The sequence below is a fragment of the Delphinapterus leucas genome, chromosome 10 (genome assembly GCF_059928025.1).
Source record: "Delphinapterus leucas isolate spDelLeu-1000000601 "Yukka" chromosome 10, BTC_Dleu_Yukka2, whole genome shotgun sequence".
In the NCBI taxonomy this organism is placed as follows: domain Eukaryota; kingdom Metazoa; phylum Chordata; class Mammalia; order Artiodactyla; family Monodontidae; genus Delphinapterus; species Delphinapterus leucas.
The window spans coordinates 29624947-29697035 of record NC_143138.1 but is presented as its reverse complement, the minus strand read 5'-3'; the positions used below and the strand labels follow the sequence as shown (position 1 = coordinate 29697035).

General features: G+C 41.3%; 2 protein-coding genes across 4 annotated transcripts in view; one reads left to right on the top strand and one right to left on the bottom strand.

Annotated features, from left to right (window-relative positions):
* TDRD6 (tudor domain containing 6) overlaps nucleotides 1-7911 on the top strand; it is an 11449-nt gene extending 3538 nt beyond the window's left edge. The window contains exons 1-4 of the mRNA XM_089918646.1: nucleotides 1-2538; nucleotides 4203-4327; nucleotides 5599-5688; nucleotides 7742-7911. The exon at nucleotides 1-2538 is cut by the window's left edge and continues 3538 nt beyond it. Of these exons, the coding sequence (XP_089774772.1) occupies nucleotides 1-2538; nucleotides 4203-4327; nucleotides 5599-5688; nucleotides 7742-7822 (2834 nt within the window). The 3' untranslated portion in view covers nucleotides 7823-7911. The remainder of the gene's footprint in view (nucleotides 2539-4202; nucleotides 4328-5598; nucleotides 5689-7741) is intronic.
* A 3885-nt stretch (nucleotides 7912-11796) lies between these two features.
* Nucleotides 11797-46381, bottom strand: PLA2G7 (phospholipase A2 group VII). Of its 3 annotated transcripts, XM_022582061.2 has the most exons (12): nucleotides 46264-46381; nucleotides 36246-36388; nucleotides 31554-31675; nucleotides 30967-31111; nucleotides 29316-29409; nucleotides 26835-26903; nucleotides 26161-26284; nucleotides 25209-25322; nucleotides 23974-24065; nucleotides 22617-22787; nucleotides 12726-12874; nucleotides 11797-12288 (listed from the first exon to the last, which is right to left on the bottom strand). In XM_022582061.2, exons 2-12 carry the CDS (start codon nucleotides 36352-36354, stop codon nucleotides 12146-12148), a joined length of 1332 nt encoding a protein of 443 aa, XP_022437769.2. In that variant the 5' UTR covers nucleotides 36355-36388; nucleotides 46264-46381; the 3' UTR covers nucleotides 11797-12145. The 3 variants fall into 3 exon arrangements, with proteins under 3 accessions (XP_022437769.2, XP_022437771.2, XP_089774771.1); XM_022582063.2 differs by lacking the exon at nucleotides 36246-36388 and having other exon boundaries at nucleotides 46264-46370; XM_089918645.1 differs by lacking the exons at nucleotides 11797-12288; nucleotides 12726-12874 and adding an exon at nucleotides 12889-19025.
* Between the last annotated feature and the right edge of the window lie 25708 nt (nucleotides 46382-72089).

Genomic DNA, 72089 nt, shown 5'->3' with positions numbered 1-72089 from the left:
GTGAATCACTCCTCTCTACACCTGAAACTCTTGAAGCAAAAAAGGAAGCTGTGAAGTTGTCACCTACACAGTATTTAAGTAAATCAATAGAGAACAAATCAGACAGTTTGGTGATCTTAGGAGCATCATACAAACCTAAGATCAGCTCAGCATGTAAGGAAATCAAATTTTTATGCAGTTCAATGAAGACAAACTTAGTCACTCAGTATCCGGACTCTGTGGCAAATAAAAATAATCAAGTGTCTCCATTACCAGTAGAAAAGAAATTAGTAAGTTCGGCTGAGCCCCCTTTGAAAGCCACAAAACTAGAAGCCACTCTTCCAGAGAGAAAAATAGGAGATTCATGTAACAAAGTTTCGCCTCTAAAATTTTCTGAGTTCCCTCAGAAGACTATAACGCCTGGCTTTAAAACAACTGTGTATGTTTCTCATATAAATGACCTTTCAGACTTTTATGTTCAACTAACAGAAGATGAGGCTGAAATCGATCGTCTTTCAGAGAGGTTAAACACTGTTAGAACAAGGCCTGAATATTATGCAGGTCCACCTTTGCAAAGAGGAGATATAATATGTGCTGTTTTCCCAGAAGACAATTTATGGTATCGTGCTGTGGTCAAGGAACATCAACCCAATGACCTTCTCTCTGTGCAGTTTATAGATTATGGCAATGTTTCTGTGGTTCACACCAACACAGTAGGCAAACTTGACCTTGTTAATGCACTATCACCCAGACTGTGCATTCACTGTTCCTTAAGGGGACTTGGGGCTCCTAAGATTTTAAACCACAAGGAAATGATGCATTACTTTTCCCGAAGGACAGAGGAGGCGCAACTGAGATGCGAATTTGTTCAATTTCAAGACAAATGGGAAGTTATTCTTGCTGATGAACGTGGGATCATAGCAGAAGATATGATGAGCAGATATGCTTTCAGTGAAAAATCTCAAATAGGACTTTCTACCCAAATAGTTAAAGGTGCCTGTTCAAAGTCTGTCAACAAAACAGACGTAGACACTTCTGTATTTCTTAACTGGTATAATCCAAAGATGAAGATGATACGAGCTTATGCCACGGTGATCGATGGACCTGAATATTTTTGGTGTCAGTTTGCGGACACAGAGAAACTTCAGTATTTAGAAGTGGAAGTACAAACTGCTGGAGAGCAGGTGACAGCTTGGAGAAGCTGCATCCCCTGCCCTCATATCGGAGATCCTTGCATAGTGAGATACAGAGAAGACGGGCATTATTACAGGGCACTTGTCACCAATATTTGTGAAGATTCTCTTGTGTCCGTCAGGCTTGTGGACTTTGGAAACGTTGAAGACTGTGTGGACCCCAAAGCCCTCTGGAACATCCCTTCTGAACTGTTGGCAGTTCCCATGCAAGCCTTTCCATGTTGCCTCTCAGGATTTAATATTTCAGAAGGTGCATGCCCTCAAGAGGGAAATGACTACTTTTATGAAATAGTAACAGAAGGTATGTTGGAGGTAAAAATATTAGAAATCAAAAGGGATGTTTGTGATATCCTTTTAGCCATCGTTGACTTGAAAAGCAAAGGCGAAAGTATTAGTGAGAAAATGAAGAAATATTCTAAGATTGGTGTGAGTGACAGTGACCTGCCCTATGAAAAAAATGGCGTAGACATAAAGGGAGCTCTTGGGTCCCCCAGTCCCGAAGTTGGACTTCAGAAACCAAGCAGCAAAGCTGGACAAGACAAAGCACTCTGTGTCGAATCACAGACAGGTGAGCTCTTGGAAAGAATTGACAAAGACTTAAACATCATTGAAACCAAACCAGGTAAATTCTTTGTCCCCGAAACTGATAACATTTTTGAAACTTTTGAAAACCCAGGCAAAGATGAAAGTGGCACTGAGATGCTGGAAGGTAAAGTCGAGTGCCATCTGGGTGACAAAGCGAAGTCTGATGATAAGTACCTAATTACAGAATTTAGCACATTGTTACCACATGCCACCGAAACAGAGGAGGCACTGGAACTGAATTCCCTTGAGGTGGAGCTTTCTCCTGATGATGAGTCCAAAGAATTCCTGGAGCTGGAATTCATTGAATTGCAGCATTCCTTAGTTGCAGAGGAGGGGAAAGAAGAGCTGGGCCTGGTGCCTCTGTCTGTGCCTCTTCCCCAAGGCTGTGATCCAGCGGCCAACCTGCCACCATTGGCAGGGCTACTGCCCCTCAACTGTGAAGCCGAGAAACAGCCTGAACTAGAATTACCTACAGCCCAGCTGTGTCTAGAGGACAAAATAAACCCTTTGTCTTTAAGAGTTAGTCAGAAAGCCCAAGAATCCCTGTGTGCTGAGGACGCAAGAAGGTCCAGTTGTGCGGAATGCTTTGATGAGGAGCATAGGCTGTGCCAGCACGGAAAGACCTGCTATGCCAAGATGCAGATTGAAATGAATATCTATAAAGAAGAATTTACAGAACATACATCTCTGTTTAGAGATGCCGTGTCATCGTTGAACTCTGTGTTTTCTGAAGAAGAACCTGGAAGGAAACACAATCACGCTTTACCAGATCATGTCTCGGGTATGTGGGGTTTTTTTTGTTGTTTTTGTTGTTTTTTCCCATTCGCTTTTACTTAACTAAGTGAAAAGTACTTATTTGTTTTAAAGAAAAGAGAATAATTCTTATTTGAACTTTTAAAATGTTAATTTGGGGGAGGGAAGATTAAAACCTGAGAAGAGAATCAGATTTGGATTTTACGAAGGGTATTTTAAACGTGGGTAATTAAGTAGTAAAATCAACGTAAAATAATCCTTTATATGCTGGGTGAAATGCTGAATTATTAATTTTGCTTTTAAAAATAGAATGCTTCAAGTCTGTGCCTCCAAAAAGTAATCACATTTAAAATATAAACAAATCATCTCTAAAATCAAGAGGTTATGTTTTTTGGTAAGTTTTGAAAAATATAGTGTTCCTTTGCCAAGCATAATAATGTAGGCATGAATTTACAGTAGGGATAATTTCAGCACAGGTTTTTTTTGCGGTACGCGGGCCTCTCACTGTTGTGGCCTCTCCCGTTGCGGAGCACAGGCTCCGGACACGCAGGCTCAGCGGCCATGGCTCACGGGCCCAGCCGCTCCGCGGCATGTGGGATCTTCCCGGACCGGGGCACGAACCCGGGTCCCCTGCATCGGCAGGCGGACTCTCAACCACTGCGCCACCAGGGAAGCCCCAGCACAGTTTTAAGAATTAACTGTTTTGCTTCATCATATACCTTGCCATTCGTTTAGAAGCCCTTAAAAAAACGGAGTTAGGGAGCCTGTATTAATCAAGCAAGTTTACAGCCATGAGTAAATATTGGAGAACATTTATTGTCATTAACTTTTTTATAAATTATTTTTGCTGCTATTTTCTTGTCTACTTAATGAGATTTGAAAGTTACACAAAATAGCTATCTTTTAGGTTTATTTTAAAAATAATCAATGTTAGACTTTTTAAGTGTCAATTTTTATATTATTAGATTTGAGCCATTGTACAAAATAGAGAAAACAATAGACTAAGGAGAATGAAAATCATCATAATCCCAGCACCAAGAAATGGCCACTGTGAATGCTATGATGGTGTATATACTTCCTTCCTGACGTTTCTCACCCTTTCTGTGTGTGTCTACTCACATACAGTTTAAAAAACTAACTAGAGGTCATACTGTCATACAGTGTTGAATCCTGCGTTTTAATCCCTTAAATATGCTTTCAAAAATACTTTAGTTTTGTAGTATGCCATCCTGTGGATGTATGGTAATTTACTTAAATACCACCCTGGAGTTTTAGTCCTCATTGTCACATTTTAATAATAAGTAACAGCTTTGTGATAAAAGTGTCTGCTCACTTGTATGTACCATGCTGCTTTGCTGTAGAAATGGCTGTTGTAACCACAGACCACATTACATGTGGCTATAATAGCCAGCTTTAAGTAGTAACTCTCAACGTTAGAAATCAGATTCACATCCTTAAAAAGAAAGCACATCATGGTCGTGTTTTTTGAGGAGAGCGGTAAGGAATTATACAGGGAAGGGCCACTGGAAGAATTTAAAAATAAAATCGAGGGAAGGAGACTTAGAACATGTCGTACCATATGTGATATTGATGATGCGAGAATAGTAAATGCATGTTGGGGAAATGCTTTGCTTGCATATCTTTAAGGAATTAAGAGGTATGCATTGAGTCTTGCTCTGTTCAATTTGGCAGCTCAACCAGAGAACACCTACACTCTGAAAGGATTTCCTGTGGGACCCAAATGTGTTGTGTGGTCAAGTCTAAGAAACACGTGGTCTAAATGTGAGATTTTGGAATTAGCTGAAGAAGGCACAAGGGTATGTAAAACTGAAGTAATTTGTCTCAAAATGTACTTGCAGATTGTTAAGGAAGTTTTACCAAACTTTATCAGACTAGAAAATCCAATTGAATAGATTATTTACCTGCTCATTCCCCGTGATAATTTGATGCAGTGCAAAAATCATTTAAAAAGTTCCTATATAAGCATCCAAGGCTCTTTCATCTCCCTTACTCCCGAAATCCTGTCAGTCACTGAGTTCTGCACTTTCCACTTCTTATCTCTTAGTTAAAACTTTTTATACCTGATGCCACTGTCATGATTAAGTCTCTCATTTCACAGCTAGATGCCTCTAATAACCTTCTATTGGTTTACTTTTAGTCTTTATTCAGTTGATTCTCCACACTGCTAGTGTGAAGTTTGTCAAAAGCAAATCTGACTCCATCATTCTCTTGTGGAAAACCTCTTGGAAACCTCCAGTAGATTGTGTTTTTCCTGTGGTCTGAAAACCACCTTAATCAGAATCACCTGGCACATTTCTTAAATGTATTGATAGATTCCTGGACCTTGCCCTGGCTGGCTGATTGAGAATTTCCAGGGGGAAGGACCAGTAACGTATACTCTTGCACCATGAAAATTTGAGACCCTCAAGTCTAGAAAAGTCATTAACATGCCACAGGAGGTTCTCTGGGGTTGAGCATCCATGTACCTCTCCAGCCTTAGGTCTTACTCCTTTGGGTTTTGTATCTTATATTAGATGAACACCATACTGCTTGATTTCTCTTATATATACTCTTGTGTTTGGCTTCTTTGATATAGTTAATAATGCAGTCCTATTTGCCTGTATTCTGTCCCCTTTCCAAACTGGATAATTTCCACTTATCTTTAAAAGATTAGCCATTGCCTCTTCCAGGAAGCATTCACTAGCATTATTTTCTAAATCTCTCCATCTCTTCACTCCTCTCTGTCCCCTGCCAACAAAAGCTTTATACCTGTGTTGTATTCCTATACCTCCTACTGCAGGAGTCTGTACTTCCTACACTGTATTGTAACTGTCTGCTTAGTGGTCTGTTCCTCCACCAAATTTTGAACTTCTTGAGATCTAAATTTTATGCCTTTGATCTCTAGGCACAGATACTCAATGTACGTTTTTTGAACGGAAGTACCATTGAGTTGAAATGTAATATTGATTTTTAATAAAATCATTTAATTACCTTTCCAAGTATTTCCTTTTAAAAACGGTTGCTGTGGTACATACATCAGTCACAGCTTTTGGAATGACCAGTTTTTACTATTTTTTTTCTCCTGTAGGTTTTGAACCTTTCAAATGGCATGGAAGAGGTAGTGAACCCTGAGAATGTCTGGAATGGTATAGACAAATTGGATAAGAGTCCATGTGAGGTATGGGTTTATGTAAATAGTAATTAATGAGAGTGTTCTCTTTCATTTTGAAAGGTGACTGGAACTATTTCCAAAGCCCTTGTGTTTAGGAATAATAGAGGAAAAAATACTACTATTGTAATAATAACAGTGGAAAATAGCAATAATGCAGTGTTTCTAGATTTTATGCCCAGTATCTCTTATTAATATTTTACTCACTGATTTTCATTTTGGGATTTAAAAAAAGGAAAGTTGTTTGGCATTTGTGACCTTTATGAAATACGTTTGATGCAGAAAATCTGGGAATATGACAAAGTTAAAAAGAGGAAGTATCAATCACCTGTAATACATCCTTCCAAAGGCAAACGGACTGCTCAGTTTGGTTTTCTTAAATAATCTTTCTGTTTATATGGAATATAAATATATCATCTACGTATTTTGAACATGGTTATTTCATTGTACATTCAGTTTTATATTCTGTGTTCTTCATTTAAGATTATATGGTAGGCAATCTCCCATGCTGTTATGATATGTCTAGACATTTGAGTTTATCCTGTTTGCAGTTTGTTGAACTTCTCGCTACAAAATCTGTATCTGGTAGTTCCAGTATCTCGTCATGGCAGGGTTTTCATCTACTGATTGTCTTAAGAAATGATTAGCCTTTCCTCGTTCGTTGTATGTTGAGTAATTTTGGATTATATTCTGAATGTTTTGAATATGATGTTGTAAGACTTTGGAGGCTGTTAAATCTTCTGGAAAATGTTAAAGTTTTTGTTTTATCAGGTGGTCAACCTGATTAGGTTCATACCACAAGTTCTCTCTCTCTCTCTCTGTGTTTGGTGGTTCCAGTGTCAGTTTAGTCTTCAACGTCTTTGCTGTAATGTTTGGGTCTGCCCAGGGCATAAGCCACAGAGGGGTTAGTCTAGAACTTGGACAGAGGTTTATACAGTCACTCAGGTGTTAAAGACTTAGCTATGCTTTTCTTTTCTTGATTCTGTTCTGCATTTGCATCGTTCGGGATGACCTTAGGTTCACATATAATATTAGGGGTTCAAATTTTCCAATTCCTTTCCTCTCTGAGATTTCCTCCATACTTTGAGGCTCCAAGGGTCCTCTCTTATTCAGCCCCCAGGGGCCCCGTTTCCTGGTCCTCTGGCCAGAAAGCATGCTTCTCCCAGTGTTTCCCCATGTGCTGACCAGGCAGCTCTGTTTGACAGGCCTGCCTCTGGTGTGAAGCAGATAGAGAAAAGAGAGAGAAAACCCCCACACCCCACCCCCTGCCTCTCGACCCTTCAGATAACAAAGGGCTGTTTTCCTCAATCCACTGGCCAGCGTCTTCTCTCAGATTTGTAGGTGCCTGCACTGTGACTGCTGTGCAGAAAAAGTAAAACAGTGAAGGGGTTTCCCCCCCACGCCCCACCCTTTAGTATTCGGGGCCTCTTTCCCCACTCCACTGGCTAGAAAGAGGGGATTTCGCTCAGTTTTGCTGCCCACCCCAGCCTGGCAGCTGTGATTTGGCATGAAACTCACCCCTGTTTTGGGTCGTTATTCAAGTTTTTACTACAGTCCTTCTATATTTCTGATCCCATTTACTTTTCAGAAGCCTCAGGTAGTTGCTTTTTGTATTCTTTCCAGAATTTTCCATGGTAATCAGTGTAAGTCAGCTTACTCCATCTTGGCTGCAACCAGAAGGCCATAGCTGCATAATATTACATGACATTACTAGACAATGATTCATTAAACCATTTCTCCTCTTGTTGGACATATAGTGAATTTGTTCACTATAAAAGAATCATTGACCTTCTTCACCTCTTGAAAGCTGAAAATTGGAAAAGGACACTTTAGTCCCTGCATGGAATGCTACAGTGGAGATATTCCAGATAAATGGGTATTTGAAGAATAGAAAATATACTTGCCATTATTCTTCATTATAAAATCAAATTGGCATAGTCTTAATAGGATTTCTTTTTGTTGTTCACCATTTTTCTGGTGTATCTATGGTCCCCTTTCTGATTTTAATTATTTTGTATTTATAATAAAGAAGTGGTAGTAATCCAAAGGTTTCTTTTGTTAGGCTGTATTCCGGACAGTGGGAAAAGATCTTTACTGCCTGTCATTGGATGATACTGTGGTCAAAGGTAACTTGTGTTTTTAAAACAAAATACTTTTACCAACCAGAATTGCCAAGTCTTTAAGGTACGATTACCCTGAATCCCTCAAGTAAAAATGGTTCATCCATTTCCATGGATGTTAGCAGTAGGAAAATAAAAACCACTTCAGCTAAAAATAGTGATAAGTAAACAAGAAGAAGATTTCTTGAAATACAGGGAATTTGTTGATTGAATTAATCTTGAAGGTGTATGATAAATTCATATTTTAAAGGATTTTTTCAGTGTTAGCTCAGATGTTCAAATGATCTTTGTTAAATAATCTCTTGGAATTTCTTTTGAGATTTTTAGTGTATGTGATGATTCTGTTTTTCGGATGTTCCTGGTTATTGCATGATCTTGTTTGTAAGTAGCACACTGAGGCACATGGAGAATGAAATCAGCTTTTGGTGACTTTAGTATTATGTGAAAAATACGCACTAATGAAAGAGAACAAAGAACTAATTGGTTATCAGCCTTGCCAAATATCATCCTAGAAAAATATAAAATATACCAATTTCATAACCTTTTTCGAGAAGTTTTATATGATAATAGGTACAATGTGAGAACCAAAATATTTTTTAAAATGACGCCAGTCGGAATAATTCCCTGTAGTAATTAGAATGCTCATCTCTTCCCCCTCCCCATTTTTAGAGGACATTAATTTTGTCACGGTAGCACCCATGTAAAGAATTTTCTTGGGACTTCCCTGGCGGTCCAGGGGTTGGGACGCGGCGCTTCCACTGCAGGGGGCACAGGTTCGATCCTGCTCAGGGGAACTAAGGTCCTGCCTGCTGCAGCATGGCCCCCCACCACACACACACACACAATTTCTTATTTTTATGTTTCTTTCTCAACTTGAGGTTTTTCTCTTCTTGTTTCAGAAAAGAGGTCTGGAGATGATAGAGATTTAACTGCGTCCATAAACGCGGCCAGTCAGTCAGAAGCTGCTCTTAAACAAGTGCTACCTCGCCCAGACCAACAGAATATTTCAGAAAATTGAGGGCACGTAATCAGAAGAAGTTGTTGTTTCCAAAAAGCTTGATATGTGTCAAAAACAAAACAGATCTCAGGCTGCCTGTGTGGTGTATTTAGAGTGCTATTTCTGCATATACGGAGCTGGGGTCTTTCCTCTCCCTTTAAATGTGTTATCTTTCTAATAGCTCACACTGCAAAAAAAACCTATTTGGGTTTCTTCTGAATATAGTGTTTAAAATAGAAAATTATAGGTTTATGACAAGCATATTATATGATGCTACTTGAGAGGATGGCTTTGTTAGCAGTAAGTCCTTCAAAATTTTTGTTTTCTTTCTGAAGCTTTGCCTTTCTGTCTAGTTTTGACTAATATTCTGTTTGAATTTAGAAGTATACTAATATGACACAAGATTTGAATAACGTTTGTCCTTAAAAGTATAGTGGTGTCATTTCATTAAAAAGGAAATATCTGTGGTTCTGGAATATCTGTAGTCATGGAACGAACCACCATTCTACAATTGGGGGAAACATAGTAATATTATAAATAATAAATAAAAACAATATAATATTATAAATAATATATTAATATATTATTATAATAATAAATATATTATAAATAAAATATATTATATATTTAAAATATATATTAATATATATTATATATAAATATATAATAAAATAATATATTATAAATAATATAATATTTATAAAAATATAAATAAAAATGTTAGCTTTTATGTGTTAATCACTCAGTTGGTACTTTAAATGCATTTTCTCATTTAATCCTTGATTCTGAGGTGCATATTAATGTTATCCACATTTTATAGGTGAGACAATTGAAGCTTTTTAGAGAAGATAAGTAATTTGCCTAATGTCAAAGAGCTAGCAAATCTTGGAGGCTTGATCATACCTAGACCCATCTAACTTCAAAGCCCATGCTTTTGAAACATGGTTTTGCATAAGTGGTAGTATGCAAAGTATAGGTCCTAGCTTTAGGAAACAGATCTTAGCTATATGCTGATTACTAGATATGTGACCTGGGTAGGTTATTATAACATTGTTGAGTCTTGACCTTCCTCATCTGTAAAATGGGGTTAATAAAACCTTTCTTGCAGTGGTTTTAAGATTAGAAATAATTTATGTAAAGTGCCAGAAAAGGAGTAGGCATTTGATAAATATTTCCTTCTTTCCCCCAAAAGATACTCAGTATGCACTATGGTAGGTTGTATTTTTATTTTTTATTTTTTTTATTTTGCGGTACGTGGGTCTCTCACTGTTGTGGCCTCTCCCGTTGCGGAGCACAGGCTCTGGACGCGCAGGCTCAGTGGCCATGGCTCACGGGCCCAGCCGCTCCGCGGCATGTGGGATCTTCCTGGACCGGGGCACGAACCCGTGTCCCCTACATCGGCAGGCGGACTCTCAACCACTGCGCCACCAGGGAAGCCCGGTAGGTTGTATTTTTTAAACTTTAACTCACTGGATCCTTTCAGCAGTTATTTTCTCCTTTCAGCATCAGCATGTGCCGCCAACAAAGGATTTTAAAGAGGTGCTATTGAATGGGACGTCAGTACAATTGGAATGGTTATCCATTTCTAAAATGAGTAAGGAGGTTTGCTACATGTGAATGGGGGAAAAGATGTATGTATATGAAACATTATGAGACCCTGAAGCCTGATGGGAATAGTGAGAATTAAGAACCTTAAAAGTTGGGTATAATTTCAATAAGTAAAAAGAAGAGTGTTCTGCATTAAACGTAATTGAGGTAGATGAGTATATTCCTTGTTCCTGGGATAATGATTAGACACATTTGGCTCATTCATGTAGGAGATATAGTTGTGAGTTAATTACTGGGAGAAAGGGTCAGAGAAGATGCATTAGGGTCGGATTACGGAAAGCCATCAGTTTCATGCTAAGCAGTTTAACTCTCTTTAAAAATGTTTAATCTGAACAGTTAGAGGAGAAATCATATTTCTCAAAATGAGTGTTTTTGCACATTAAAACATTCAGATGGGCCTGAGTGCCAAATCAGAAAACACAGTTACTTATTAACTGGGCAAAAGGAATGGTGATAGAGTAGTTAACCAGGCTTGCTTACTAAGTACTGATTATCCTTGTTCACACAGGCTTTAATTAAACTTAATTATGGAGAATTCATAGGAACAAGACCATTCTTAGACCAAAATATACTTAACTGATGAGTGGCAGAAATGTTTATACCCCTTGGGAAACAAAACACATTTTCCATGACTCCCAGAAACATGAGTGCACAAATCTTTTAGCTATCTTTTTTTTTTTTTTTTTTTTTTTTTTGCGGTACGCGGGCCTCTCACTGTTGTGGCCTCTCCCGTTGCGGAGCACAGGCTCCGGACACGCAGGCTCAGCGGCCATGGCTCATGGGCCCAGCCGCTCCGCAGCATGTGGGATCTTCCCGGACCTGGGCACGAACCCGTGTCCCCTGCATCGGCAGGCAGACTCTCAACCACTGCGCCACCAGGGAAGCCCTCAGCTATCTTTTTACCTCCATTTATTGTGCTTTTCCCCTCCCACTACTACATATAAAATTTAAAAATTCATTAAATATCAATAAAACTAGTGGAAAATGAAGCAGTTAAAATGATGTCCTTTCTTATCTGTCGCAGCCTTCGGGTGAATCAGTGATTTAATGTGTGATGGCTGGAATCGTGGGCCTGTCTTATGCACCTTTCTTTAGTAAATAGAGTGCCTCAGAGGTAAACCATTAAAGTGAATGCAAACAAATCACCAACTTGCTTTAATCTGCTGCCTTTGCCTTGTCACCAATATTCTTACCCCCATCCATTCCCCGTTTAGTCATTATGTTGAAATTGTGCAGTCGCACCCATCCCACAGTAAAGCAATGGCTTTATTATCCGCTTGGCCTGATTTCTCTTACCATGACCCAAGGTCAAAGGGAAGCGCTACCAAATCCCACGCAGAAGACCATGTTGCTAAAACTCAATTCTACTGCTTATAATAGAAAAAAAAAGAGGCAAGAAAATCTGTTTTTATTATGTTTTTAGGGAGTGTTAGGTCATTGTAACACATTTTCAATGGCATGATGCCTGTTTTAATATACTTGTCCATTAAAGTAATGTAAAATCAGTTTTTTATTGTGACACCGAGAAAGGATCACTTTAGTAAAACTAAAATTTAGGCTGGTATGATTTTTATATGTAGCAGTCTTTCTTTACATTTAAAGGAAAAAAAATCTTAATCCAAGCTTCAATCACTATTGTGGTACAGCCTACATTTTCAAATATGAGTTATTTGAGAAAATACATTAAAATCATACACACACACACAGACAGTTTTTAAACAAGACTTTTTAAAAAGCTCTTTTAATCTGAATTCGGCTTCTCTATTCCTGTAGAGTTCTGCAGGGTGGCATGGTGGTTGGTTGTGTCAATGTTGGTTCCTGGAATAAGATTGTCATCTTCCCCTTCAATTAAAGAATCCCACTGATCAAAATCTTTCTGAAGTCCTGTAAAATACAAATGTCACTAAACATATTCAACTTTGGAAAGTGTTAAACAGTTCAGTGCCTCTAGGTGGCACCCTAGCCTCACAAACGACCCACATTGCGTCACCATTATGGAGGCAAGGTGCTCTGTGTGAGCTCTGTGTGGCTGCAACATCAGAACGAGAGATGGAATTGAGGCACTATGCTGCCCGAATCCTCTGCATGGAAATCCGCCCCAGCCTTCACAGAAAGACTATTAGCTCTAACAGGTAGGCTTGCTGCCTATGACGCATAGTATGCAAAGCAGCAAAATTAAATTGTTTTCAAATGGACTGACTGCAGTGTTCCATTGTAAACCAACTGGGAACAGTCAAAATGGGACTCATGCACAGTTAAGATAAACAGTTTTTTCCTGAGAATCATCTGGTTTATGTCAGGAAAGAAGATCCCTTTCTTACCTAAATGCTTTTGCAAGAATGCTAACGAAGCTTTGTTGCTAAGACTCATGGCTACGTTTGAATCTATTTCTCCTTTCAGTGTGAATATGTAGCCAATTATTTTGCCAGTTGCAAACGTGAAGTCAACAAAATTCTGATGGACTGAACCCCTGAAAGAGAAAGGAGACATTTACAAATCACTTTGTTGGACAAAATTATTTCTGTAGTTACCGTGCAGGGAAGATGCTGGTCTGGTTGGCCTATTTACGAAAACCAAGGAAACAAAATTTGTAGATTTGATCTCCTTAGATGTACTTGAGGGTCACAAAGATGTTCATTTAGGGGTGCTAGAGTATATATTCTTCCTCCCGTCTAGATCAATAAGGCAAAGATTGCTGTCTTGCTTGGCATCTTGGTTTTAGAAGAGATGATTCCAGCTTTGTAGAGGACATGATTACTTTCAATTTGAGTAGGTGGAATGCTTTATATGTTGAGGGTCCCTGAACTCAGAGCCAGAATCCTGCCCCCTTACCACCACACTTAACTGGATATCTATTTGCTGTTGGGCAAAAACACTTTGCATTTAAGCCTTGGATTAAGTAGGTTAAAAGATAGACAAACAAAATTTTGCCTTGTATTATTTAAACTGTAAGCACCTCATAAATATCCCTTATTGATGGACTTGAAATTCACCAACAGCCTAACATCAAATAGAATGGCCATTTTTTTTTAACATCTTTATTGGAGTATAATTGCTTTACAATGGTGTGGTAGTTTCTGCTTTATAACAAAGTGAATCAGTTATACATATACATATGTTCCCATATCTCTTCCCTCTTGCATCTCCCACCCTCCCTATCCCACCCCTCCAGGTGGTCACAAAGCACCGAGCTGATCTCCCTGTGCTATGCGGCTGCTTCCCACTAGCTATCTATTTTACATTTGGTAGTGTATATATGTCCATGCCTCTCTCTCACTTCGTCCCAGCTTACCCTTCCACCTCCCCATATCCTCAAGTCCATTCTCTAGTAGGTCTGCATATTTAATTCCCGTCTTGCCCCTAGGTTCTTCATGACCTTTTTGTTTTTCTTAGATTCCATATATATGTGTTAGCATACAGTATTGGTTTTTCTCTTTCTGACTTACTTCACTCTGTATGACATACTTTAGGTCCATCCACCTCACTACAAATAACTCAATTTCGTTTCTTTTTAAGGCTGAGTAATATTCCATTGTATATATATATGTGCCACATCTTCTTTATCCATTCATTTGTTGATGGGCACTTAGGTGGCTTCCATGTCCTGGCTATTGTAAACAGAGCTGCAATGGACATTGTGGTACATGACTCTTTTTGAATTATGGTTTTCTCAGGGTATATGCCCAGTAGTGGGATTGCTGGGTTGTATGGTAGTTCTATTTGTAGTTTTTTAAGGAACATCCGTACTGTTCTCCATAGTGGCTGTATCAATTTACATTCCCACCAACGGTGCAAGAGGGTTCCCTTTTCTCCACACCCTCTCCAGCATTTATTGTTTGTAGATTTTTTGATGATGGCCATTCTGACAGGTGTGAGATGATATCTCATTGTAGTTTTGATTTGCATTTCTCTAATGACTAATGATGTTGAACATTCTTTCCTGTGTTTGTTGGCAATCTGTATATCTTCTTTGGAGAAATGTCTATTTAGGTCTTCTGCCCATTTTTGAATTGAGTTGTTTGATTTTTTGATACTGAGCTGCATGAGCTGCTTGTAAATTTTGGAGATTAATCCTTTGTCAGTTGCTTCATTTGCAAATATTTTCTCCCATTCTGAGGGTTGTCTTTTCCTCTGGTTTATGGTTCCCTTTGCTGTGCAAAAGCTTTTAAGTTTCATTAGGTCCCATTTGTTTATTTTTGTTTTTATTTCCATTTCTCTAGGAGGTGGGTCAAAAAGGATCTTGCTGTGATTTATGTCATGGAATGTTCTGCCTATGTTTTCCTCTCAGAGTTTAATACTGTGTGGCTTTACATTTAGGTCTTTAATCCATTTTTAGTTTATTTTTGTGTATGGTGTTAGGGAGTGTTCTAATTTCATTCTTTTACATGTAGCTGTCCAGTTTTCCCAGCACCACTTATTGAAGAGGCAATCTTTTCTCCACTGTATATTCTTGCCTGCTTTATCAAAGATAAGGTGACCATATGTGTTTGGGTTTATCTCTGGGCTTTCTGTCCTGTTCCGTTGATCTATATTTCTGTTTGTGTGCCAGTACCATACTGTCTTGATTACTGTAGATTTGTAATATAGTCTGAAGTCACGAAGCCTGATTCCTCCAGCTCTGTTTTTCTTTCTCAAGATTGCTTTGGCTATTTGGGGTCTTTTGTGTTTCCATACACATTGTGAGATTTTTTGTTCTAGTTCTGTGAAAAATGCCAGTGGTAGTTTGATAGCGATTGCATTGAATCTGTAGATTGCTTTGGGTAGTATAGTCATTTTCATAGTGTTGATTCTTCCGATCCAAGAACATGGTATATCTCTCCACCTATTTGTATCATCTTTAATTTCTTTCATCAGTGTCTTATAATTTTCTGCATACTGGTCTTTTGTCTCCTTAGGTAGGTTTATTCCTAGATATTTTATTATTTTTGTTGCAATGGTAAATGGGAGTGTTTTCTTAATTTCACTTTCAGATTTTTCATCATTAGTGTATAGGAATGCAAGAGATTTCTGTGCATGAATTTGGTATCCTGCTACTTTACCCAATTCATTGATTAGCTCTAGTAGTTTTCTGGTAGCATCTTTAGGATTCTCTATGTATAGCAGCATGTCATCTGCAAACAGTGACAGCTTTACTTCTTCTTTTCTGATTTGGATTCCTTTTATTTGTTTTTCTTCTCTGATTGCTGTGGCTAAAACTTCCAAAACTATGTTGAATACTAGTGGTGAGAGTGGGCGACCTTTTCTTGTTCCTGATCTTAGTGGGATTGGTTTTAGTTTTTCACCATTGAGGACGATGTTGGCTGTGGGTTTGTCATATATGGCCTTTATTATGTTGAGGTAAGTTCCCTCTATGCCTACTTTCTGGAGGATTTTTATCATAAATCAGTGTTGAATTTTGTCGAAAGCTTTCTCTGCATCTATTGAGATGATCATATGGTTTTTCTCCCTCAATTTGTTAATATGCTGTATCACATTGATTGATTTGCATATATTGAAGAATCCTTGCATTCCTGGGATAAACCCCACTTGATCATGGTGTATGATCCTTTTAATGTGCTGTTGGATTCTATTTGCCAGTATTTTGTTGAGGATTTTTGCATCTATGTTCATCAGTGATATTGGCCTGTAGTTTTCTTTCTTTGTGACATCTTTGTCTGGTTTTGGTATCAGGGTGATGGTGGCCTCGTAGAATGAGTTTGGGAGTGTTCCTCCCTCTCTATATTTTGGAAGAGTTTGAGAAAGATTGGTGTTCGCTCTTCTCTAAATGTTTGATAGAATTCGCCTGTGAAGCCATCTGGTCCTGGGCTTTTGTTTGTTGGAAGATTTTTAATCACAGTTTCAGTTTCGGTGCTTGTGATTGGTCTGTTCATATTTTCTATTTCTTCCTGGTTCAGTCTTGGAAGGTTTTGCATTTCTAAGAATTTCTCCAATTCTTCCAGGTTGTCATTTTATTGGCATATAGTTGCTTGTAGTAATCTCTCATGATCCTTTGTGTTTCTGCAGTGTCAGTTGTTACTTCTCCTTTTTCATTTCTAATTCTATTGATTTGAGTCTTCTCCCTCTTTTTCTTGATGAGTCTGGCTAATGGTTTATCAAGTTTGTTTATCTTCTCAAAGAAGTAGCTTTTAGTTTTATTGATCTTTGCTATAGTTTCCTTCGTTTCTTTTTCATTTATTTCTGATCTGATCTTTATGATTTCTTTCCTTCTGCTAACTTTGGGGTTTTTTTTGTTCTTTCTCTAATTGCTTTAGGTGTAATGTTAGGTTGTTTATTTGAGATGTTTCTTGTTTCTTAAGGTAGGATTGTATTGCTATAAACTTCCCTCTTAGAACTGCTTTTGCTGCATCCCATAGGTTTTGGGTCATCGTGTTTTCACTGTCATTTGTTTCTAGGTATTTTTTTAATTTCCTCTTTGATTTCTTCAGTGATCTCTTGGTTATTAAGTAGTGTATTGTTTAGCCTCCATGTGTTTGTAATTTTTACAGATTTTTTCCTGTAATTGATATCTAGTCTCATAGTGTTGTTGTCGGAAAAGATATTGATACAATTTAAATTTTCTTACATTTACCAAGGCTTGATTTGTGACCCAAGATATGATCTATCCTGGAGAATGTTCCATGAGCACTTGAGAAGAAAGTGTATTCTGTTGTTTTTGGATGGAATTTCCCATAAATATCAATTAAGTCCATCTCATTTAATGTGTCATTTAAAGCTTGCGTTTCCTTATTTATTTTCATTTTGGATGATGTGTCCATTGGTGAAAGTGGGGTGTTAAAGTCCCCTACTATGATTATGTTACTGTCCATTTCCCCTTTTTTGGCTCTTAGTATTTGCCTTATGTATTGAGGTGCGCCTATGTTGGGTGCATAAATATTTACAATTGTTATATCTTCTTCTTGGATTGATCCCTTGATCATTATGTAGTGTCCTTCTTTGTCTTTTGTAATAGTCTTTGTTTTAAAGTCTATTTTTTCTGATGCGAGAATTGCTACTCCAGCTTTCTTTTGATTTCCATTTGCATGGAATATCTTTTTCCATCCCCTCACTTTCAGTCTGTATGTCTCCCTAGGTCTGAAGTGGGTCTCTTATAGACAGCATATATGTGGGTCTTGTTTTTGTATCCATTCAGTAAGCTTGTGTCTTTTGGTTGGAGCATTTAATCCATTTACATTTAGAGTAATTATTGATACTTATGTTTCTGTTACCATTCCTACTCTTGTGTTTCCTGCCTAGAGAAGTTCCTGTAGCAGTTGTTGTAAAGCTCGTTTGGTGGTGCTAAATTCTCTTAGCTTTTGCTTGTCTGTAAAGGATTTAATTTCTCCGTCAGATCTGAATGAGATCCTTGCTGGGTTGAGTAATCTTGGTTATAGGTTTTTCCCCTTCATCACTTTAAATATGTCCTGCCACTCCCTTCTGGCTTGGAGAGTTTCTGCTGAAAGATCAGCTGTTAACCTTATGGGGATTCCCTTGTATGTTATTTGTTGTTTTTCCCTTGCTGCTTTTTAATATTTTTTCTTTGTATTTAATTTTTGATAGTTTGATTAATATGTGTCTTGGTGTGTTTCTCCTTGGATTTATCCTTTATGGGACTCTCTGTGCTTCCTGGACTTGATTAACTATTTCCTTTCCCATAATAGGGAAGTTTTAACTATAATCTCTTCAAATATTTTCTCAGTCCCTTTCTTTTTCTCTTCTTCTCCTGGGACCCCTATAATTCGAAGGTTGGTGTGTTTAATGTTGTCCCAGAGGTCTCTGAGACTGTCCTCAATTCTTTTCATTTTATTTTCTTTATTCTGCTCTGCAGTAGTTATTTCCAGTATTTCATCTTCCACATCACTTATCCGTTTTTCTGCCTCAGTTATTCTGCTGTTGATCACTTCTAGAGAATTTTTAATTTCATTTATTGTGTTGTCCATCACTGTTTGTTTGCTCTTTAGTTCTTCTAGGTCCTTGTTAAACGTTTCTTGTATTTTCTCCATTCTATTTCCAAGATTTTGGATCATCTTTACTTTCATTATTCTGAATTCTTTTTCAGGTAGACTGCCTATTTCCTCTTCATTTGTTAGGTCTGGTGGGTTTTTACCTTGCTCCTTCATCTGCTGTGTGTTTCTCTGTCTTCTTATTTTGTTTAACTTACTGTGTTTGGGGTCTTCTTTTCACAGGCTGCAGGTTCGTAGTTCCCGTTGTTTTTGGTGTCTGCCCCCAGTGGCTAAGGTTGGTTCAGTGGGTTGTGTAGGCTTCCTGGTGGAGGTGACTAGTGCCTGTTTTCTGGTGGATGAGGCTGGATCTTGTCTTTCTGGTGGGCAGGTCCACGTCCGGTGGTGTGTTTTGGGGTGTCTGTGGCCTTATTATGATTTTAGGCAGCCTCTCTGCTAATGGGTGGGGTTGTGTTCCTGCCTTGTTAGTTGTTTGGCATAGGGTGTCCAGCACTGTAGCTTGCTGGTCATTGAGTGGAGCTGGGTGCTGGTGTTGAGATGGAGATCTCTGGGAGATTTTCACCGTTTGATATTATGTGGAGCTGGGAGGTCTCTTGTGGACCAGTGTCCTGAAGTTGGCTCTCCCACCTCAGAGGCACAGCCCTGACCCCTGGCTGGAGCACCAAGAGCCTGTCATCCACACGGCTCAGAATAAAAGTGAGGAAAAAAAAAGAAGAAGATAAAATAAAATAAAGTTATTAAAATAAAAAATAGTTATTAAAAAAGTATTTTTAAGTAATAAAAAAAAGAAAGAAAGAGCAACCAAACCAAAAAACAAATCCACCAATGATAACAAGTGCTAAAAATTATGCTAAACAAAACAAAACAAAACAGAAAAAACCGGACAGACAGAACCCTAGGACAAATGGTAAAAGCAAACTATACAGACAAAAATCACACACAGAAGCATACACATACACACTCACAAAAAAGAAAAAGGGAAAAAAAAAATATATATCATTGCTCCCAAAGTCCACCTCCTCAATTTGGGATGATTCATTGTCTATTCAGGTATTCCACAGATGCAGGGTACATCAAATTGATTGTGGAGATTTAATCCGCTGCTTCTGAGGCTGCTGGGAGAGATTTCCCTTTCTCTTCTTTGTTCACACAGCTCCCGGGGTTCAGCTTTGGATTTGGCCCCGCCTCTGCATGTAGGTTGCCGGAGGGCGTCTGTTCTTTGCTCAGATAGGACGGGGTTAAAGGAGCCGCTGATTCGTGGGTCTGGCTCACTCAGGCCGGGGTGGAGGGAGGGGCACGGAGGGCGGGGCGAGCCTGCGGCGGCAGAGGCCGGCGTGACGTTGCACGAGCCTGAGGCGCGCCGTGCGTCCTCCCGGGGAAGTTGTCCCTGGGTCCCGGGACCCTGGCAGTGGCGGGCTGCACAGGCTCCCTGGAAGGGGGCTGTGGATAGTGACCTGTGCTCGCACACAGGCTTCTTGGTGGCGGCAGCAGCAGCCTTGGGTCTCATGCCCATCTCTGGGGTCCGCGATTTTAGCCGTGGCTCGCGCCCGTCTCTGGGGCTCGTTTAGATGGCGCTCTGAATCCTCTCTCCTCCGGCACCCGGAAACAATGGTCTCTTGCCTCTTCAGCAGCTCCAGACTTTTCCCCGGACTCCCTCCCCGCTAGCTGTGGCACACTAACCCCTTCAGGCTGTGTTCACGCCGCCAACCCCAGTCCTCTCCCTGGGATCTGGCCTCTGAAGCCCAAGCCTCAGCTCCCAGCCCCCGCCCGCCCCGGCGGGGGAGCAGACAAGCGTCTCAGGCTGGTGAGTGCCGGTCGGCCCTGATCCTCTGTGCGGGAATCTCTCCGCTTTGCCCCCCGCACCCCTGTTGCTGTGCTCTCCTCCGCGGCTCCGAAGCTTCCCCCCCTCCAACCCCTCCAACCCCCGTCTCCGGGGCTTCTAGTGTGTGGAAACCTTTCCTCCTTCACAGCTCCCTCCCACTGGTGCCGGTCCCGTCCCTATCCTTTTGTCTCTGTTTATTCTTTTTTCTTTTGCCCTACCCAGGTACGTGCAGAGTTTCTTGCCTTTTGGGAGGTCTGAGATCTTCTGCCAGAATTCAGTAGATGTTCTGTAGGAGTTGTTCCACGTGTAGATGTATTTCTGATGTATCTGTGGGGAGGAAGGTGATCTCCGCGTCTTACTCCTCCACCGTCTTGAAGCTTCTCCCCAAAATGGCCATTTTTTACTGCACATTTTCTACTACCTCTGAGACATGTGACACTTGATTTTCTTGCATTTGTTTTTTCCCTTGACATCACATTTTCCCTCCTTTCCCGAACTACTCTGTTCTTCACTGGCTCTTCCCCTAAATCCTCAAGATCCTATTAGACCAGTTCTTTTCGCACTTTGTGGTCTCATCTCCTCCATAGATTTCATTAATAATATACAAATTATATACTTTGCTAATTTGTGGCCAGACATCTTTACCCAAGGCTAAACCACACCTTTCCAGCCCCACCCAATGCCACTTTTCCTCTTCACTTTGCTGCTTATAAGCAAACCACCATTCTTTTAGGTATCTCTACACAAAACCGAGGCCCAGACACTGCTCACTCTTCCCCACATCCCAATCCAAACTTGAGAGTCAGAAGTATAAAGAAGGTAAATAGAGGCAGGGTCGCAGCACAGCTGAGAGCAGAACCCCGGATGCCACCAACAGTGGAGAGATGGCCTGAAGAGGAGGAGATGGTGGGCGAGAAAGGGAGGAAGCCATCTACAGGATGCGAGAAGCAGGAGAGAGTGGGGTTAGTGTACCCAAGGGAGGAGAAATGGGGGTAGTCAACAGGTGGGAGGGATGCAGAGAGAAAGGCTGAGGCTGCCAATAGGCGACTGAAACTTCTATGTCCTCAGTGGGGCCATTTTCAGCTCACTGGTGGCAGTTCAGGAAGACAGACTGCAGAAGTCAGAGTAAATGTATGTAAGGACAGGGAATATTAAGTACAAGCTCTTCTTTCTAGCAGAGAAGGGAAGAAACAGAGAGAGTGATAGCCAATAAGGAAGGTTGGGTGTTCTGTAATATTTCTGCTTTAGAATTAAATAGACTTGCACATACCAATAAGCTAAGTTGACATCTTACCTTAAATATCTAGATCCTTCCTCACCATCTATCTAAAGTCTCTTGAGGGACTTCCCTGGTGGCGCAGTGGATAAGAATCCGCCTGCCAATGCAGGGGACACGGGTTCAATCCCTGGTCCAGGAAGATCCCACATGTTGTGGAGCAACTAAGCCCGTGCGCCACAACTACTGAGCCTGCGCTCTAGGGCCCGCGAGGCACAACTACTGAGCCCGCGTGCCTAGAGCCTGTGCTCCACAACAAGAGAAGCCACCACAATGAGAAGCCCGTGCACGCACCGCAACGAAGAGTAGCCCCCGCTCACCACAACTAGAGAAAGCCCGCGCGCAGCAACAAAGACCCAGCACAACCAAAAAAAATAAAAATTAAATTAAATCTTAATAATAATAATAATAATGTCTCTTGATCCTTCAAGACCCAATTCTACCCCAATTTCTTCTAAGCAGCCTTTTCTGACCACCTTAATTGGAAGAGTCCTCCATTTTCTGTCCTGGGAGTGTTTACTGCCTTTACTGTGTGTGTTTCCTTCTTGCCACCTCTTCTGTGCCCTTCTAAGTAAATCAGGTTTCAGATAGGAGAGGAAGGAGCTCAGTCTTTGCTTTGTAGCATCTCATCGTGAGTTCAAAACGCTATTGGGAGTTCTTTTTCACATCCACGATATAAGCATGTTGCTGACCCTTCAAGGGACTCTATTATAGCTTTTGAGAATTTATAAATTCATCTACTTACCAAACAGATAAACACACTGCAGTTCTCAACAGATGATCTTACTTTTTTTCTAAAGAGTTCTTAGCCTAGCTTACTGATGGAATACTTCCCCCTATCCCAGCCCTAAAAATGTATAGGCTTGCTCTTACGTTTAGATAAAGGTAGCATGTATCATGCAAATTTTATTCACCAGCACGTGCTGTACAGTATATTAACATAGTTAATAGTATTTAACACTAATAGTATATTAACACTACTCAAAAATTTGCATTTTAAAAAGAGTAAGTCTAAAGGCACTTGGAAACTGAGATTATCTAATATTCTCCCTTATTCCAAGTCTAAACAACAAATTGAATAATTCTAGAGTAGCAACCAAATGATATCTGTTACTTGTTTATCCAAGTTTCAAGTTTCTGTTTCAGATGATGTAGTAAGTCACTTACTGATACTTACCTGATTGTAATCATTTTTCTTTCTCTATCAGGTAAGTAGCATTTTTTCATTTTTATAATATTAGAAGGGTATTGGAATCGTTCCGAGTTGATAAAAAAGAGGGGCTGAGGAATTCTGGAATATACTTCATCACCCACTGGAAACATCCATGCATCCAGGGCGACACCGCACCTGATCAAAGAAGTCTGGTTACACACTGGCCCAGATACAGGAATTTCTAATACTGCAAGGATTCAGAGACACACAGCACACCAGATCATTATGGGTTATCTCACTGAGCTGAAGAGGTATTATACTTCACTATGGGAAAGGGATATGATTAGCTTTATAAGGTAGCAAACTTGTAATTATACAATCATTTTCTTTAGGAGGCATTTAAGAATTGCAACCTTTAGAAAGACACAATATTTAAAAATTTTTTACTCATTTTTTGTTATCTTTCAAGATAAGTTTTAAAATATTATAAGTACTATAATTCTTCAAAATTGGGGGGTATCTGAAAAAATACAGTACATGCACTATTGCCCCTGTGTTTCTAGTCCTTCTGGACGCTGTTGTGTGCTCATTATACTTCTTTCAGAGTAACAGTTAGACCCATTCCTTTATACTTAGAGATGCTTCACCTGGATGAGTGTCTGGGTGTTGAAGAAAAGCCTATGGAGTATATCATTTGAAAATGAAATGTAATTCATTTTCTTTTTAAAAGTAAGTTATCCTATGTTTCTTAGCCTTTTGGACACTCTATTTTATGTGCTAAATGGAGGAAAGAAGAGAATCCCCTTACGTTGAAACAGATTTTAAGAAATGTGAGATGAAGTTTCACAAATGATCCTACCCTCTTTCTACATGGTTGGTTCTACATGATCTCATCAATCTGGGATAAAATGGTTCAAGAAAGAAAATATTTCTTCAAGTTAGAAGACTGGGGGCCTGACTTCCACCCACATAACTATGTAATTTTAGCCCACACTTCATCTTAAGGATGAAAAAGAATAATTAAAAAATGCCCTACCTATTGGGGAAGTCTAGAAAATAGTATAAGATGACAATATTTTTATTACAATGATTATGTCACAGATAATACGTATACATAAAGCTAAACTTCCAAATGAAAATAATAAGCCCTTGAGCAGATGAAGAATAATGAGGAAAAATATTGAGAGATGCGAAGAGTTTTCAGTAGCAAGAGAAGTAGATGGTTTCTGTTTTAGGAAAATTCATATGGAGGACTTTATGGAGGCAAAAGAACAAACTTGTGAATTCCAAAGGATCTCTTCCTCACTAAGAATTTGATAAATTCTATCTCACATGTGTTATCACTCCCCCCGCTTCCAAAAACTAAGACTCATTCTCTTACCTGAATCTCTGGTCTTCACTAAGACTCTGAATAACTGTGGCTCCACCAAAAGAATGTCCAATAACCGCTATTTTATCCCTATCGATAGAGTCCTATGTGAAAAAGCATGATGTAAATTCATCAGTATCTTGCAGGTTGTTCGGAGGATAGGCAGTGATTTTGTGAATTATAAACTTATTTTTTCACAGGCATGGTTAAGTACCTTGGTTTCTTAGAAAAGAAATATATATACACATACATACATTCATGAGCACCCCCACACCCACATACACATATTTAAACATATACACATATATGTACATATACATACATGCTTACCTATATATACACAAAGACACGCACATAGTTGTTGAACATTTCTAAGAGTTCAGAGGTAAACTTCATGGCCTTCCTCTTCACCCACACTTCAAACATCAACATCATTGCTGAGTTCTCCCCATTCCCCCTCCATGTTTATTAGTTTTTTCATTCCCTGAGTATTGATTGAGCACCTGCTCTGTGCCAGGGATTATAGTTCATTTTCCATGAGCTCCCAGTCTATTAGGGAAGGAGCTACAGATACACGATGCAGATGCAGTAGGGTCGTACCATGGAGCACATATGATAGACAGCTAGCCCAGTCCAGGGTGGGCAGTGAGGCCCAAGAAAGCTTCATGGCCGAGGTAATACCCGACTTGAGTTGACGATTAAGCAGGACTGAGTCAGGAAGACGGGGTGTCAGACCAAGGGGACAACACGTCCAAAGGTATGGAGACAGGAGAGTGGCTAGCCGAGAGACACAAACGCTTCACTGTGTCTGGAGGACATACCATCATCTTAGTGCCCTGTCCTTTCCTACACTCCACCCCGCTACACACACGTTTGAGTCTTCATTCAAGCGGTCCACTCTGATATCCTTCCACCCCACCCCAATATTCTGTCTAAAACTTTTCACCAGCGTTTCAAGATCAAGCTCAAAAACATGCAGGAACTGCCCAAGAAATTACAATACTTCCACTGGTTGTATTAAGTTGAAGCATATGAAATTTGCCACTTTTGTAGATCAAGGCTGGCTGGTGGCAACTTCGTATGTAGTTCAGCCTGATGTGTTCCTCACTGCTGGAATATTGCACAGGTACTTTTTTTTGCAGCCCTTTATCATATTGTTTCTTGTATTACAGCAGTAAGACAGACAAAAATGTGAGCAATAAAGAAGTCTAGGCCAGGGGAAAATGGCTTTTTTTTTTTAAACTCACCTTCATCTGTTCCACATCAAACTCTAAATCTAATACATTCTTCTCTGGTCTCCCGCGATCAATGTCCAGAATCAAATCGAGAGCTTGAGAACACTCCTTTGCTCGTTGCAGTACCTAGTATGATGATTAGAAGAAGGAAATGGCAAAGTGAAAAGCTGTAACGCTTAAAGCTTGTGCAGAGGGGGCAGGTGGAAAAAATACGTGGTTGCTTATAAACCGGAAATGACTTTGAGATTAGCGATTAGAACACAACCTAGCATGATGACCCAGGCACCAGCTTTACAGGTAGTTATTGCTTGGTCCAAATCCTGACTCTGTTGCTTACCCACTGTGTGACCTAAGATGATTTACTTAACCTCTCTGAACTTCCAGTTATTGTATAATAATGCCTCAGTGAAATGTGGGTGGGATTAAATGCAATAACATATATAAAAAGCACCCACTATAAAGCCTGGCACTGAGGTGGAAAGCAATGTGCTTTATGTCACTTGATCTTCCTCAAAGCCCCATGTGAAAGATACTGTTAATATTCATTATTTCGTAACAGATAAAACATGGAAGCAAAGCAAAAATAATAAGTAACTTGTCCAAGATCACTGCGAAGTGATGGTGCCAGGATTCAAACATAGAAAGTTGCATTCTAAGGCCTGGACTCTTAATGCTGTTCTATACCACCTCTGTGAAAAGTAGTCTTTACTTCTAATGCAAAGGGATTCTGAATATTCACTGTCATCTCCTAGGATTTTTATGTTGGTCTTTGTTTTTACTATGATCCAGATATTTCATTAAGGGAATTTGATTACTCAGAGAATCCTCTGACAGATCTTTTGGGGATGGGAAGTAAGGAGATCTAGGAGCACGGTCTGCCATATGTAAAATTAAACAAACAAATGTCATCGTTTTGCCTATGCTTTTTGGTCACCATGCCACCTCTCTTCTTCTTGCAACATACCTGCTCGTTTCGTAGAGGAAACTCCTCCCCTCGTTTTAGGGTTCTAAGATAAAGCCAAGTCTGGTTTCCTATTTCTGCAGCAGACTGGTCCTTGAAATAGTAAGTCGCAGATGCAGAGCCATCTCTACAATACAAACAGAATCAATTACTTACGCTTGCTCTTTCTCTCCTTCATCTCACCTGTGTTCCTCATCCCCAGCCGTGACTCTTTTTGACTCCCTTTCTTGCACTCTACCTTTTTTTAAAATCAAAGAAGCCCCCAAGGGAGTTCTAAGAAAAAAGACATGGTTGCCTATAAACAACCCATTCCATCTTCACAATTCTGGGAGGCTGCGGTGTTGAAAACTCTCTCCTGGAATCAAATCCCAGTGCTGTCACTTGCTAGCTGTGTGGTTTGGGGCAAATTACTTACCCTTCCTCAGCTTCATTCTCTGCCTCCTTGAAACAGTGGTTATGATAACCGTCTTAAAGCATTGTTATGAAGATTAAATGAGATGGTCTGTGAACACGGCACTTAATAAACATTCTAGAAATGTTAGCTATCTTTTTATATACTTGACAATCTAACTCAGTCTCCTTTTTTGTTCATCATGTAACCATAGTTGACAATTCTATCAGCACTTTTCATAAACCTGTATGAAAGGTAGAGCTCAGCCACATACCAGGTGACGTACCTGTGTTCTATGGCAGCAACTATAAACCCGTGAGATGCCAGGTCAATACCAATAGCAGAATAAATTGTCCTTCAAAACAAAAAGAGGGAAGCATTCAACTACCAGTCATGATTACAAGGGGTCCACAAATAAACGTAGGAATATGGAGGTAATTATGCCCTGTAGCAGTGCCCTGGGGTAAAGCAGAGAGCTGTGGTGCTCAAAGGGGGCTGATTTTACCGCTCAGGGGATATTTGACAATGTCTGGAGGGGTTTTCATTATCATGAGTAGGGGGAGGGTGTTACTGGCATCTAGTGGATAGAGGGATGCTGCTAAAAGCACCCTATGATGCACAAGACTACATTCCACAAGAAATTATCCAGTCCAAAGCATCAGTGGTACCAAGGCTGAGAAACACTGGTGCAGTGATTATAAATATTGCCTTTGAGAATTCTGTTTTTTTTTTAACTTTTTATTTTATATTGGAGTATAGTTGATTAACAATGTTGTGAGAGTTTCAGGTGTACAGCAAGGTGGTTCAGTTATACATATTCATGTATCTATCCTTTTTCAAATACTTTTCCTATTTAGGCTGTTATATAATATTGAGCAGAGTTCCCTGTGCTATACAGTAGATCCTTGTTGGTTATCCGTTTTAAATAGAGCAGTGGGTACGTGTCAATCCCAAACTGAGAGTTCTGGGTTTTAATCTTGCGTCTGCCACTTACCAGCTATATGACTTTAGGTAATTACATTACTGCATTTCTGTCCTCATCTGTAGAATGGGGACAGATAATAAAGCCTTTGCTTTAGAATACTGATAAGGTTTTGATAAGATAATACATAGTGCAGGAAGGCGGTACAATGTAATGCTTAAGAGGACAGGACCTACACTCTGACCACTGCAGGTGATTGTATCCTGGTTCCCTCCCTTATTAGCTCTCTACCTTGGATAAGTCACTTATCTTTTCTCTGCCTTAGTGCTTTATCTGTAGAAGGGTGATGTTATAAGATTATGGTACCTGGTCGGGTTACTGTAAGGATTAAGTAAGTTACACAGTTTCAGTGCTTATAACCGTGTCTGCACCAGGGGAAATACCGAACACACGTTAGCTGTTATGTAAATGACTGGACAGGGTGAGATGCTTAAAGAATCATGTGCTAATTAGCAACTGCATTCAGAATCCCTTCCACATCTTTGCTCTGCACAATCTTCTCTCCTATCATGTATTCAATAGGAAATGGCCATAAGGAACAAAAAGGAGGTAGGCACCATGTCTTCTACTCCTGACAATGCAGGACCAACTCAGGAAGGGAAAATCATCTAGTACAGGGATCAGCAAAACCTTTTCGGTAAAAAGCCAGAGAGTAATTGCTTCCAGCTCTGTGGGCCATACACTATTTGTCACAACTACTCAGCTCTGCTGTTATAGCACAAAAGTGGCAGAGACAATGGGGAAAATGAATGAGTGTGGCTGAGTTGCAATAAAACCTTATTTACAGAAGCAGGCAGCAGGCTGGAGCTGGCCCTCAGATTCTGAGATGACAGCCACTGGTCTAGAAGGAATCAAATAACTAGCTGGACTACGATAATTTCTTATTGCAGATGCTACACAATTTCTTACCAGCTAAAAGCCACTCTTCTGAAAGTCTTATAATCCTCTGAGGGGGGAGACGGGGAGGCAGTTGAGAAGATGTAGGAAGAAAGTGGAGGGCGTGCGGTGGCCATGAAAATGTGCCACTCGTCATGGCACAGAGATCACAGTTGACTAAAGACCTCTCCCGGCTCCTACCCCTGTGGATCCGAGTGAAAGCTAGGCTTCCTGTGGGTCGGTCCCAGCGACTGGACATGGTGTGGGTTTAACGCAGGTCCTTTCCTGTGAGGTGCAGAGCTCCTCTGAAGAGCAGTTCTTTTTTTTTTTTTAGCCTTCCACTGCGCCACCAGGGAAGCCCTGAGGAGCAGTTCTTGGTCAAGCACTCCCTCCATCAGCCTGGCCCAATCTTTCTTAGAACTGTGCTGCAGTCTCGAGATGCTCCGTATCCAGTCCTTCTGTCTCCCATCTCCTTCCCAGGTGTCCAGCCTGCATCATGAAAGCTGTCCCCATCTTTTCTGCTTCTGCTCTTTCCCTTCTATCCTCCATGGGCATTTTGTAATACATGTCTTTCACCACTAATCTAGTCATGGTGGCTGTTTCTCGGAGGACCTGAACTAATACGATGAATGATTTTGAGAGTGTAAATACTATAATATAGAAAGACAACAACCCAAAATGCGACAGCCTGTCTCCTCTGTTGTGAAGCTGGTCTCCATGGGCTGGAGGTAGGAAAAAACAGGGCTATAGGACCGATCAACAGATCCCAGCTAATTCCTGAGGAACGCCAAGTCCTCCAGGACAGGGGACAGCCTGACACTCCATAATCTGCTGTCCCTCTTCTGGGGGAAAACTGCATTCAGTCATTTGTCCCTAGAAGCTAAAGTCGTTCAACCTCTGAGACTTTACCTGAATGCTCCAAGACCATGAGAAAAAATAATTAGTGGATATTTCTCCCCAGTCCTCAGAGGGGAATTCCAGGCTGCAGGAGTTGTCATTGAACCTAGACAGCAGTGGGAGACTGTAATTAGCGTTTTTTCTGACTTGAGTGTTGCTATTTAGCATATCTCCTTAGTATAAAATTCTGACCCATGCAATTCATGTTTTTATGCATTAATAGTAAATTCATTAAAAAAGTCTCCTACTAGATACCACCAACCAAGGGCCTGAACTATGTGTTTTTCCTAGGACCGTAGGATCATTAACTGTCGGTTCTCACTGCCAGCTCTGAACTTGAGGTGAGACATTTTCCTACTTAGAGGTGTATTCGGGAAGGCCGTTCCTTATGATTAATCCCAGGTTTGGGCAAAACTTCAGAGGGAATGTTCTGAAACTAAACTACCAGTAAACCTCAGGAATATTACACTGAGATCCAGAATCTTCAGATCGGAGAATCATCTCATGCTAACTTGATCAAAATCAAGAGGAAGGTGGAGAGACCTTCGACTGCACGCTTAGATGTAGCTTTGGAGGAAGCTCTGCCACTTACTAGCTACTGACCTTGGGCAAGTCAAGAGAACTCTCTGAGCCTCAGACTCCTATAAAATGAGGGAAATGGTATCTATGTCATGGGGGTTTTGTCAGAGTCATATTTAAGTAGGAAAATGTAAAGCACATCTATCCAGTCACATAGTAAAGGGCTCAAAAAAATGGAAGATGTTGTCTCTTCTTCCCTCACTCCTCACTTGTTACTGTCATCATTATCATCAATTATTTGTGTTTCACTTTCTCATCAATACGATGGAGTTGTGGTCATGAAGACTGCATGTGATGACTGCTATGGAAGTGACTTATAAGTTATTCAGCATCGTAAAGATGCGTAGTGATAATATTTTCATCATTTCTCTTATAAATTGATTCTTAAGAAAACTCCAACGAGATGTTTAAAATGAATGCCAAAAGTTGTAGGTATTTTTGAGGGGGAAATTTGAAGACATGGTTAGCATCAGCCCAACAGTAGTGTCTGGTCAAACAGATAAGGAAGGACAACTCAATATTAGTGAAATACAGACATATTAAGTGATGAATGCGCATCGGATTGTCTTAGTGAGAGAGGCTGGCCGCTTGGGGGTCGGTGATGGGAATGAGAGTAGTTTCCTCATTTATGACATGTAAGAAACTAGCTTTCACTCCTTTGTTTAGGATCTGGAGGGTTATGGAGGCTTCTGTTTTCTTCCTCTCTTTGCCCAACTGCAGAAAGCACTTCAGTGCAGAGCGTAGAAGGTAGTAATCACATCAGCCCAGCTGCTGGTCTCACCACATGATTGCCTCCAAGAATATGTAAGAAGCAAAAATCAGGCCAGCCATAGAGAGATGTCAGAGCCAGCCTGAAAGTCTGATACCTTCAGTCCCCCCACGCACCCCATCGTATTCAGAATAGACAAAACGAGAACCCTTGATTCTCTGATAGTTACCTGGCCTTTTAAGAAATACTTTGTCATCTTAGGAGATGTCTGGACTGGAGACAATCTACTTTGGTCTTTCACTGCCTGAAACTCCTGCTATTTTCAAGCTTTTCTTATATTCTAGAGCCTAAAAGCAGAAGCAACACAAATCTTACCAAAAAATAAGCTCAAAATTTTGCCCATAAGCCAGTGTGTTCCAAGAAATCTACTAAGACCAAAAAAATATTCTTTGTTTGGGATCCAAAGGGTGTCACAGTGATCATGATCTTGGGATGGATAATACAAACGCAAGAAGGTGCCCTGTAGAGGAAAGAAGTTAATGTACTTTTAGTCAAGTTGCTTCTTAAACATGTTCTAACAGCTATTTTGCATACTTAATTAGCGGGGAGCCAAATACTTCTATTGCGCAAGAGGTCCAGAGAGCTTTTTAAGTTGCCGTAGTGATTGAATGCAGTCAAAAGGAAGAGAAATAGAACAACAGTATGCTTTTTGAGTGAAAAGAAAGTATGAGCAGCCTGGTTTCGCCATCAAAGAAGGAGAAAAAAAGAGTTTATAGTTAATCCGATGAGAGCAATGAATTGGGGAATGAATTAAACTGCCAAAGGCTTCCCAGGAGACCATACTAATAGCAAAATAAGTCTTTCTCAGGTGAGGGCAAGGTCAGGTTTCAAAACCTTCTCATGGGCCATAGCCACAGTCAATATTAGAATATAAGGATAAGTGGTATTAATCAAATCACTACCTTATTCGTGTAATCAAACATCAAGTCTGTACAACCGACGGAATAAGATCCATTTCCTCTGGGGATTTTAGTTTGGCCAAACATTGCAGCAGCCATCAGAGCTTGTAGTTTTTTGACCCACGCTGGAAAACAGGTCAATATTATTTCACTTGTCAGCCGTTACACCCCAGACTTTATTACACAAAGAAACTCCAGGAGAATCAAGTGACTACCCATAGTTTCCTGCCTCCATTTCTTTACTAATTAGTAAAATACACAAATAATTATTGAGCGCCTGCTGTATGCAAAGTACTGTGTGGGGAAAAAGATGGCGGTCGACATAGCCCTTTTCCTAAGATGTTGAGGATCAGCTCCCAATCCTTCCAGCTTTGCCCTTACCTTCTACTCCTATCCAGAGCATATTAGAGACCACTTCCCAAATCTGCTTTTCCTAAACATGAACTCTATCCACCTTTCAGATTTGGGCTCATGACTTCCCACTGGAAGCCCTCCTATTGGAACAGCAAAGCCTATGGTCCAGAATGAAACTAAATGACCATCTCCCAACTCCCCCTCTTCATCTTCCAAACACACAGCATGCAACTCCAGAATTCCCTAGCTTGGGGATCCCAAGCCAGAAACCTGGGAGTCATGCTACTCTCCTAACCCTTTCTCCTCTATCCCCTACATCCAACCAAGTTCCAATCTCTAACATTTGTTTTTAGCTTAGGATTCTCTCTCCAATGTATCCTTACCCCATTAGCTCAACTGTCTCAGTTACACCTTAACGGTTCTTGACCAGACAGTCGCCATCTCTCCCAAGTGTCCTGTTCACCTTGGATCCTGACTCCTTCAACTGCATCTTTCACACAACTCCTGGAGTGATTTAAAGCATGAATCTCACCAGGCAATTCTTCAAATCCTTCAATGCTTTCCTATTATCACCAGGTATTTTTTCTTGAAGGGGGAATGTACTGGAATCTTTCTGGAAGGCAGTTTGTAGGTTATATTTAAATCTACACATGGCTTCCAGTGTGGGGTGGCTTATCTTTCCAGTGTTTGGGGGTTGAAGCTCGTAGAGGTTCACAGGTACACAAGTTAAATCCCAAGTTCCCAGGCACTGTAAGAAAGACCCTCCATGATCTGGAGGTCCACTGGCTCCTCCTCTTCTGCTGCTTTTTCCCTTGTTATCTCCCTCCCTGTGCTCCAGCACTGCTGAGTGACGCACTGGGCTGTTCCGTGCGTCTACACCTTAGTAAATGCTGTTCCCTGTGCTTGAAATCCCCATGGCAAACTCCTATTCGACCTTTAATATCTTGATCTTCTCTGAAGCCTGCCCTGACCACCACCGGACTTAATCGTTTCATCCTCAGTATCAAATCAATTCCCTGTATATATTTTTATCTTTCTTCCTATCATATTAGATTAAAATTATGTGTCTGCACACTCTGTCTCCCAAGGCTATTTCGTAAGAGCTGCATCCATATCTTTGTATCCTCACATCTTTAACACAATGTCTAGCACATAAGCGGTGCTCAAAAAATATCTGTGAAAATGAGTTAAACTAAGCTTTTCACTGTCACTGGGTCTCTTTTGTTTCTGCTAAACGCTTGACGGCATATATATATATATATTTTTTTTTTTAATAATTAATTAATTTTTTGGCTGCATTGTGTCTTTGTTGCTGCACGCGGGCTTTCTCTAGTTGCGGCGAGCAGGGGCTACTCTTTGTTACGGTGCGCGGGCTTCTCATTGCAGTGGCTTCTCTTATTGCAGAGCACGGGCTTTAGGTGCACAGGCTTCAGCAGTTGTGGCATGTGGGTTCAGTAGTTGTGGCACACAGGCTTAGTTGCTCCGCAGCATGTGGGATCTTCCCGGACCAGGGCTCGAACCCGTGTCCCCTGCATTGGCAAGTGGACTCTTAACCACTGCGCCACCAGGGAAGGCCCATGGCCTCTATTCTTTTACCCACCCACTCTTGAAACATTTTCTCTCTCTGGTGCCAAAACCCTGTAACACACCTGCAGTTTCACCTGTTCCCCTTTCTAACCCCCAGTCAAGTCCTCATGTAATTTCAGGATGGTGAGTCCATATATCAGTGTATCTGGATTCAGTTTTCTAGATTTAGCTTGCCTGCTCCTTTCCTTCTGTTGGACTGTGAGAGGTGTATTCCAGGACATCTGACCCCTGAAAAGGTCTCAGGAAACTTCGAGCTGACCCAGGTTTGAGTGTAGGCCTCCAGGGCCCTGTGGCTGGTGAGTGCCAGGGAGGCTGCAGAAAAGGTTCACCGAACAACAAGGTCCTACTGTACAGCACAGGGAGCTATATTCAATATCCTGTGATAAACCATAATGGAAAAGAATATAAAAAAGAATATATATATATGTATAACTGAGTCACTTTGCTGTACAGCAGAAATTAACACAACACTGTAAATCAGCTATACTTCAATAAAATAAACAAGAAAGAAAGAAAGAAAAGAAAGAAAAAAGAAAGAAAGAAAGAAGGAAAGAAAGAAAGAAAAAAAGAAAGAAAAGAAAGAAGAAAGAAGGAAAGAAGGAAAGAAGGAAAGAAAGAAAGAAAGAAAGAAAGAAAAAAGAAAGAAGGAAAGAAAGAAAGAAAGAGAAAAAAGAAAGAAGGAAAGAAAGAAGGAAAGAAAGAAAGAAAGAAAGAGAAAGAAAGAAAGAAAGAAAGAAAGAAAGAAAGAAAGAAAGGAAAGAAAGAAAGAAGAAGAAAAGAAAGAAAGAAAGAAAGAAAGAAAGAAAGAAAGAAAGAAAGAAAGAAAAGGTTCACCAGCCCACAGCTAATCTGGTTACGGTCCTAGATTTCCCATTCTCTAACCAACTATTAGCACTCATCACGAAGGAGGAGGCAGGGAAGAGACTTGCCAGGTTGAATGGCCACTCTGTAGATGATATGGTTTTGTGGTTCAGAACTTACAAGTGTCACTTCCTATTTTTCTTCAACTCTATTTTAATAGGAGCATTAGAACCAATGGTATGCTGTTAATCTTATTATACATTTTTGGTGATGTTCATTTATCAAATAGTCCTGATGTTCATTCCTGGGGTTGGAGATGGAATGTACACGTGCTAGGAAAATGACATTCTCTTATATGGCTTTATGTCCTCCATTAGCAAATGGGATATCTCTAGCCATGTTTACAAACTTTTTGGCTGCATGATCATATTTTCTATGTATTCATTTATTAAGAATGATACAAATAATCATCTATTATTTTCATCTTTTATTGAATAAACTATTTCTAATAATTTTAAATTTATTTATGCATAATTTAAAAAATATTTATGCATTCATTTTTGAGTATTTCAAATGAATGGGGCCTTGGGCTCCAGGCTGGGATGACAAAGATGAATCAAGCGTGTCCTCAAGTTTCTGACTGTCCAGTAACAGCTTTCCAGTGATTTTCAGACATGGAATAGAGAACATGTTTTGAAATTCCCACTCTGTGCCAATAAAAAGCACATGATGTAAATGTCTCCTAGGTAAGAGTTTGCTCGTCATGTAAGATGTTATCTGTTTTCAATGTACAGATAAGGTAATGGGAGAATTAATTTAACCTCCTTGAGCTTGACTACAAACCCTCTGTCTTAGTCACCAGTGTATTACGTACACCTCAGTTCTCTGATAAGTATTGTTGCATGAATGGACCTGCGAGATATGACGCCATTTCCTATGCAAACATAGATAGAAGATCTGGTCCCTTTTCTGCTGTTGCAATCATTTCCCCAACTATGAAGCAGGGCCAGATTTGTAAGACACTGGTTATGAAAGATCTTTGGTAAATGTCACAGTAAGGAGTCACCCATCAAGACCACACAACTAGATCCAGGGCTACCATATCTCCCCAGGTGCATGCGTCTGTGGGTACAGACAGTATGTTACCTTGCAGAGGCCACTGATGCTGCTCACCTGAGGAGACTAGATAGAGAAGTTCATGCATCCCAACCCTCTGGGATTAGCAGGAATTCACAAAGCTCCAGAAGGAATCGCTTTTCAATCAAGTTTATTCTAGGTGACAGGAGATGTCCCTGTCTAGAGATGGCTGTCCCATTCTGGCCACCACTCCTGGGCTTGACTAAGCCTCCCCCTCTTCTCCTTCCCTCCACCCTGCAAAGTAAGAAAGAGCAAGGGATGCACATCCATTCTCATCTGGAGCTCCGAGTGCCTACTGGTCCCTGCTCCTGCCTGTCATTAGATAGAAAAGATTGTCCCCCTCTGGATCCCAAACTCTAAATTGCCATCTTCTCACACACTCCACCATCAACCAGGACTTCACCTGTTGATCAAGACTCCTGCCTCTCCTTCACCTTCGTAGGGGCAGGTTTGGGGTTGCCTCTGAAGGCACTTCAGGGCAAGTGTGTTACTGCACGGAGAGGGCATGGGTCAGGCCAATGAGGTATAGAAGGGGTGGTGTGGACCTTCTCTACGGTGACTGCGCGCTGAGGTTCCAGCTTGTCTGAAAAGGCCTCATCCTAGGCTGTCCTGCAGTCCTGATGTTGAAGAAGAAGGCACTTCTCTAGTTTCATTAAGAAGAGGAAAGAGTGAGGCCCTCCCCCCTCCCCCGGGAGAACTGAGGATCTCATCTTCATCAGAATCTTCTTGGAAGTCCACACGTGCAACTTCCCTGGGACCACTTCGAGTCTGGCAACAGGTCAGTAGCTCAAGCCCTTGAACAAATATACCTCTTACCTGATGATTCAATATAGGCAACAGGATTTAGGTCTTGCCAGTAAAAGGGATGAACCAGCGTGAGGCAGGTGCAGAGGCAGAAAAGCGCGTGCAGTTTGGGTGGCAACATCTTGGAAGCTGAGCAGCCGTTTCAGCTTAACCTTCTTCAAGGCGATGATTAAAAGGAAAGAAAAGACATGCAACAACGAGGACTTGAATAGGCTAACCTATCAGTGAGATTAAAGGACTAGTAACATGATTCCATGTGTTATAAAGGGAGAAGACATTTGGAAAAAAAACAGCGCATGCATTTTCTAGAATGGGTTTTTGGGAGGCACTAGGGTGTCGGAGTTCTTGGTCATGCTGGATTGCAGAGCCCAGAAATAACACTTTTAGGTTATAATATTAGGTTTTTGGCCACTAGTTCCCTAACTTTGTAGCAGTCTAGTTTGGTTAGAAAGAAGAGCATCAAACTATAATAATTTTATCACATATCATATCATAATAATATCCAAGGGCATGTCTAGCACATAGTAAACCCTCAATATGTTTTGGCTAACGTTTCCATCATGTTTGTAAAATAATCGTGTTGCAGCAGCTGGGTGTGTTTTTGGTGCTGATGATGTTATATTTGGGGGGATCTCTATACCCTGCTACGACTGAGAGCCTCCCAAAGGTAGGGGGCAGATCTTACTTGCTGTCCCAAGTGCCTAACAGGGGTCCTGGCATGCAGCTTGTGTGGGATAAATGTCGGTAGCACCGATGAATACAACTGGACTTGTGATAATAATAGATTATATTACAGGGAGGCTCTTTGCTAACATCTTATCAGCAAAAACTATCTTGTATTGGTGAATCACTTTTCCCCTTGAAAATTTCTCCCCTCTTTTTGGGGTGATGGAAATGGTCCAAGCCATCACCATCTCATTCTTGAATTTTGCAATAACCTGTCACTGGTCTCCCCGAACCCTATGGTCAATTCCCAATATAGCAGCCAGAGTGATCATGCCATTCCTCGTGCTCAAAGCCCCCAAATGGCTTCACATGACACAGAGCAGAAGCCATAGATCTTAAAGTAACATACAAGGCTCTACAGCCTGTACTCAACAGACCCCTGATCAGACATCCCAGCCTCTCTCGCACACTCACCCACATACTCACTGCAGCTACACGTCTTCCTTGCCATCCAGCAAACATTTCAGGCCCCGCCTTGTCCCACCTTGGGATCTGTACCTGTGTTCCTCTTCCAGGAAGGCTCTTTGCCCTGACACCCAAATAACCGGCTCCCTCACTCCTAGGGTTTTGCTTCCATGTTACCTTCTCAGTGAGGTTTTCCCTGACCAGTTTAAAATTACAATCTACCCCCCAACACATACACCAATACGTGCCCTGTTTCCCCAACTGCTTTATTTTTCTGCATAGTATTATCACCAATAGAGATTCTCTGGATTACTTGTTAATTGTTTACCTTCCTCTCCCAGAAAGTCAGTTCTGTGAGCATAGGGAATTGGGACTGGGTTTTTTTTGTTGTTGTTTTTTTTCCCTGCTGTATTCCCAGGACCTACAACAGTGCCCGGCACATAGTAGGCACCAGTAAATGTCTGCTGCATGGATAAATTCTGAATCCTGGTAGTTTCTAACACATCGGTTACTCACATAAACTGAGCCATGTTTAATGATCCATGTGGGTGTTTGTCCCACTGATACGAATGGGGTACTAACTAGCTGGCATGGTTATTCTGCAGGAAGAGGTAGATCCGTGGCACAGAAATTAGTGTTCCTGAGTAGCTATGTGCTCCCCTGAATTTCCTGGCCTCCCTGGTAGCTAGACGGGACTGATTTCCGATAAATGGGAATTTGAATGGAAGTGGCCTAGGACATTTATGAGTCAGTACGTCTCTCCATTCCTTCCTTTCCTTCATTCAGCAAACTTAGAAGCCACATGTGTGTCTCCAGACGAAGGAAGTCTGGATCCCTCATCACTGAGCAGAAAAGAGCCTATGCCAGTTCATATGGCCTTTTATGAACAAGAAATAAACCTTTGTTGTGTTAACCCATTGAAATCTCCAGGTTAAGTTGTTTTCCATTATGACAGTGCAACAGGGCCGATTCTGAGTAACATCAGATCTGCAGTCATTCAGTCAATGGGTACTTACAAGCAAATGCTACACACCCTCTGCTATGTCAACAACTGTGGTAAATACCGGAGAATTTGACATAATCCCTGCTCTAAAAGAGCTTACAATAAGGATTCAGAAACAAGACTCACATCTATAATACAGGAAGAAAGCAAATGACAGGGACATTTCCAAATTCTTAGATGATATGGTACAAATTCTCAGGGCAACAGGAATTCGGAGAGAAAGATTTCAGAGGAGACAGGGCTATAGAAAGGTCAGCTCTTATCACACAGCCTAAAAATCCAGATACGTAGCTGGGAAAACTGTCACTGGAGCTCTAAGCTTCTTGGTTATTTGTAGAGTGAGTCTGGCATTTCCATATTCCATATCTATTTTTAGGGGGGTGGAGGGAATCAGAAAAAGCATGTACAGTTTAACTCCTTAGATCATTTATAATATTGGTTGACTTCATTTTATCTTATTTCACTATTATTTTCAATTTTATTATAACGTTAATACATGACTTCAAAATTCAACCATGACAATAAAGTAAATTAAAAAATGGAGCTGTCTCTGCACTAATAATCCCTTGCCAACAGATGTTTTTCCAGATGCATTTCCATGCGAAATACATGTACACGTACACAATACAGACAAACATATACACCCATACATATAAATATACATACATATATAGTTTTAAAGTTTGTTTATAAAACATCATACAATATATTGAACTTCCATTTTTAATTTGAAAATATATTGTAAATATCTTTTCATATGAGTACATAGCACTATAATTTGTCTTTTTATTTAAAAATGGCACCTAGGAGTTGCTAAAAAAAGTTTGCTCACTAAATAGATGATAATATTGCTAACATTTGAACACTTACTAAGTGCCAAACATTTTGCAGTTTCTGGCACATGGCCCCTTACTCAATCATCACCAAAACAATCTGTCAGGGAAGTTTAATTATCCCCATTCTACTGATGAGGAAACTGAGGCCAGAAAAGTTTAACTGACTTGTTCTAATCACACAGCTAGCAAGAGCTGGAGGTAGGGCTTAAGCCCAGATTGCCTGAGTGCCTGCTTTTACCCACCACATGGCATCTTGATATAATGTCAAATTCTGTTCACTCTAAAACCAAAATCTTCTAAAGTTAATGAACAGAACAGTTATTTTAATGATGCTAAACTGGTCGGAGCTGGATTGAGAGATGACTTAACAAAGAATTAGAAATTGTTCTCCAAAGACATGAGACTCTGCCTCGTTGTTCTTGCCCTAATTTATATTGGAGCAACATGCCAGGACCCTTGGAAACTTCAGAGTACTGTGTATGAATCCCGAGACATAGCTAAGTTTCCCAAATAAGCAATAGAAGAAGTTGCACTGAAGCCAGGCTGGATCCTCACAAGCCTCCACTGCTACCCCTCTGTTACAATGTCACAGCTTGGATTTTCATCAAATAACATCATCCACAGAAAGTATTTACCACTCCTGGTGCTTACAGCCCAGGCTGAATAAGGGGAGTGTCGTTCAGCCCATTTGGAAGATCACAAGGGATGAAGAGGTGAAAAAGAGAAGACAAAGTGAAACACATAAGGAATCAACAGTGATTTTTAGGAACCCTGCACTAACCCCAAGAAGGCTCACTTGCCCGTAGCAACTTGGGTATTCATCACATCTTCCCTGTCAATAACCTCAGGAAGAATTAGAGACAGCCAATGGCTAGCAGGGCTTCCCCGAGTCCTCCAAGCAGGACTGGGGTGCTCTGCCCTCCCCATGATTCCTACCAGACCAGTGCCAGGGCCATCACCTTTTGTCCTTATAGTGGAACCGGCAGAGTTAAGGCCAGGTGAAATGGCCCGCGCCAGTTCCCTGCCTGACCTCAGGCAGGCTGCAAGGCTCTTGCGGAACCTTTGAACACGCTGACTCCTGAGACCCATCGCAGACTTTCTGATGTAGAATCTTCAGAAGGCAGGTCCAGGCATCTATATGTTAGCTCCCTATGGGCTCTGGTATAGCCAGTACCAGGAGGCAGTGTTTGGAAATGTCTGCAATGGAACAGTAAGAGTACTGTTTGCTGAGTTTTTTTCATCACCCTATATATGTGATATCTGACCTCATTCCCAGAGTAATAATTCTCCAAATAATTCAATGACTGGCTGCCTCATTCATGCATTTGCTCACGAATCCATTTACTCAATTTTAAGAGTGACTATGTGTCAGTCACTATGTTTCGGATTAAAAGATTTCAAAAATAGATGTGATTTTTGTCTTTAAAATCCCTAGCAGGGAAAGCGATTGTCGAACGGTCATAATGAGGAATAATAGCAGAATAACTGAGGCAGAAGAACGGGTAAGTGACCTGGAAGACAGAATAGTGGAATTCACTGCCATGGAACAGAATAAAGAAAAAAGAATGAAAAGAAATGAAGCCAGCCTAAGAGACCTCTGGGACAACATTAAATGCACCAACATTCGCATGAGAGGGGTCCCAGAAAGAGAAGTGAGAGAGGAAGGACCCAAGAAAATATTTGAAGAGATTATAGTCGAAAACTTCCCTAACATGGGAAAGAAAATAGCCACCCAAGTCCAGGAAGTGCAGAGAGTCCCAGGATAAACCCAAGGAGAAACATGCCAAGACACATGGTAATTAAATTGACAAAAATTAAAGAAAAAGAAAAAATATTAAAAGCAACAGGAGAAAAACGACAAATAACATACAAGGGAACTCCCATAAGGTTAACAGCTGATTTCTCAGCAGAAACTCTACAAGCCAGAAGGGGGTGGCACGATATATTTAAAGTGATGAAAGGGAAGAACCTACAATCAAGATTACTCTACTGGGCAAGGATCTCATTCAGATTTGACAGAGAAATCAAAAGCTTTACAGACAAGCAAAAGCTACAAGAATTCAGCACCAGCAAACCAGCTCTATAACAAATGCTAAAGGAACTTCTCTAAGTGGGAAACACAAGAGAAGAAGAGGACCTACAAAAACAAACCCAAAACAATTAAGAAAATGGGAATAGGAACATGCATATTGATAATTACCTTAAATGTGAATGGATTAAATGCTCCAACCAAAAGACACAGACTGGCTGAATGGATACAAAAACAAGACCCTTATATATGCTGTCTACAAGAGACCCACTTCAGACCTAGGGACACATGCAGACTGAAAGTGAGGGGATGGAAAAATATATTCCGTGCAAATGGAAATCAAAAGAAAGCTGGAGTAGCAATACTCATATCAGATAAAATAGGCTTTAGAACAAAGAATGTTATGAGACAAGGAAGGACACTACATAATGATCAATGATCAGGGGATCAATTCAAGAAGAAGATGTAACAATTATAAATATATATGCACCCAACATAGAAGCACGTCAATACATAAGGCAAATGCTAATAGCTATAAAAGAGGAAATTGTCAGTAACACAACAATAGTGGGGGACTTTAACGCTTCACTTACAGCACTGGACAGATTATCCAGACAGAAAATTAATAAGGAAACACAAGCTTTAAATGACACAGTAGACCAGATATAGTTGATATTTATAGGGCATTCCATCCGAAAACAGCAGATTACACTTTCTTCTCAAGTGTGCACGGAACATTCTCCAGGATAGATCACATCCTGGTTCACAAATCAAGCCTCGGTAAATTTGAGAAAATTGAAATCATATCAAGCATCTTTTCTGACCACACTGCTATGAGATTAGAAATGAATTACAGGGAAAAAAACGTAAAAAAGACAAACACATGGAGGGTAAAAAATACGTTGCTGAATAACCAAGAGATCATGGAAGAAATCAAAGAGGAAATCAAAAAATACCTAAAGACAAATGACAATAAAAACACGACAATCCAAAACCTATGGGATGCAGCAAAAGCAGTTCTAAGAGGGAAGTTTATAGCAATACAAGCCTACCTCAAGAAACAAGAAAAATCCCAGATAAACAATCTAACTTTACACCTAAAGGTTCTTTGAGAAGATAAACAAAATTGATAAACCTTTAGTCAGACTCATCAGGAAAAAGAGGGAGAGGGTTCAAATCAATAAAATTAGAAATGAAAAAGAAGTTACAACAGACACCACAGGAATACAAAGCATCCTGAGAGACTACTACAAGCAACTCTATGCCAATAAAATGGACAACCTGGAAGAAATGGACAAATTCTTAGAAAGCTATAACCTTCCAAAACTGAACCAGGAAGAAATAGAATATATGAACAGACCAATCACAAGTAATGAAATTGAAACTGTGATTAAAAACCTTCCAACAAACAAAAGCCCAAGACCAGAGGGCTTCACAGGTGAATTCTATCAAACATTTAGAGAAGAGCTAACAGCCATGTTCTCAAACTCTTCCAAAAAATTGCAGAGGCAGGAGCGCTCTCAAACTTGTTGTACAAGGCCACCATCACCCTGATACCAAAACCAGACAAAGATACCACAAAAAAAGAAAATTACAGACCAATATCAGTGATGAATATAGATGCAAAAATCCTCAACAAAATACTAGCAAATGGAATCCAACAACACATTAAAAGGATCATACACCATGATCAAGTAGGATTAACCCCGGGATGCAAGGATTCTTCAATATAGGCAAATCAATCAATGTGATACACCATATTAACAAACTGAAGAATGAAAGACATATGATCATCTCAATAGATGCAGAAAAAGCTTTTGACAAAATTCAACACCTGTTTATGATAAAAACTCTCCAGAAAGTGTGCACAGAGGGAACCTACCTCAACATAATAAAGACCATATAGGACAAACCCACAGCAAACATCATTCTCAATGGTGAAAAACTGAAAGCATTTCCTCTAAGATCAGGAACAAGACAAGGATGTCCACTCTAACCACTATTATTCCACATAGTTTTGGAAGTCCTAGCCACAGCAATCAGAGAAGACAAAGAAATAAAAGGAATACAAATTGGAAAAGAACAAGTAAAACTGCCACTGTTTGCAGACGACATGATACTAAACATACAGAATCCTAAAGATGACACCAGAACACTACTAGAGCTAATCAATGAATTTGGTAAAGTAGCAGGATACAAAATTAATGCACAGAAATCTCTTGCATTCCTATACACTAACAATGAAAGATCAGAAAGAGAAATTAAGGAAACAATCCCATTCACCATTGCAACAAAAAGAATAAAATACCTAGGAATAGACCTACCTAAGGAGGTAAAAGACCTGTACTCAGAAAACTATAAGGCACTGATGAAAGAAATCAAAGATGACACAAACAGATGGAGAGATATACCATGTTCTTGGATTGGAAGAATCAGTCTTGTCAAAATGACTATACTACCCAAAGCAATCTACAGATTCAATGCAATCCCTATCAAATTACCAATGGCATTTTTTACAGAAGTAGAACAAAAAATCTTAAAATTTGTATGGAGACACAAAAGACCCCAAATAGCCAAAGCAGTCTTGAGGGGAAAACGCAGAACTGGAGGAATCAGACTCCCTGACTTCAGACTATACTACAAAGTCACAGTAATCAAGGCAATATGGTGTGGCACAAAAACAGAAATATAGATCAATGGAACAAGATGGAAAGCCAGAGATAAACCCACACATCTAGGGTCAACTAATCTATGACAAAGGAAGCAAGCATATACGATGGAGAAAATACAGTCTCTTCAATAAGTGATGCTGGGAAAACTGGATAGCTACGCGCAAAAGAATGAAATTAGAACACTCCCTAACACCACATAGAAAAATAAACTCAGAATGGATTAAAGACCTAAATCTAAGACCGGACACTATAAATCTCTTAGAGGAAAACATAGATAGAACACTCTTTGACATAAATGACAGCAAGATCTCTTTTGACCCACCTCCTACAGTAATGGAAATAAAAACAAAAATAAACAAACGGGACCTAATGAAACTTAAAAGCTTTTGCACAGGAAAGGAAACTATAAACAAGACAAAAAGACAACCCTCAGGATGGGAGAAAATATCTGCAAACGAATCAACGGACAAAGGCTTAATCTCCAAAATATATAAACAGCTCATGCAGCTCAATATTAAAAAAACAAACAACTCAATCAAAAAATTGGCAGAAGACCTAAATAGACATTTCTCCAAAGAAGACATACAGATGGCCAAGAGGCACATGAAAAGCTGCTCAACATCACTAATTATTAGAGAAATGCAAATCAAAACTACAATGAGGTATCACCTCACACCAGTTAGAATGGGCATCATCAGAAAATCTACAAAGAACAGTTGCTGGAGAGGGTGTAGAGAAAAGGGAACCCTCTCGCACTGTTGGTGGGAATGTAAATTGATACAGCCACTATGGAGAACAGCATGGAGGTTCCTTAAAAAACTCAAAATGAATTACCATATGACCCAGCAATCCCACTACTGGGCATATACACAGAGAAAACCATAATTCAAAAAGACACATGAACCCCAGTGTTCATTGCAGCACTATTTACAATAGCCAGGACATGGAAGCAACCTAAATGCCCATCGACCGACGAATGGACAAAGGAGATGTGGTACATGTATATACAATGGTATATTACTCAGCCATAAAAAGGACCGAAATTGGGTCATTTGTAGAGACATGGATGGACCTAGAGACTGTCATACAGAGTGAAGTAAGTCAGAAAGAGAAAAACAAATATCATATATTAACGCATATATGTGGAATCTAGAAAAATGGTACAGATGAACTGGTTTGCAAGGCAGCAATAGAGACAGAGATGTAGAAAACAAATGTATGGACACCCAGGGGGGAAAGTGGGGGTGGGGGTGGGATGAATTGGGAGATTGGAATTGACATGTATACATTAATATGTATAACATAGATAACTAAGAAGAACCTGCTGTATAAAAAATAAATTAATTAAATTAAATTTTAAAAAAAAAGAAGGCCATCCCCTTCCCCTTCCTATGGACCAGGCCAATACTTAATGCTCGGATCCCTGAGTTCAGTGTTAGCCCAAGATTAGGTTCCAGGCCTTTGTAACTGTCAACACTTTGAAGGGGTGCATTTCCCGGCTCCTACTCATAGACCAAACTCCTGGCTCAGCATTCTTATTGGGGTCAAAGGTAATTTGTTCAAGACTGATTTGTTAACACAAATCCCTCTCGAACCCGAACACCTAAGTCCCTCAAGGGCTCCCAGACCCCTTATGAGCCCACACACCTCTCCCTCCTCCTTCCTCCCATTTCCGCAGCCACCCCGGAAGCCAGAGGTCTGAATGAAAGCCTGACCTTTTCGTTTTTAGAGCTAGAAAGGTCTATGAGAGGCTCCAGGTGATGACGGGGAAGAGAATGTTCTCTGCTTTCTGGTTCTGTTTGGCTTTTTAAAAACAAGCCTCCCGCAGACTCAGGGTAGCGCAGCCGAGATCTTATCTGGGCTGCAGCCTGGAGCTCTGGGACATGGGGAGTAAGTGATCGGAACAGAGAGGGACGGCTTTGTCATTCAGATCATACAGCAGCTTCTCAGAACTGGGCTCCGGAAGAAGCAACACTCGTGTGTGTGTGTGTGTGTGTGTGTGTGTGTGTGTGTGTGTGTGTGTGTGTAGACCAACAGATAAGAAAACTCCCTGTGCTCCAGGTTCCCCTGTCAGGATTCCCTCTCAGTACCCAATTCTTTGGGGTTGCTCCCCGGGGAAAAGGTTTGGGAGAACTGGGCTCGAATTCCATCACCCTCCCCGCAAAGATCCCAGAGCTGTTCGGAGGGCGGCAGGGAAGGCGAGCCCAGCTCCGGCTTGGAGGTGGGTGCGGGCGGGGTCCCAGCCTTCCAACCCCCATCCTCCCCCATCCTCCCATCCCCATCCTTTCAGCCCCCAACCTCCCAGCCCCCCAGCCGGCGGCAACCCCCGGGTCCCACCCGCCCCGGGGTACCTCCTCACCCGGGCACCGCGATGAGCTGCTCGCGGGAACCGGGACCGGGCGCGCCGACCCCTTCTGCTGCTTGCTCGCTGCCAGTACCGCGGGCTCTTTCGCCCGCTGTCACCGGGTCACCGTGGCCGCGGGGCGGCGGGCGAGGGGCTGCGCGCTGGCTTCGCGCTCCTTCTGCCCCGCGCCGTCTGGTCGCCCCGACTCTGACCTCCCCCGGCGCCGCAGGAGGAGGGAAGGGGTGGAGCTGAGGCCACCGTCCTCCCACCAGCAGAGGCGCTGGGACGCGGGCGAGCTCGGCGCACACAGCACCCTCCCAGGGCCGGCGGTCTGCAATCTGGACCCGCGGGTTAACTTAACCCCCTTCCCCCCCGGGACCGACCCAGGCGTACAGAGAGCGGGTGCTGCGCCCCCGGTTCCTGTTCTCAGACTCGATTCCGATCAGATCTTTCCCAGTTCCATTCACCCCCCCCATCGCGCCGACCTTGCTCGTTTCACTAAATTCCCGGTTACTCTGTTTCCATCTGCAATCCGCAATACCTTGCGCAGTCCGCTTTCCGTTTTATAGTACACTGGAACTAGAAATTATGTCATTCAGCTCCGGCTTGGAAGGCCTGCCACTGAGTTAGTTTCATTTCTCCGTGGAAATACAGTGAAGGGCAATCAGGAAGAGCTTTTATGACTTGGGGGGAAATGGTGTGAAAAGGGGCCATCTGATAGCTCAGCTTAACCCAGTTCTTTGAGGTTTCACTGAAATTCCTTCCTTCATTTTCCAATGCTTTCTCCTCAATCCAACTTTCTAATTTTAAAATATTCATTTAAAGCTTCAGTTAGAGACTCAGAGAAAGTAGTTTGACATTCATGGGTGGAGTTAATGTTTTATGTTTTTAACTAGTGATTTTTGGCTTTTTGGCGAGGTTGACAGGACTGTAGATGAAATTTATTTTATTTTTATTTGGAGGACTCCAGATTAAGAAGGCATGGATTACAGCTCCTTTCTCACACTTGTTAGTGATGTCACTTTGGGCAAGTTCTTTATCCTTTCTGCTTCTCAGCTTCCTCAAGGGTAAAACGGAGATAATCGAAGTACATTAGTCAGAGGCACCTTGTGAGAACGAAATGCAAATGTATGTGAAATGCTTAGGACAGAGCGTACACAGTGCTGTCTAATAGTATTATCTTTAAAGAAGCAGTGACTTATTTAAACCTGACAATAGGTGAACATTTAAACTATCTCAGCCTAATGACAATTTTCTGTACTTCCTGGGATAACCGCCTATGAAACAAATTGCCCCAGAATATTAATCTAAAAGTGTACATGATACACTACGTAAGAGGTCTCTAAGGACCTCCTCCCTTTAACCTTAAGACAGGATGAAGATTCAGAAGACACAATTAGAAAATTCATCATCACACCTAAAAAGGTGGTGGGCTTTGAAAGCAGGTCTTGAAGGCAAGTATGAAATATTTTCTTTCTTTCTTTCCATGCCAACTCTGTGCTTCCTCCCATTGTAATCAGATTACTCTCTCTGAGGAGGTCAGACTGGTTGGCATTTAGCAGGTTAATGTCCTGAGAAGGTCCCCAGTGTAGGGTTACCAGATTTAGCAAATGAAATACAGGACATCCAGTTAAATTTGAATTTCAGACAAATGACAAAAAGGTTTTAGTATAAGAAGTTTCCATACAATATTTGGAACCTATTTATACTCAAAATTATGTGTTGTTTATTTGAAAATCAAATTTAACTGGGCTTCCTGTAATTTTTCTGGCAACCCTAGTCCAGTGGAATGAATAAAGAATGGGCCTCACATTCCAAAGGATGGCAAGTCAACGTAGGCATACAGATTATAAGGTGGATCTGATATGGGTTTTGTTTTTGTTTTGATGTAGTGAAAAAAATAAGGTACTTGTGTTTATAAATTGATTCTTTGTTGAGCTGTTTCTTATCTCTTAATTCTTACTCCCATTTCCCATCAATATAGAAGTGCTTCTTTACTCCTTAACATGAAAAAACCTGATGACTCTGTCCTCAATCAAGATTTTGGAATAAATAGTAATAATGTGCTCCATAGTCTTTTCAAATAGTGTTTATTGAGGGCAAACTGTATGTTAGGTACCATTTCAAGGATGACTACCCCTGGAGGCTAAGGAAATCACACCATAGCAAGTGAGCCCTTGTAGGTAAATACAAGGACTGTGGGGTTTCTGAGAAGTGAGTTATTAATTCTCCTTGGAAGGGGTGGAAGTGAAAGGCATTCTCACTGCACAGGATCCAAGGAAAAGAGGCTCCAAGCCAGATGAGCCGAGGAGGGAAGCCCCAGAGTGACGGTCTGGAAACTAACCCATCCTGATTAAAGTAATGAAGCTGGAGGAAACAATGGGATTCAATAAAACTAAAAGTATGATTGGGAACTTGGAAACCCTCGAGGCCCTTAGAAGGTAACAGAATGCAAAAGAAAAAATTAAAAGATTAAATTACTTAAATTTAAAGACAATTAAAGTTAAAACTAGAAACTCCAAGAGGGAAAATATCCAGGAAAGGCATGATGTAAGTGTGATATAATTTAAAATGGATTGATTTTGAGCTATTGGGTGGAGACACCATTAAACCTGAAATCTAAAAATATATTTCTCTGAACGGCCCAGAGAAGAAAGTATGATCAGAGTATTCCACTAGACGATCGAAAACAACATTCACTAGTCTAACAGTGCAAACATGCTTACTGGTTTTCAACTCTTAGAAACACCTTTTAAACAAGCCAAAGAAGAATGAACTATGATTATACAGGAGAATGTAAATATGATTGATTTTTAAAATGTAGAAGTACCTATAGGTAAGTAGGTAGAAGGAGGTAGAAGTGAGGCCTACTAGGATGGAGAAAAGGTTGAGTTACTAAGGGTCTCATTTTGGAAAATGTCAAGAGTCAAAAGAGATAATGTCCATAGTTAGTAGAACAAAAAGTAAAGGTCTGGATGCACAGTGACTTTGCAGAGCAGAGATGTAGTGGAGGGCCTGAGTAGAGAGATGTAACTCTATTAGGAGGGTTAGAGAAGAGAAAAGATAGGACCAGGATGGATGTGAGCTAAATGCTCACTCTCCTAGTAGAAATTAGATAGACAGTGTTTAGGATGATACACCAAGAAATAATAATATAGCATACTATTCTGCAAACATGGAGATCACCAGATATCTAAAAAGGAAAATCATTAAGGGTGATCACCTTTGGGGAATTGGGCTGGCGTTGGGGTGAGTTGAGGTGGGAGACTCTGGCTTCTCTCTTTTAGCACCTCAGTACTATTTAACTATTTGGGATATGGGCATGATTACATTGATTCAATATTTAAAATTTTTGAATAGGAACTTGTGAAAAGGAAGGCTTCACCAAGGCAGAGCCTTTCAAGAATGAGTAGGAGTTCATCTAGAAGGAAGAGGAAGGCATCCCACAAAATGTGGGACTGCATGAGCCAAGGCACCGGAGCCTAGAAGTGGAGGATACACCTTGGTGATGTCCAGTTCTCTACTGTGACAAAGGCATCAGGTATATAGACAGGCTGGAGCAGAAGGTAAGGTGAAAAGGTGAGCTGGAACTACTAAAAGAGTCTTCTCAGTAATGCAATGGAGTTCGGACTGTAAGCTCCTTGAGGATAGGAACCATGGCATTTTTATTCCCCTGTGTCCAATACAGAGCCTGGCCCACAGTAGTTGCCCAATAGATGTTTTCTGAATGAATAAGAAATATCTGGGGGCAATGAGGAGCCATCAGAGTTTTTAAGCAGAGCAGTAGCATTACTTATTTTTAGAAAATGGCTTTGAACTGAAAAAAGATAAGTTGAGATTGGAGAAACCAAAAGCAGGGGATGAACTAGGAGACTATTATGTGAAAGGTGATATAAAACAGGGGACAGTGGGGACTGAGATTGGAAGATCTACTTGAGAGATATGAACAAGGCAGAAATGGCCATGAGGGATAAAGCAGAGGGATGAGTCCAAAATGGCCGTGAGATTTCTAGCTGGGGAAGCCAGGTAGATGATGGAGCCATTGACTGACACAGGAAATTAGGGAAAAGGAACAGGTTGTAGAAGTGGGATCATGAACACAATTCTGTGCATACTGAGTTTGAAAGACCAAAGGATGGTGTTTATAAATTGTGGGTCTTGAACCACTGATGGCTTATGAAATCTACTTGGTGAGTGGGTACAAATATTTTTTAATGAAATGGAACATGACAACTTTTAAAGTGCATCACACGTGGCAAAGTTTAGTGCTGTTTCATAGAATTTGATTTCCATAGCATATATATGTAACTGACATAAAACCTCTTTTCTGCAGTATGTCAAAAAAATAGTTTGAGACCCTTTGCCCTTGGGTACCAAGTGGTGCGTGAAGTCAACTTATCCCTGCTCGAGAGAGCCACTGTGCACATTTTCCAGCTCTCTCTGCAGTGACTTCATGTGGGTGGCTTGAATTCAGCAAATACTCCAAAATGTGATTTTTCTCCCCTCTAGTGAGCCAGCACACTGAGTGGTTAGTTATACAGGTCTGAGGCTCAGTATAGAGACCTGGGCAGAAGTCATTTATTTAGAGATAAAAATACTGAGAGTGCATGGAATTGGTATGGAGAGTTTTTAGACAGGGTAGTGGTAGAAAAAATTCTAAAGAACAGTCGCATTCATGGAAGGTAAGAGGAATAGGAGGTCGTGAATGAAATTGTGAGGTTGGTCAAAGTGAGGATAGAAAATGGGAGAGAGGAGCTTTACGGAAGTCAAGAGAGAAAGGAGTTTAAAAGATATGATCGACACTGTTGATTAAATAGAATTGACTAAAGCAAGGGCTGTGGGATTTCCCAATCAGGAAGGCATCGGTGACACCTAAGACCAGTTTGAGTATAACAGAGGGGTTAAGGCAGGGAGTCAGTAAGGAATAAAGGGTACAAAGACAATATGTGTCGACTACTTTTAAGACACTTTATGGGAAAGAAAAGACATATGGCTATAGTTTGAGTGAAAGAAAGCACGAGGAGAGTGAAAATCTGGGGAATGGCAATGAGAACTGCCTGAGGATGTTTGAATCTTTCTGAGCCCCATGGTGGCTGGAATCCACTCCTTAGTCATGGATTCAGTCTGTCTGGTGATGTGCTTTCCCTGGTGATGTTTGCCAGTCCAGGAACTAAACAACAGAGGAGGGCTATCTGGGCTTGGAAACTGGGAGAGCAGACTGGCCAGAGGCAGTGAAAAATGAGGGAATTGTTGTTAACGGAAAAAGAATTTTTAGATGGAAATCCAAACAAAATAAAGGAGAAAAATATAGAATACGAGGGTTCCGCCATAACCCCAACCTCATTAGGTAATTATTTAACAACTTAGTACATGTCTTCGAGATACTTTTCCAGAGGTAAATGTGGTAATTAAGAGGGCTGAGTCAGACAGACCTGGGCTCGAATCCAGTTCTACCTTTACTAACTCTAAGGCCCTGGGCAATTTACACAGACTTTAAACCCCTCAGTTTCCTAAGCTGTGAAATAGAAATAATATCATCTATATCGCAAGGGCTCAGTGAGTATTAAAAGAGATGATGCATGTAAATTGCTTAGAACAGTATTTGGCAAGCAGAACGAGCACCTGATATATAGATATGTACCTATATAGCTATACATCAATACACACATATGTATATATACACATACACCTATGGGAAAGAGATTTCATGTCCATATTACTATACTACACACGTATATATACTCACACAGCTATGGGAAAGAGACTTCATATCTATATGACTATACATATACGTAACATGAATAACCAGGAAGAACTGAAAAATATTGGTGATTTGAGTGGGTTGGAGGAAACTACCCTGAGGCAGCATGATGGAAGTGGGGTAGAAGGTCATGATCGAGAATGGAACCTGAAACACAAAACCTCAGAGGTGAAGCACTTCCAGAGGACGGCAGGTCCCAGATGGCCATGCCTCTAAGTTTCAAAAGTGGAGAAGGGATGAAGAATCTTTTATTCAGTATTTTAGCCAATTCCAAAAGTCATCATCCAATGCCAGGCTTAGACTTCATTCCTCCTTGGCAGGTCTTAATGCCTTCTGTAGACTTGGTTTACTTATGGACTCTTGGAACTGTGGATGTCACAAGCGGCTTGTTTGTATTCATTCAGTAATTGGACTCTAAGATCTGACTTGCCAAACCAGTCTCCAGGACATTTTTCTTTGCCTGAGTCATTGATAACACCGCTACTAACCCCAATCAAGATGTAGGAGGCTTTGTGCTAAGTCCAAGGCACCCGGTGGCACTGTGATTCACAGTTACCTGGCTCCTTTATTTGGTTGCCAAGTTATTTGATTCTACACTCACCGTGTCATCCATATCTTCCTTCCCGTTCCTACTGTTACCACAGCTAATCAAGGTCCTTAAAAGCTCTACCCTTGACAATTACAAAATGTTTCTTTTGTTTGTGCGAGTTATAAGTGCTCATTCAACTAATCTAACTACAAAGTATATTCTTTTAAGCTTTTCCCCATATAAACAAGTACATACATATAAACTAAATTATTGGTCACTTTTGTAATATTCTATTTTTTTTTGAATTTTTGAACTTTATTTTATTTTTTTATACAGCAGGTTCTTATTAATCATCAATTTTATGCACATCAGTGTATACATGTCATGTCAATCCCAATCTCCCAATTCATCACACCCCACCCCCACCCCCTGCTGCTCTCCCCCCTTGGTGTCCATACATTTGTTCTCTACATCTGTGTCTCAATTTCTGCCCTGCAAACTGGTTCATCTGTACCATTTTTCTAGGTTCCACATATATACATTGATATATGATATTTGTTTTTCTCTTTCTGACTTACTTCACTCTGTATGACAGTCTCTAGATCCTTCCACGTCTCAACAAATGACCCAATTTCATTCCTTTTTATGGCTGAGTAATATTCCATTGTATATATATACCACATCTTTATCCATTCGTCTGTCGATGGGCATTTAGGTTGCTTCCATGACCTGGCTATTGTAAATAGTGCTGCAATGAACACTGGGGTGCATGTGTCTTTTTGAATTATGGTTTTCTATGGGTATATGCCCAGTAGTGGGATTGCTGGACCATATGGTAATTCTATTTTTAGATTTTTGAGGAACCTCCATACTGTTTTCCATAGTGGCTGTATCAATTTACATTCCCACCAACAGTGCAAGAGGGTTCCTTTTTCTCCACACCCTCTCCAGCATTTGTTGTTTGTAGATTTTCTGATGATGCCCATTCTAACTGGTGTGAGGTGATACCTCACTGTAGTTTTGATTTGCATTTCTCTAATAATTAGTGATGTTGAGCAGCTTTTCATGTGCCTCTTGGCCATCTGTAGGTCCTCTTTGGAGAAATGTCTATTTAGGTCTGCCCATTTTTTAATTGAGTTGTTTGTTTTTTTAATATTGAGCTGCATGAGCTGTTTATATATTTTGGAGATTAAGCCTTTGTCCATTGATTCGTTTGCAAATATTTTCTCCCATTCTGAGGGTTGTCTTTTCATCTTGTTAATGGTTTCCTTTCCTGTGCAAAAGCTTTTAAGTTTCATTAGGTCCCATGTTTTTATTTTTGTTTTTATTTCCATTACTCTAGGAGGTGGATCAAAAGAGATCTTGCTGTGATTTATGTCAAAGAGTGTTCTTCCTGTTTTCCTCTAAGAGCTTTATAGTGTCCGATCTTACATTTAGGTCTCTAATCCATTATGAGTTTATTTTTGTGTGTGGTGTTAGGGAGTGTTCTAATTTCATTCTTTTGCATGTAGCTATCCAGTTTTCCCAGCACCACTTATTGAAGAGACTGTCTTTTCTCCATTATATATCCTTGCCTCCTTTGTCATAGATTAGTTGACCATATGTGCGTGGGTTTATCTCTAGGCTTTCCATCTTGTTCAATTGATCTATATTTCTGTTTTTGTGTCATACCATATTGTCTTGATTACTGTAGCTTTGTAGTATAGTCTGAAGTCAGGGAGTCTGATTCCTCCAGTTCTGCTTTTTCCCCTCAAGACTGCTTTGGCTATTTGGGGTCTTTTGTGTCTCCATACAAATTTTAAGATTTTTTGTTCTACTTCTGTAAAAAATGCCATTGGTAATTTGATAGGGATTGCATTGAATCTGTACACTGCTTTGGGTAGTATAGTCATTTTCACAATATTGATTCTCCCAATCCAAGAACATGGTATATCTCTCCTTCTGTTGGTATCATCTTTAATTTCTTTCATCAGTGTCTCATAGTTTTCGGCATACAGGTCTTTTGTCTCCTTAGGTAGGTTTATTCCTAGGTATTTTGTTCTTTTTGTTGCAATGGTAAATGATAATATTTTAGATACTGGGTTAAATAAAATATATTACCAACATGAATTCTACCTTTTTCCTTTCAGTTTTTTAACAAACGTGGCTAGTAGAGTTTTTAAAATTATATAGGTGGCTTGCTTTTTTCCCCCATCAGACAGCACTACAGTAGAAACCAGACAATAGTTAGAGCCTCTACCAGGCAGCTGGCCTAGTGTACTTGAAATGGCACTTTCTAGGTTTACTAATTTTTCTGCCTAAATCAATGTGTTTAGGCACCAAACATCATCTTAATTACACACTCCTCAATGCTTATGTTAATACAGGTCATGTTTAGTTGAACTTTCTGAAATAAATAAATGCTTGAGCATCTTATAGGAAAGCAGTATAGGTGTGGAGGGTGCCTTGTCTAGCGTTTATCCATCCCGAGCATCAATTTCCTTTCTCTAGTCCCTGCAATTCACAGGGATGGTTCCTGCTTGCCATCCTTCAATCAGTCCTCAACCAGTGGCAACAACTCCAGCTGGACCAATAAACACCTTCTCCTGGGAGTATGAAGGGGGAGCCCCTGGGCCCGCTGATTCTGGGGGATGAGGCTAAACTCAGGGGACATGGGGGTCTCCGACTTCTTTCCTGACTCATCCTCACACACACATTGCCCTTGACCTCTGTGCAGAGTTTCCATCCTCTCTGCAAGTTCACACTTCTCCCCCACCACGAGCACAGCCCATGCAGAGGCTTGTGGGCCAAGGGAGAAGGGAAAGGGGAAAGGGGGAGGGGGAAGGAGGGAGAGGAGGGAGGGGGAGGGGTGGCAGTGTGTGGAAAAGGGCCCAGGCTGCACCACTGAGCCTCCCACCTTGGCAAAAAAAAAAAAAGGTCCTTTAGTTTTCCCCTTCGTCAGTCATATTGAGCCTTGTCTTCTCATGGGGCCCCCTCACTGGTGGCCTGCCCACAGATAAGCCTCCTCCCTCACTGGTTCCCCATTCCCCTCACTGAGCCCTCGGCTGATTCAGAGACCTCAGCCCGCTCAAGGAGCCGCCTTTTCACAATTTCCCTTCCACCCTCAGCTCTGGCCGCACGCCCTCAGAAAGGCCGTCTCAGGACTTGTGACTCTGAGCTGGGTCCAGCGGGGAGGAAGCTGTAGGTTCTGCATCTGCCATCTCAGCTGGGACCCTCCTGGGGTCCTTATGCATCTTCACTCGTACTTCCCCCTTCATCATTGTCTTTGTCCCCTGAGTGACCCCCGGTGGCTCTTCCTCTGGGGCAATTTGTCCTTCCGGGCACTGGCCCCCAGGCGCTGGGCTGACCAAATGGCACTGAAACCGGGCCTGGAGGTCAGACATGGAGGGTGGCCAGATCTGGTCTGGATCTGGTCTGGGTGTCCATTTTCAGAGGACCATTGATGACTAGAGCTCGTGGGCCAGAGGCTGGGATGGGAGGGACGGGGAAACACTGGGGCGGGGCCTACTCCCTCAGCCAGCGGGGGACCCATGGAGGGGAATTAATAGAGGTGGGAGTAGTAAAAGGGAGGGTATTTTAACAGCCAGGACTCCCACAGTAAAGCTGGCTGCCCTGAGGTGTCTAAACAGACGCCTAAGCGTCTTCCAGGGGTACACAAGACTCCGACGTAAGAGTAGGCTGAACTCAGGAGTTTCTGTGGTCCTTCTTCAGCTTTCACACCCCTCATGGATAATAAAAAAAGAAAAAGAATTAAAAAAAAATATTCTTCTCCTGGGAACTTGAAGTCTTCATGAGAGCAGAGACCAATAGCGTATAACCTCAGAAGTGTGGAGTAGCTAGTTCTATAATAGGGCTGAGGAAGGGTTGAGGGGTGTTCTAGAAAGAGAAGGAGAAGATGAGGGGAGAGACAGAGAGATTGGGAGGGAGGGAGGGAGGGAGGGAGAGAGCACACAAGCCCACAACTTTCTAGTTTCCAGTTCTGGCTCCTTTCTCAGGAAATTTGCAAGATACCACTTTCGTAACGAGATTTCCCCTTTTGCTTACAGCACGTTGAACTGGTTGTCTTTCCCTTACAACCAGTCTTTCTTCATAAACACAGTATTTTAAGATCATGGGCTTATGAGTCAAATAGACTTAGGTTTGTATCCTCACCTATGAAATAAGCAAAATAATCCTTACTTCCTGGTTTCTGGGTGGATGAGACAATGTGTAACATGCTGGCATCAACACTCTGCACCTGGTCCATGTAATGGCTATTGTATTACTATAGGCGTGAGCTCAGCTTTTCCCTGAGAATCCCAAAGGCATCCAGGAAGGATGCCTTTTCTAGGTTGAGTGAGGCTCTCCAGTGTTCAATACCCCCTCTGCCTAGTGTCATGGCACAGAGAATAGCCCATCTTCCATTGGCTGGACAGACCTGGGCCAAACTGTAGGGTCCTTCACGTGGTCCATAACCCACAGCCTCTCAGTGTCCTCACTGAGTCCTCCTTTCATTGTTATCCTCATCGAGGCATTAGGAGGAGGAATATATTTCTTGTCCCATTAGTTTTTGTGTAGCTTATAAGAGCAACAGAAAGAGGACACCAAAATAACTTCCTTGTATGAAGGATCTGTTGTGATGCAGATTCTGTGCTAAGCACTTTACATGTACTATGTTATATCTAATCTGTACGACACACCTGCAAGGCAGGTATCATTGTACCCAGTTGACATCACAAACTAAAATTCTGAGAGGTTGAGTGACTTGCCCTAAACCACTTGGCTGATGGTCATAAAACCTTTAAAGCCTGTCTGGATTGGATGGAGCTTTAACCCTTCAGGCTTAGAGATGTCGGACAGGTCGCTTAACTTCTCTGGATTCCCCGTCCGTAACTTGGGGGAGGATAGAGTGTCTATACCATAGCATTGTGGGGAGAATTAAATGAGATAACTCACGTCAAACACTTAGTACAATGCTTTCCAAGTTTAAGGTCTTTAAATTACATGGAAATCTTTTCTTGGCCATGGAAAATTTTTAAAAATCAGTATTTACTGAACAGATTCCAAGAACTGTACCACACAACAGAGCACTCAGGGTGTATCTTCATGAAATAAAACAGGAAAAATGCAGTCAACAATCTTATTGTTTGGTGTTTTTATGATATCAAAGAGGTTTTGGGGATTTATTTTTCTTTATAACATCAATTATTTGGCATTGCTTGAGAGAGAAGGTCCCAAACAGCTTGGGTTCAGCCAAAAACATTACTAAAGTTTTTTCTTACCAGTTCTGACTTTCATCCTTGACCTTATGAATTCAGGCCAACACTTTGTTTTCTGTTTCTGTCCTGTGTACTCTGTTGGCAGGCACGTTCACTTAAAAAGCCTGAAAAGAGAAACTTCGTGGGTGAAGACAAAAACATCCAACAAAAAAAATGAGTTAACCAGATCCCATATTTCACACTGAATTATCCCATAATACTTAAAATGATCATTCAGTTCATCTTCTTTGATGATTGCAGTATTGTCTTAGGAGACAATAATATCTTGACTCCTAAATCCCTCCCCCCGCAAACGTTTTTGTAATTAAGTAAAGAGATGGCAAGTTCAGAAGGTAAAGTGACTAAACTGTGGATTAAAAAATCTCTCAGTAAGGAGACTGTTAAAGTCACTTGATCAAGAATAATACTATTTATATGGGGCTACCATATTCAGAGAAAAGACAGACTTTTAAAATGGAGTTAATACAGAAATCAAAATTAGGAAGAAGAATAGGATGTTTGTTATCTGATCCCAAGCCTGTACTCTAAGCTCACTTCTGAATTCTCATCCTTAGAGACCCCTGGTACCTGTCAAGCTGGGCTGCTCACTGCCTGGTGATATATACCGTGTGTGCTAGGCATGTTACTATGTCCCAGTCAATAATTCTGTGAGGCAGATGTTGCTATAAGTGAGGACATAGGGGTTGAGGGAGGTTAGGTAATTTGCCCAAGTCATATAACTAGCAGAGGCCAGAGCTGGACCTTGGACTTAATCGAGGTCCACAGCCTGGCCACACATCCATGATGCTACCCTGCCTCTGCACACTGGGCCCTGGTACCTGCTGCCTCTGCTAGACACCTTCTACTTCTGTGAGTTGGGCTGTTTTCTAAATGGAATATAAATGGAATCATGCAGTATTTGTCCTTCTGGGACCGGCTTATTTCACATAGCATAATGTCACCCCACTGCTCAATCAGGTTGGCAACAGAATTTGTGTACTTGTTTGAGCTGAGCTGATAGGTTGAGGGTAATAAGCTTGGGTCTTGAGAGCCACACTGAATAATCTGAACAATCCCATGTCACACCAGTGCTGACACTTACCCTGCTGCACCCTGATGAGACTTCTTTTTCCATTTCAAGAGCATGACGAGCAAGCAAAAAGAAATAAAAGAGAAACAGCCAAGCTTGTGAACTGAGTTCCAAAGGCATTGGCTTATAAAAGCAACAGCTATTACGGAATACACACAAGTACACACACACACATACACACATACACAAAACCAAACTATAAATATTAAACTTTAGGGCTTCCCTGGTGGTGCAGTGGTTGAGAGTCCGCCTGCCGATGTAGGGGACACGGGTTCGTGCCCTGGTCCGGGAAGATCCCACATGCCGCAGAGCGGCTGGGCCCATGAGCCATGACCGCTGAGCCTGCGTGTCCGGAGCCTGTGCTCCTCAACGGGAGAGGCCACAACAGTGAGAGGCCCACGTACCGGAAAAAAAAAAAAAAAAATTATTAAACTTTATGAGAGAAGGGCCACATAATTTATTATTCTCTTTTAAGATACCATGTTTGAAGATCGTGTCATAACTGAGTGAATGAACCCTGAATTGTTTTTGTTTTGTCTCGTTTGGCTATAAAAGCTGTTAATTGCTTATGGAGAAAATCCCCAGTGGAAATAAATGAAGATTGGTTAAAGTGAAAGCATAATGCCTATGTTTTGGAAAAGTGCCATGTCAGAGGGTATGAGAGCATAGGGGTCAGAGTCAAGGCTTTAGCCCCAGAGAGGCTTGGGCTCCAGTGCTCCCCAGCTAAGTGACACTCAGCCAGCTGCTAACTTTTACGAGCCTGTTTCTTCATCTGTAAGGCAGGATAAAGGAGCCCAGAGTCACATGGTCATGGGAATCCCAGTACAAAACATTAAAAAGGAAATCTTTGTGGCTTAGTTTGCTCAAAGATTAGCATGATGTGCAGAAACAGGAAGATGATGTAGACGGTAGAAGCTGTTCTCTCCAATTTCTTTTGCATTAGCTCTTGTAATGATTAAATGGTATATGACCAGGAAGAAAGAACTGAGAAAACTTGATAGGAGCAACCTTTCTCAAAATTAATCAAAACCAAAGGATTCCACAAAAAATAAGATGGATTGATGGAAGGACAGAGGGATGACTAGATGGCTGGAGAGGTGACAAAGTGAACAGTAAGAGCTAGCAGAAAATAGGTATAAGTGTTCTCTGTAAATTTCTTTTAATTTTCTGTATATTAAAAGTTTTCTAGATATAACATTGGGGGGAAAAGCTACAGCTTTTCTGTAGCAGCCAGTGGCCTCTGGAAGTGTCTGTGGTGCCCCCAAGCCAGGGAATGAGGAACATTCCCTCACACTCTGCTGTGTAGTTGGGGTTTAGGACCCAGTGTAGACAGAGCTGGGCAAGTCCAAGCAATTCAGCTTCCAAGCACTTTGAACTCGAGCAATTCCGTTAGGCTGCTTTATCTCTAGTTTCCTTATTCATAAACAGTGAAAACTATGCCTGCCTGCAGTGAAAACTATAAATGCAAGTATCCCTGGCACCATGATTAGGAAATTCGGGTCATTAATATTCTTAGTATCAGAGTCAAAAGGACCTTCAAATCCATCTAACCCAAACCCCTCATTTTACAGATGGACCATCGGGTGCTCAGAGAGGAAAACTGATTTTCCCAGTGTCACACAGCTGATTAGTTGTAGCACTAGCCTTTGAATTCAGGTCTTCCGTGTTCCAGTCTAGTACTCTGTCATTGCATCAATCTTCCTCCCGAGGAGGCTTGTTTCTTCCATCTTATAAAATGATGCAGACCGACTACATGGCCATCAGGTATCACCAATGATTCCAGTGCAAAAGAGCAAACACCCATCAAGAGACCCAGAGCCGGAGCAGTGGAACTTTCTCCCCCGCTGGCTTTGCTGCTCTGACCCCCACCCTCAGGCAGTCCTAGATTCCATAGGATCAAGGGGCTTTGAGGCAGCTAGCCCTGAGCTTTCCATGGACCTTGAGCCTGAGAAGTACCGTGATTTTTCTGTTTGGGGACCAGAGCATGGCGTGGGGCAACCCCAGGTCCAGCCACAGCCCCTGGGCAAGCTATCTCTTGCCCCATCTCATTTGACCAGATCAGGGCAAAGAAGTGGCTCCTTCCTGGAATATGACTGGGGTCCAGGCCCGCCTATTTCCACCTATGTTCTTCCATGTTAGCCTACCAAACTCCAAACTCTTGCTAAATTTGCGGAAGAGAAATCAGAGACCTTCTACCCTCTAAGAACCATGTGATTGTTTAGCAACTTTGCCCCAAGGGCTCAGAAATTGGAGAAACAACTTCTACTCTCATCTTCCTACTTCTGCACATCCTGCTGCTTTTCGAGCAAACTAAGCCCCAAAGATTTATTTTTCGATGTTCAGCACTGGAATTCTCTCATGTGACTGTGGGCTTCTTTATCTGTCGCCATGAAACTTGATCACAGACCCTGAAGAATGCAAAGTAGTGAAATACCTTCCACTGAGAAGTTAAGGTTTCCTATGAAAGAGTGAACTTTGATGCTGCGTATTGCTTTTACAAAAATGTTAAGCTACATACAATTTGGGGGTATCTTTTCTGCCATCAGAGAAATCTCTGGAACTGGCTGATTCTTTGCTAGCCAACACTAGGTGTTTTTTGTTGTTAACAATTTTATTGAGGTATAATGTACATGTCATAAAGTGCTCTCACTATAAATGTAAAATTCAATGATTTTAAGAATTTTAGAACATTTTCATCACACCCAAAATGTCCCTCCTACCCAACAGGCTGTCACTCCACATTCCCACTCCCAGCAAACATGACCCTCTTTCTCTATAGATTTACCTTTTCTAGACATTTCATAGAAAATAGATAGATGGATTCTTCACAGTAGATAATCATATCTTTATTACTCATAGATTGGATCCATCATTTAATGATCAACATGGCCCAGGCACTATGCAAGGTGCTTGCCTTAAATGAGCAAAACAGACTGGATCCTGTCCAGCTAGGAAGGCAGGAAGTTAACCCAAAACAATCACAAGTGAAGATGGGCTGTGAAAGGGGTGACCACGGGGTGGGGAAGGGGGCTCCCTGGAGGGTAAATGAAGGCAGCTCACAGTTGGCCGTGGGATGGCACCTGGATGATATCAAGAAGCCTCAGAGGGACTTCAGGCCGGGATGGGGTGACCTAGCGGCACTGCAAATGGATTGGAGCAGGGCAAGAACACAGGCAGAAAGACCAGCTGGGAAAGTGCTGGCCTAGCCCAGGGGAGAGGGGCCCAGTGGATAAGAACTTGGATTCCCGGTCAGATGGATCTGTGAGGTGTTTAACCTTGGAAACTTAACGTCTCTAAACTTCTCATCTGTGAGTTGAGGAGAATAATGTTCTGTCTTCAAAAGATTGTTACTGTGACAATTCAGTGCCAGAGGCCTGGGCAGCGTTTCACAGGGCGCCTGGCGCGAAGGCCGGGCTCAGCAGCCACTGTGAACTGCTGGGCTCACCCAGGGGCCCCATCCCTCCCTCTGCTCAATAAATATGTATTGAGCCTCTGAACTGTGTTAAGTGCTGTGACTGACGAGGAAGATGTCATTCCTGCCCTCAAGCCATTTTCCTTGAGCGGGGTAAGTTCTTAACCTTTTCATACCGTGGACTCCTTTGGTTGCCTGGTGATGCTTACAGACCTCTTCTCAAAATCATATTTTAAAAGCACAAAATCAATCTCTAAAAGGTCCCTATGGATTCTCATGAATAACAAAAGTGTAGGAGTCCCACTGTAGTTGTCTGGTGTTGTGAGAGAAAGCCTTTTGTGTATTCTCAGACAGCCTTTCAAATAGAATAATTTGTTCAGCGTTTACTGAGCACCTACTATGTGCTGGGCAGTAGAAATACAGCAGAGAATAAAACAAAGTTCCTGCCCTCATGAACTTACATGAGGGGGATAGGCAATAAATAAATAAACTCAGAAATATACAGTGTATCAGATGGCGATAGGTGCTGTGGGAAAAACTAAGCAAGTTGTATTAGGGTTTTCCACAGAAACAGAACGGATAGAAGATTTCTCTTTCCCTCTCCCTTTCCCTCCCTCTCTCTCCCTCTCTCTCTGTCAATAGGCATGAGAATCCTCTCTTACTTGGCGGAGACTCAGCCTTTTATTCTGTTCAGGCCTTCAACTGATTGGATGATGCCCACCCACATGGGGGAGGGCAGTCTGCTTTACTCAATATAGGGATTTAAATGTCAATTTCATCCCAAAACACCCTCACAGAAAGACCCAGAATAATACTTGACCAAATATGTCAGCACCCCCTTGGCCTAAACAAGTTGACACATAAAATGAGCCATCATCTGGGTTAATAGGAAAGGTGGTAACTGGAGGTGTCATTTTGTAAAGGGGAGTCAGGGAAGGTACCTCCAAGTAGAGGCCATCAGAACAGTGACCTCAGTGAAGTCAAAGCAAGAAGCTGTGGAGAAGGATCATTCCAGGCACAACTAGAAAACCCTGTGCCTGGGACAAGATGAGAATGTCGAAGCTATGGTAAGAAGCCACTGTGTCTGGAGCACAGAGTGGGGGGGGCGGGGCCCAGGCAAGGAGCTGTGGTTGGAGAGGTGGGCAGCAGCAGGTTCACATAGACCTTGGGGGCCAAGGTGAGAATCAGGCATTTCTCTTAAAGGATCATGGAAAACCACTGGGGAGTGTGAACCATGTCTCTCTGGCTACTGTGCTGAGAACAGGCTGCAGAGGGGGAGGGTGGAAGCTGGGACACATTAACTGAGCTTATTGTCATAACCAGCTAGAGAGGATGGTGGCTTGGGTTGCAGTGGCCACAGCAAAGGCCATGAAAAGTGGGCAGATTATGGACATACTTCGCAGGGCGAGCAGAGGACCTTGTCACAGGGTGAATAGACAAGTTAATAGACACTTTAAGAGAAAATACACAAATTCTCAGGCTGTGCCCCTCCAACCCTTTTCACAGACCTTGATTATGCCTGGTGACAATTCAGCTGTCACAGAGGGAAGCCTTTGCCGGGTGGCCTCTGTCAGCTGATTATTTTTCTGAATGGCTTTGCATGTGACTGGTCTTCTGGGAAGTTGCTCTTGCTTTATTCATTGCTATCTGCTTCTGTCTCTTTGCCAGGGAAGCTACCTCTGTGTGTGCGGTCTCCACTATATCTTGGTAGCTCGGCTTTGTTTTGTGAGCTCATTTGGGCTCGTTAAATATCATAGTCTTGTTTGTTTTGATTTGTTTTGTCTGATTTTTCCAAAGAACTAAAATGTTATTGGGGTTTAATTTCCATACATCAAATGCACAAAGCTTCCAAGAGCACTTTAACGTGTATACCTGTGAAATGTCCACCCCAGATAGGATTAGAATATTCCTATAGCCTAAGATGGTTCCCCCAGACCCCTTTCCAGTCAATCTCCACCATCCCCTTCCCACCGCCGCCGACCTCTGTTCTGACTCCTGTTTACCATGAATTAGTTTGGCCTATTCCTGAACTTCATCTAAGTAAATCATTAGTATTAATTCCTTAGTGTCTGGCTTCTTTCATTCAATACAGTGTACTTGAGGTTCATCTATGTTATTGATTGCATCTGTAGTTTGTTCCCTGGATGAATATAGCACAATTTTTTAAGTTAATTCACCACTTGATGGACATTTGAGTTGCTTCCAGTTTGAGACCATTATGATTAAAACTGCAGTGAACCATTATTCACAATAACTAAAGATATGGAAACAACCTAAATGTCCATCGACAGATGAATGGATAAAGAAACTATAGTGTATACACACAGTGGAATATTATTCAGCCTTAAACAGGAAGGAAATCCTGCAATATACAACAAAATGGATGAAACTAGAGCACATAATGCTATATGAAATAAACCCATCACAGAAGGACAAATAATGCATGATTACACTTATATGAGGTATATAAAATAGTCAAACTAGTAGAAGTGGAAAGTGGGTTGGTAGTTGTCAGGAGCTGGGGGAAGGGGGAAATCAGAAGTTGCTATTTGATGGGAATTAAATTTTATTTATGCAAGATGATTAAGTTCCAGAGATCTACTGCACAACATCTTGCCTGTGGTTAACAGTACTGTTTTGTGCACTTAAAATTTTGTGAAAAGGATAGACCTAATGTTAAATATTCCTACTACAAAAAAAAAAAAAGAAAAGAAAAACAAACCTGCAATAAATATTGGGTACATGACTTTTTATTTACTCATATTTTCATTTCTTTTTGGTAAATACATAGGAGTAGAATTGTTTGGCCACAGGGTTGGTGTATGTTATTGTACTTTATCAGAGTTTTGGTTTTAATTTTGTTTTCATACATGGGATGGCATACAGCCTTAACTAGGTACATCTACCTCAGGGCTTCCATCATCAAGCCTTAGAAGAAAAACTGTGATGACAGTGATGTTGATGTCAATGACAGTGATAATGATGTATATAAAAATGATGATGAAGAGAAGGTAGGAACATCCTGATGATGCTTTTGTAGTACTTACCACGTGTGGCTTTCTCTGTATTAATTTATTAAATCCTTACAGCAACACTGAGAGGTAGGAATCATTATCCTCAGTTTACAGTTGAAGAAACAGCCTCAGAGACATTAATTCATGTTCTCAAAGTCACTCAAACCCATATGGAAGAAGCCCATGTTCTTTCTACTAATTCTACAACCTCATATAAGAAGTCCTTGTGAATGTCATCTCTCACATCTTCTCCGGATGCCCTGACCAGCCTCCTGAGTGGCTGCTTTTCCTTTGATGAGATATTTTAAGTCCTTCTGGTGTCTGTTTTGCCTGGCAGCTGCTCTTTGGTGTCTGAGGTGCCAACCTAATGTCTGCCTGCCTGCAGGGTCCCTTTGACTATCAATTTGTCCATCCTCTGCCCACCCCCCTCCACTAAATCCCCCAACTCCTTTCTCTTCCCCTGCCTTTTCCCTGTCAGTTTTACCCCACCCCCTTCATCATCACCACTCTCTATCACCAAACCCCATTATAATTTACCTAAACCCCATAAGTAAGCATCTTTGAATCAACTTCTCTAAATGTTTGAAAGTCTTCCTTCAAAACTGCTTAGTTGTTCTCCAAACGATTTTGCTGTTTTTGTAAAGAATTTTGCCTTGAATCATTTTTATAATGAGAACATTTGACCCAATGGCCTTATTTTGATAATCACCATAAAAAGCATAAAAAGGATGATGTTGTTGACAGCAAACATGCTATTTACATGAGCATCTTTCTTCCATTTGATGAGAATTTCAAATAAATACATCTCAAGAAGAAAAACTGGGTCTTTTATGATTTCATTTGGCCTTTTTTCTCCTACAAATATCTAATTATAATTAAGATAATTAACACACATTCCAAGTCCTGATTTTTCAGCACCAAACTCCTGTCTAATAATAGTAGCCTACATTTAGGTACTAGTTCAAGTTATTTTCATATACTTTGAGTTAATCTCCACAACAACCCTCTGAGGTAGATCAAGCAAAAGTAACTGGGAGGCACGACCATTGAGTAAGAAGTTGGTAAGTTAAGGAATTGAGGATTCTCTATAGCGTTGAATAGAACTTCAAGCCTAGCTTCATACGAATTTTACATGTTTCATCACCCCAACATCATGGGTAAAATCACAAATTCATCCCATTTGTGAGGACATTCATTTTTTTTAATTGAAATCTATTTGTACTAACAATTATCATTTGAAATATCTAAATAAGTTACAAGTGCATTGTAAATTGCTTATCATCTTGTGCTTGCTGGAATTTCTCTGAGATTTAAGAGAAAGATTTCTGTGAAACCAAGGCTATAATGTCCAATTTGCTGGAAAGTGGGCGCCCTCTTGTGGACCATGTAATACCAAAGAGACAGATTTCAGTCAGGAAGTATACAACAGTCTAAATATACTAGCCCAGCGGTCCGCAACATTTTTGGCACCAGGGATCGGTTTCGTGGAAGACAATGTTTCCATGGACGGGGGCTGGGGGGGGCGGGGGGGGGATGGTTCAGGCGGTGATGCCAGAGAGGGGGAGGGGCAGACGAAGCTTCACTCACTGGCCCGCTGCTCACCTCCTGCTGTGCGGCCGGGTCCCTGGAGGTTGGGGATCCTGCACTAGCTCCACAAATGTACACACTGAATCCCTATGAAAGCAAAAAACATCTTAGAAGTGGATAGCAAGTTTCTTCAAGACATCATAGAACCTTAGAATTTGAGATGTTAATCCTCGAGGTGCGACATCATATTACAGATAAGGAAACCAAAGCTCCAAGAAGTTAATGACTTGTCCTCAAATCATAAAGCATCACAAATCTGAGGTCCTGCTAAGAATTTAAGACACTCCATGAAGACAGCATTAACATAAAAGACCACATAGAGATACTTGTAGTATGGCAAATATAAAAACAGAAAATTTTTAGTAATGTCTTACTGTTCCGTACTCCTTAAACATTCTTGAAGTTTCTCACCCTAGATTAAGTGAATTGGTTGGCGGGGGGCGGGGACTTAGGAGGCTGATCCAGTTTAGAAGGGATTAGTGATGCTGACCTGTGATGGGGTGGGGATAATTGGGAAGAGTGTGAAGCGGATGGTTTTGAGAGTTGGTTATGAGGCAAAATCCACAGAACTTACTGAAATTGATTGCTATGAGGGAGAAGAGGCAAAGATGGTTCCCGAGTTTCTATTTTGGGGCAGTTGGGTGTATTGTAACTGAGGTAGGGGTTTCTTTGAGTAAAGAATGGCTGAAAAAGTTAATAGATGAGTTGTCTACATGTTTTTAGGATCAGGACGCATAGTCTGAAATCTTTTGTGAGTGTGTATGTCCGCATGGATATTTAATTGACAACAAGGGCATTTGAGAAAGTCTGCGCCTGGCTTGCTGGTGTTGACGAGACTCAAAAGAGAAAAAGTCAAGGACATGATGGAGACTTTGTTCTTTGTTTTAATTTTATTTTTTTTGCGTTACGCGGGCCTCTCACTGTTGTGGCCTCTCCCGTTGCGGAGCACAGGCTCCGGACGTGCAAGCTCAGCGGCCATGGCTCACGGGCCTAGCTGCTCCGCGGCATGCGGGATCCTCGCGGACCGGGGCATGAACCCGTGTCCCCCACATCGGCAGGCGGACTCTCAACCACCGCGCCACCAGGGAAGCCCATGTTCTTTGTTAGTAAACTTTCATCACGCCTGTAATTACAACAGAATTTTAAGACGTAATTACAGCAGAATTAAGTAGCTCTAAATTATATAATAATTACATTTAGTTTTAATGATGGCCACTTATTGATTCAAGCCTCCTTGTTTGACGTTTGTTTGTAATACAGTTGCCTTGGTGGGCAAACTGGTCAGGCCTGGTTGGTCTCCTTATTGAGTCTAGATAATTGGATGCATGTTCTAAAATTTCAGGTGGGCTGTACCTTTGGAGAGGGGGCTACATGTCAGATTCCTTGGCTAAAATATTATTCTATTTAGGGGTTTCAGAATTTCGTAGGAGGGGGCAAAAAAGAGAGGAGACTTTGGAACAATGGAGGCTTTTCAGGAACGGAAACAGATGATCAAGGACGTGTTTTGGGTCCTAAAAGGGAGGAATAGAGTGTCTCAAATCACACTTGAAGGATAGTCACCAATCTTTCCTACTGGACAGTCAAAGGGATAAAGCAGATAGAACATGGGCATCAGACAGAGGTGAATTTAAAAGCTGGTTACTGCTTACTGTGTGACCTTGTACAACTCATTAACTTTTCTCGAAGTTTTCTCATCTATAACATAGGTGATGATGATCGTCTCCATGGGGTACTAGCCTGCTTGGGCTGCTATAGTAAAATACCGCAGACTGGATGGCTTAAAGAACAGGAATTTATTTTCTCACGGTAATGGAGGCTGGAAAGTCTAAGATCACTGTTCTAACAAATTCCGTTTCTGGTGAGAGCCCTCTTCCTGGCTTGTAGATGGCTGTCTTCCTACTCTCTCCTCACCTGGTCTTCCCTTAATGCGTGCACACAGAGAGCAAGAAAGTGGGCTCCGTGGTGTTTCTTCTTATAGGATCAGGGCCCCACTCCTATGACCTTATTTAACCTTAATGACTTCTTTAGTGACCCAGTCCTCAAATACAGCCACACTGGAGGTTAGGGCTTCACCACATGAATTTGATGGCGGGGCCCGGCACAGTCAACCCTAACATACATCAAAGGGCTTGAGTGAAGATTAAGTGATTTAATGATGCTAAAAACTGGCTCTGTTCTGGTTGCAGCTACAGGTAACACAAGGTGAATTTCTTTGTCCCTTAAGATACCTGCCACGTCTATTGTGTTCATAGCCATTATCCCATTGGAAGGGTCTACTACAGGAAACACATCTTCTGCTCTTGGTAAATGTATTATTACTTGTATTACAGCATTTAACAAAGAATAAGAATGGACATTGCTTTGCCCATGTTATGAGTCCTAATATCCCTCACTTTTGTGTTGCCTTTTGTTAAGCCTCCAAACCATAGCACAATTAATTTGCTTCCCTTTTAAAGAGTTAACTCCTGCATACTCAGAGTCTTTGGCTAAAGGAGTTCAAACTACCTTCACCTTTCTGTGACATGCTTTTAGAGGGTGGGAAAATTGGAGATCTTTAGTAATTACATTCCTTTAAAAACGTAAAACTACTCAGCACACTTTGACTCAGCAATTCTACTTATTGGAATTTGTTCTAAGGCAATAGCTGAAAGTACACGCAATCGCAAATGCAAGGATATTTATTGCCGCATTGCCTGTGATAAGAAGAATCAACTGAAAATAACCTCCACACAAAGCACAGGCTTGGCTGGTTACATCCCATCCATCCATTCAATGGAATTATATGGAGCCACTGAGAAGTGTGTTGTTGAGGAGTATCTATTGACATGGGGAAACATTTACAAGCCAGTCTATAAACCTAATGTAACTAACATTCTGATAAAGAAAAATAAGCATGGGGGAAAATCTAAGAGATATACCAAGATGCTAGCAGTGGTTATTTTTGGTGGTGGGATTAAAGTTAGCATTTTCCTACTGTGTCTTTCAACTTTTTGAATGAGTATTAATTATGAATATAGAAAAACTTTTTAATAGACAAGATCCTTTAAAAAGCTGAGGCATCCAAGGACCCACGTGTTTTTGGTGGGGCTCTGCAGTGGTGAATATCTGCTGGGGGAGGATTGAGCACAAAGGAACATTCTAGAGAAGAATAATTTAGAAAAAACAAATGTCATCCCAACTCAATGACTCCTTGAGAGCCCTGGTGGCCAATATTTCAGTGGATGAAATTTTATATTATTATAAAATATGCATATATAAATAGTGAGAAACTGGAAGGAAACAGACTATATGTCAAGAGTGTGATCGGTGGTGATTTTTTTTCTTTTTCATATTTTAAAACAGTTTAATTATTAAATGTTTCATAATGGACATCTTTTCATGTTACAAATGTTTTTGTTTTCCTTACCCACTAAATGAAGAGGCTTTACTGTCAGGAAAAGTTACATTTAAAGGCCTTGAGGACAAGGAATATGCAATATTCTTCTCATTTTCTTCTCAGCATCCAGCAGGGGACCAAGAGAATTTTGATAACTGGATTGAACACCAGCTGGTTGGGTCCTATGCCAAAGCTGGATGTTCTGTGCTATTCATGTTCCTTCTTAGTGTGAATATTGTAAACGAAATAAAGTAAAATAAAATGAAATAAAAATTGGTGGCATGAGAACTGCATTCAGAATTGGAAAGAGAATGTTTCTGCTTCTTAGGAAAATAGCCAGCACTAAAGATATAAATCCCTGGTTGAGGATCAAGGAGCTTTTCTGACCATACAGCCAACCATCAGCTGCTCGTTTTGTTCTGTGACCAGGCTCCATGGATCCACCCGCAGCATTTGTCTCTCATCCAGCTAGGCGGGGGACATGGATTTGCTCATGGTGTAGGGATGTGTGGTCATTGGCAAAAAGCTTCAGAAGATGTTTCCATCAGCTCAGCCACTTGATGGTCCAAATCCAAAACAGATGGCTGGTTCTCCTCTGAAACATGCTGACCCAGGACTCTAAAGCCCTGTCACAGCCTCTGAGGCTGCCCTTCTTATAAGAAGATGAAAACCCAAAATATCATGAAACCTATCAAATTAAACTTATTCTAGGCCTCTGAGAATCCAGACAGAATAATTTTCAGTGAGGGAATAAGAACGATTAAATTTCATACTTACATGAGATTTGATACACTGTAAAGCCTTTCTCCTGCACATTTGAAATTCTCTTGACTTAGCAATAAAAGAGGCAGAACAGCTCTCATGAGCCCCATATTATAAAAGAACAAAGTGGGCTTCCCTGGTGGCACAGTGGTTGAGAGTCCGCCTGCCGATTCAGGAGACATGGATTCGTGCCCCGGTCCGGGAAGATCCCACATGCCGCGGAGCGGCTGGGCCTGTGAGCCATGGCCGCTGAGCCTGTACGTCCGGAGCCTGTGCTCCACAACGGGAGAGGTCACAACAGTGGGAGGCCCGTGTACTGCAAAAAAAAAAAAAAAAAAAAAAGAATAAACCGAAACACAGTTTCAGTGTTTTGCCTGATGTCTTCTGGTATGTAAGTGGAAGGGGTGGGAAGAGAACCTATGTCCCTGATTGTTTTAAGTCAGCTTTACTGAGATGTAACTTGTCTGCAATAAAATTCACCAATTTTAGAGCACAGTTTCTTGAGTTTTGACAAATTTATAGAGCTGCATAACCACCAACATAATCAAGATATAGTATGTTTTTGTCACCCCCAAATGTTCCCTTTTGCCCTTTGTAGTCAGTCTCTTTCTATTCCCAACCTTTGGCCCCTGGCAACTGCTGATTTGGATTCTTTTACGATAGTTTTGCCTTTTCTAGTATTTTATATAAGTGGAATCCCACAGCACATGGTTCATATCTGGCATCTTTCTCTTAGCATAATGCTTTGGAGATTTATTCATATTGCTGTATGCACCCACAGTACAATTCTTTTGTTTGCTATTTTTAATAAATTTATTTATTTTTGGCTGTGTTAGGTCTTTGTTACTGCCCGAGGGCTTTCTCTAGTTGTGGTGAGCGGGGGCTACTCTTTGTTGCGGCGCGTGAGCTTCTCACTGTGGTGGCTTCTCTTGTTATGGAGCACAGGCTCTAGGCACGCAGGCTCCAGTAGTTGTAGCATGTTGGCTCAATAGTTGTGGCTCGCGGGCTCTAGAGCACAGGCTCAGTAGTTGTGGTACATGGGCTTAGTTGCTCCACGGCATGTGGGATCTTCC

Excerpts from the sequence above, each read along its gene's own strand:
- PLA2G7 (XM_022582061.2), bottom strand. The coding sequence starts at position 36,354 with ATGTTGCCACCCAAACTGCACGCGCTTTTCTGCCTCTGCACCTGCCTC. Across the intron at positions 26,904-29,315 it reads CATGGTCTTGGAGCATTCAG|GACAATTTATTCTGCTATTG; the intron begins GTAAAGTCTCAG and ends TTTGTTTTGAAG. Across the intron at positions 26,285-26,834 it reads GTTGCTGCCATAGAACACAG|AGATGGCTCTGCATCTGCGA; the intron begins GTACGTCACCTG and ends TTTGTATTGTAG.